This window comes from Daucus carota, chromosome 7, assembly GCF_001625215.2.
Source record: "Daucus carota subsp. sativus chromosome 7, DH1 v3.0, whole genome shotgun sequence".
In the NCBI taxonomy this organism is placed as follows: domain Eukaryota; kingdom Viridiplantae; phylum Streptophyta; class Magnoliopsida; order Apiales; family Apiaceae; genus Daucus; species Daucus carota.
The window spans coordinates 24,990,966-25,051,432 of NC_030387.2; the positions used below are offsets into that span (position 1 = coordinate 24,990,966).

The 60,467-nt window shown below is 34.3% G+C and overlaps 7 protein-coding genes across 17 annotated transcripts; 2 read left to right on the forward strand and 5 right to left on the reverse strand.

Annotated features, from left to right (window-relative positions):
* Window positions 1–4,346: 4,346 nt before the first annotated feature.
* On the reverse strand, window positions 4,347–8,238 carry LOC108193873 (rust resistance kinase Lr10). 3 transcript variants are annotated; one of them, XM_064080822.1, is made up of 6 exons: window positions 7,274–8,238; window positions 7,127–7,162; window positions 7,001–7,021; window positions 5,880–5,912; window positions 5,732–5,755; window positions 4,347–5,617 (listed from the first exon to the last, which is right to left on the reverse strand). In XM_064080822.1, exons 1-6 carry the CDS (start codon window positions 8,001–8,003, stop codon window positions 4,512–4,514), a joined length of 1,950 nt encoding a protein of 649 aa, XP_063936892.1. In that variant the 5' UTR covers window positions 8,004–8,238; the 3' UTR covers window positions 4,347–4,511. The 3 variants fall into 3 exon arrangements, with proteins under 3 accessions (XP_063936892.1, XP_017216199.1, XP_017216201.1); XM_017360710.2 differs by having other exon boundaries at window positions 4,348–5,617; window positions 7,268–8,237; XM_017360712.2 differs by lacking the exon at window positions 7,001–7,021 and having other exon boundaries at window positions 4,348–5,617; window positions 7,268–8,238.
* A 2,872-nt stretch (window positions 8,239–11,110) lies between these two features.
* On the reverse strand, window positions 11,111–16,017 carry LOC108193169 (rust resistance kinase Lr10). 2 transcript variants are annotated; one of them, XM_017359706.2, is made up of 6 exons: window positions 15,087–15,959; window positions 14,658–14,690; window positions 14,536–14,559; window positions 14,083–14,151; window positions 13,961–13,984; window positions 11,111–12,376 (listed from the first exon to the last, which is right to left on the reverse strand). In XM_017359706.2, exons 1-6 carry the CDS (start codon window positions 15,838–15,840, stop codon window positions 11,283–11,285), a joined length of 1,998 nt encoding a protein of 665 aa, XP_017215195.2. In that variant the 5' UTR covers window positions 15,841–15,959; the 3' UTR covers window positions 11,111–11,282. The 2 variants fall into 2 exon arrangements, with proteins under 2 accessions (XP_017215195.2, XP_063938247.1); XM_064082177.1 differs by lacking the exon at window positions 14,658–14,690 and having other exon boundaries at window positions 15,087–16,017.
* A 9,779-nt stretch (window positions 16,018–25,796) lies between these two features.
* On the forward strand, window positions 25,797–28,251 carry LOC108193669 (rust resistance kinase Lr10). The gene is made up of 3 exons (XM_017360423.2): window positions 25,797–26,765; window positions 26,873–26,902; window positions 27,046–28,251. The coding sequence occupies exons 1-3, from the start codon at window positions 25,997–25,999 to the stop codon at window positions 28,167–28,169; spliced, it is 1,923 nt and encodes a 640-aa protein (XP_017215912.1). The 5' UTR covers window positions 25,797–25,996; the 3' UTR covers window positions 28,170–28,251.
* On the reverse strand, window positions 28,177–32,345 carry LOC108193671 (rust resistance kinase Lr10-like). 2 transcript variants are annotated; one of them, XM_064082186.1, is made up of 6 exons: window positions 31,514–32,345; window positions 30,055–30,087; window positions 29,926–29,946; window positions 29,760–29,795; window positions 29,642–29,665; window positions 28,177–29,460 (listed from the first exon to the last, which is right to left on the reverse strand). In XM_064082186.1, the coding sequence occupies exons 1-6, from the start codon at window positions 32,211–32,213 to the stop codon at window positions 28,355–28,357; spliced, it is 1,920 nt and encodes a 639-aa protein (XP_063938256.1). In that variant the 5' UTR covers window positions 32,214–32,345; the 3' UTR covers window positions 28,177–28,354. The 2 variants fall into 2 exon arrangements, with proteins under 2 accessions (XP_063938256.1, XP_063938255.1); XM_064082185.1 differs by having other exon boundaries at window positions 29,612–29,665.
* Window positions 32,346–32,469: 124 nt separating this feature from the next.
* Window positions 32,470–35,000, forward strand: LOC108194779 (rust resistance kinase Lr10). The gene is made up of 3 exons (XM_017361717.2): window positions 32,470–33,320; window positions 33,444–33,473; window positions 33,681–35,000. Exons 1-3 carry the CDS (start codon window positions 32,582–32,584, stop codon window positions 34,802–34,804), a joined length of 1,893 nt encoding a protein of 630 aa, XP_017217206.1. The 5' UTR covers window positions 32,470–32,581; the 3' UTR covers window positions 34,805–35,000.
* Window positions 35,001–36,479: 1,479 nt separating this feature from the next.
* On the reverse strand, window positions 36,480–49,976 carry LOC108196333 (folylpolyglutamate synthase). Of its 7 annotated transcripts, none has more exons than XM_064081189.1 (17): window positions 49,805–49,976; window positions 48,031–48,066; window positions 47,719–47,858; window positions 47,562–47,627; window positions 46,113–46,222; window positions 45,248–45,308; window positions 43,744–43,830; window positions 43,570–43,626; window positions 43,421–43,481; window positions 42,712–42,758; window positions 42,381–42,458; window positions 40,776–40,940; window positions 40,417–40,677; window positions 38,711–38,789; window positions 38,184–38,336; window positions 37,321–37,466; window positions 36,480–36,961 (listed from the first exon to the last, which is right to left on the reverse strand). In XM_064081189.1, the coding sequence occupies exons 2-17, from the start codon at window positions 48,038–48,040 to the stop codon at window positions 36,902–36,904; spliced, it is 1,581 nt and encodes a 526-aa protein (XP_063937259.1). In that variant the 5' UTR covers window positions 48,041–48,066; window positions 49,805–49,976; the 3' UTR covers window positions 36,480–36,901. The 7 variants fall into 7 exon arrangements, with proteins under 7 accessions (XP_063937259.1, XP_063937260.1, XP_017219061.1 ...); XM_064081190.1 differs by having other exon boundaries at window positions 37,321–37,460; window positions 49,805–49,928; XM_017363572.2 differs by having other exon boundaries at window positions 37,321–37,478; window positions 49,805–49,928.
* A 6,026-nt stretch (window positions 49,977–56,002) lies between these two features.
* On the reverse strand, window positions 56,003–57,575 carry LOC135147939 (calcium-transporting ATPase 2, plasma membrane-type-like). Its single transcript, XM_064082004.1, has 3 exons — window positions 57,306–57,575; window positions 56,811–56,868; window positions 56,003–56,733 (listed from the first exon to the last, which is right to left on the reverse strand). Exons 2-3 carry the CDS (start codon window positions 56,857–56,859, stop codon window positions 56,003–56,005), a joined length of 780 nt encoding a protein of 259 aa, XP_063938074.1. The 5' UTR covers window positions 56,860–56,868; window positions 57,306–57,575.
* Between the last annotated feature and the right edge of the window lie 2,892 nt (window positions 57,576–60,467).

Below are 60,467 nucleotides of genomic sequence, written 5' to 3' on the forward strand. Positions count from 1 at the left end.
TCAATATTTGTTAAGATTGTTATACTACTACAAAAAGACTTTTATGGTGTTCAGTAGGGGTGATCGCGGTCCGGTTTGGTTCGGGTTGAAGCTAAAACCGGAACCAAACCATACATTAGCGGTTTTTTAAAATCTCAAACCAACCCGTGACCCGCAAACCAATTAACCCGGACCAAGCGGTGCGGTTTTTGATGGTTCGGTTAAGCGGATTGATCGGTTTATAACTAAGGCTTATAATTAGAGATGAGGATTCATGAATAATACTAGAAAATAAAGTATCATTTTGTCTCCATTTACACAATTTCGTATAGTTAAATTAAAATACAAACTTTAGTCTAATAAAATGCATAAACTTGATTCAAAGTCGTGGAATACTGTATTAATATAACTTGTAATCGGTATTGATACGGTATGTAACTAAACAACAACCCAGCACTTGTAAAAAAAACAACCACCCAGCAAATATAAGCTAAAAAATTAATATTTTGAATATCTATAATATTAAATATTTATATTGTATATATATAAATATGCGGTTCGGTTTTATAACGGGTTGGTTTAATATAAAACCGAAACCAACCCACAAACCACGGTTTTTTAAATTAGTCGAACCGAAACCGTAAACCTCATTTCGGTTTCAGTTTGGATCGGATTAATATCGGATTGGTTTATGCGGATTTTGCGGTTTAAACCAGACCGTGATCACCCCTAGTGTTCAGGATTTTGTAATACAACATTTATATTATCCTTACAGTTAAATCACTAACAATTTAACTTATGAAAAAGTTTTATAAAATTCATATCAAAATTTGGCTATCATCATGTTACATTTTATTTAACAATTATTATTATTATCAAAAAACTTCTATATTTGACATGATATTGTATTATAACAATTATCTCACTAATAAAAATATATTACCAACAAAATTATTTGTTTTAATTTTTTAAAACTCAAATAATTTAATATACGGAACAACTCTATAAATCTTTAATCATGCTTCAGAGTTCAAATTAATAAGGGTTCATATTGATATTAATATAATATCCTATCAATAGAATAATAATGTCAATGAAATTATTCGTTTTAATTTTAATACTCATACAATTTAATTTATGAAATAAATTTATAAATTTTTTATAATATTTCATAATTAAAATAAATAAGATTTAATATTGATACCAAAGAACCAAAAAACTTGGTCATGTATTTTAAATAATAATTATTATTATCATTCAGTGTTTTCCAGAAGATTACGATAAAGATGAATAAGGCGGTGGTAACACTGACTTGACAAATAGAAACTCAAAGAAAATGAAGTCATTGTCCATATTAAAACATATAATAGAAGAACCGAAACTCTAGACATACGTCAAATATTCGTTTTAATTTTTAAAACTCATACAATTTAATTTACGAAACAAATCTATAAAATTTCTATCGTATTTCAGAATTAAAATAAACAAGATTCAATATTGGGGTCGTTTGGCTGAGTTTAAAAGAAGTGACTTCTAACTTAAAGTAAATAAGTTGATTATAAGTGAATAGTTGGTTTGGACTTATAAGTTATTAAAAGTGTTTGGATACCCTAACTTATAAGTTACTAAGTGTTTAGATAACTTAACTTATAAGCTAGCATAGTTTGATAATTTTGTAATATAATATTATTTTATTTAAAAGAATAATCATAATGATACAATACCTTATCAGTGTTGTAAAAAGCGGGAATCAGACTTAGTCGGTAAAGACACCGTCTAGCGATTAATCGGATAATCGGGGATTAATCGGAGTGATTAATCGGATCATTAATCAGAATCAATTTAATGTTATTTTTTAAACTAGATAAATATAAACATAAATAGATTTATATTTACAATAGATTTATAATCATATAATTTTATAAATTAAAAAATCAAAGATTTTATCCACAAATATCCATTTTCTAAATATTTAGGTCATTTTATCCCATGATTTTGCCAAACGGTGCTGAAACAGCTTTTATTATAAATAAGCTGAGAAGCTTAGTTTCCAAACACCCACATTGATACCAAAGTACCAAAAAACTTGGTCATATATATTTTAATAATAAATAATTATTATCATTCAGTGTTTTTGAGAAGATTGCGATAAAGACGAATAAGGTAGTAGTAACACTAACAAACAAATAGAAACTCAAAGGAAAGAAAATGAAGTCATTGTACATATTGCAACATATAATAAAAGAACCGTAACTCTAGACATACGTCAAAATATTTGATATCAAATTACTTTTGGAAAGTTCATTAATTTTGTCAAAATTACAATATTAGTTTATCAAACAATTACAACAACTATTAGATCTACAAAAACTCCAACTAGAATTATATATAATGTTTGCCAATTAAATGAATAAAATAATTGCAACTTAAAATTTTGAATTTTTGTTCAAGATTAAAGATGCTATAAACGAACTTATATGTGTTGATCTTGAATATTATTTTCACAATTTAAAAATCATCGAACAACATAGTAATTTTACTAAAATAAATCATAATGTTAGAGTTAAGTTCCATAAAATCCGCATTTAAGCTGTAATAAGTACCAGTCATAATCTTTTAGTTTAATCATAAATAATATCTTTAATTATTCGAATTTTATATATAATTTACCATCTTTTAGTTTTAAATATATAATTTTCAGTTACTCATTAACATCTTTCAACTTTAACAATCATTAAGATCATTATTGTACTTATGAGTTATATTTTAGAATATATACAGTGTTTAGTGATTTATAAAATAATTGTTTTATCTTTTAATTTCAACGATTATATTGTAGAACATAACCTGCAAATTGTCAAATGTTTACAAATATTGTAGACTAGAAAATTAAAATTGAAACGAGTAAATTATTTTTAAATAATTTTGGACTCCAATCCTCTTATTTTGTGGACTCCATAGAACATGGACCCATATTGTTATGAAATAAATTTAAAGTAGGATCAAATTTTAATATATAGAAAGTCTTATATTAAATAACAATAATTTAAATATTATTTAAAAACAATAATTTAAATAGTTATAAAAAAGATGTGATAATGTAATTGAAAAAAGACATTATTCTTCTTATAAATAACAAATTTTAATTTTTATTTAAACCCGTGCTTGGCACGGGTTATCATCTAGTAATAGTATAATTTTTAAATATCAGTTGGTTTGCTAAGTGGTATGGGATTTGGTATGAGTATAAGATATCATATATGATATCATGTATTTAGTTGAGTTACAATCAATATATTCAATATATTCAATTTTAAAATAATTAAATATTTAATTCAAATTGATTAAAAAAATATTAATATGATTTAGGATTTTAGATACGAGTTTCGAACTTTATTTTCTTTACCCAAACACCGGTTAGATTTAGAATGAACAACCCATACATGTTTGGGAAACATCCCACCTAAACCACTCATCGGAGGTTTCATATTTATTAGAATGGACCAGACAGAATCCTGTCCCTTCAGTTCATATGTTATCTACTCCCTCCGTCCCAGTCAATAGTATATATTGGGGGACGGGGGCGCGGCACGGACTTTAATGCTTCAATATAGTATAGTTCTGTAAATTATTTTTAAGATTTTCTTTTTTTGTATAAAAGTATAACATTTATATTTTTATACAAAAAAAGAAAATCTTAAAAATAAGTTGTGGAACTATGTTTTATAAGAGCCTTAAAAAGCGTGTCGAGCAGTGAAAAAGAAACGTATACAATTGACTGGGACAGTGGGAGTAATTGGTATCAAAACGGTTGCAACTGCATAATTTTTAATTATAAACCGAGGGATATACAAGTCAATGTGTTCTGATCTCGCTGAATTACATCAATTTAGATTTTACGTGAATGTCCCCATCCTGATCAAGCTTAGATATCGATCTAAGATGCATGAGTCACTTTAATTTTAAATACACTATGATGTATTAGCATAATGTCCACAGACAGTACTTGTGCAAATTATGATTTGCTTTTCTGAAAGTATATGAGGTATTCAAATTTCAACTCATATAAATTGTACCAGCAATTTAGGACTGCTTGCTAAGAACAATAGAGGCCCTAAGTTGTTCAAGTAAAGCATAACTGGCCATTAAGAGACTCCAGCCACAAAAGCTCTGAGTTTTTTGCCACAAGATGCTATTTTACGCTCCAGCTTGCCTCAAAGCATCTTACGATTATGTTTGCTAACATATAATTCATTTCAGATGACATGAATATAATTGTAATTTCAAATTATCAAATTCCTACTCAAATTGGAATGACTTGGAGAATTTGATACAAATTCAAACCCAAACTCTCTTGATTATCCAAACATGTAATTTGTCCAAATCCAGAATTTGAAATGAAATAAAGTTCTCAAACAAGTCATATACGAATACAAGTTACACATAGTTCATAGCTTAACAAATCAATTGACCGAATAAGCTAATCACTCTTGAGTCTATATTACAAAGTATATCAGTATATCCACACATCATCAATTTGAAGACGTCAGAGTAAGTTCTGCATCCTCGGTCATCACCTCTTCTGGACAAATCAAAGGTTTAGGAGGCATAACCAAAAGTCCGAGGTCCCTTCCAAGCATATCAATAACTTCATTCATTGAAGGTCGGTCAGTTGGCTTCATTTGGATACACCACATGGCTACAATAATCATCTTCTTCACCAATTCCTTTTCATTAGTAGTAGCATCTTCCGTTTCAATCTCCTTCCCTTTGCTTATCTGGTCATAGACCCATGAAGGGAAGTAAATTTGGCTAATTTCATCCTTTAATGGATTCAAGTTTTTCCTTTTACCTGCCATCTCCAATAACAACATTCCAAAACTATACACATCCGCTTTATAAGAAACACCTCCAATATTTTTGTAAAATAATTCCGGAGCCATGTAACCCATTGTCCCCCTTGCTGCAGTCATAGTCACAGTACTTTCACCAGTAGCACGTGATTTTGCAAGGCCAAAATCAGAAATTCTTGGATTGAAGTTCTCATCGAGGAGAATATTATGAGGCTTGATATCAAAGTGTAAGATTTGCATGTCACAACCTCGATGTAAATACTCAATGCCACATGCCACTTTGCATGAAATCTCATACATCTTTTTACAATTCAAAGTAGTTATTTCCCCAGCCTCACCTCTATCTCCATCGACAAAAATGTATCTATCAAGAGAGCCATTAGGCATGAACTCATAAACTAGAGCACGTTTGTTACCCTCAGCGCAGAAGCCAACAAGTCTCACAATGTTAACATGATGAATCCTACCAATTGTACCGACTTCATTGATGAAATCTTCACCACTAGCTTTGTAGTTGCTCAACACCTTAACAGCTACAATGAGGCCGCTTCGAAGCTTCCCTTTGTATACGGTACCAAAGCCTCCTTCACCAAGTTTATCTTTGAACCCGTTGGTGGATCTTTTAATTTGAGAATAACTGTACCTAATGGGCATGAAATTGTTTTGTCGTTGCAGGAATTTTTCTATGTTGTCATATACAGATACATGTCTTGTCCTTATTTTGTATACTAGACATGCCACTAGAAATGCTATTTTGCACAGAAGTTGTGCATAAAAAAAAAAATCTGCAAAAAACAAAAAACAAAACATAATACCAGAAATCTCGGCTGTTCATAAATGTACCAAATGTTATACCAGAAATCTCGTTAGCAGAGGAATGATAAAATTTAACGTCTTACCTTGGACCAAGGGGCTAAGAAATCCTGCGTGGTTTGAAGAAAGACGAAGGATGAGTCAGAAAAACACTTAAAAGATATCAGGATGGAGAAAAACAGGGAAAATTTGTCTTTAAAAAATGAAAAAGCAAAAAAAATTAAAATTACTCACGGTTCAGAAGCCACAGCAGAGCCCGGAGCGGACCTACAAGACATGAATGCAAACCGCTATTTTAGCGTAGTGCAAAATGTGGGATGTGGGAGCACAAATTTAAAATTATCTTGCATAAAGTTTTTTTTTTTCTGAAATGATCGATCTTGCATAAAGTTATGCAAAATATTTATATCTCAAATACTCCAGTCACAGAAATCTGCCTGACATAAAACAAGAAAAGAAAAGAGAGAGTTTGTGAGGACGATTTAGGACAATTAACTAATGTTATAACAAAATTTAATCTAAAATGTGACAGCTTTGTTTTTCGCTTCTTAATTGTAAGCAGGATCTTGATTTGGTGATGAAAGTTTGTATGGAGTCGCAATCTGGTTGATAGCTCAAACGATAACTCTATATCAGGATAGGACATGATGAAGAGGGTACGAGTAATTCAACGAGAATGCATGAAGCTGCCGGTACTTGTATTTATATATATACATTATCTCTAAAATATCATTTATAATTTATCCACTTCAACTATGTAAAAATTAAGTAATTAACCAAATCCAATGAAGGTGCAGCATGATAGAGGTTTTTGACTTCAATATAGAGAAGAAAAACAATAATCGATGATGAACGAAATGGACAAACAAGTACATAAATGTGCAGAACTATGGCGAAGTACGGAGAGATACATAAAACACAAAATCATAATTCAACTTGTGGTCCTTATTTTATAATGCATATCTAAAATTCAATCACCAGACATAATTTAAAAATAATAATAAAAGGAGAATAATAAGGACCGTTAGATTAAATATAATGAATGGCTAAGATGTTGGTATACGATACTACGATGAAAATCTGGTCTACAAGGAACTTTACTATAATAATCTTACTATACGCTTCCACAAATATAGCGGTGAATGTTCAAGAGTTAATAATCAGGCTTAATGACCCTCAAAGTATCTTCAAGAGTTAATAGTTAATATTTATGGTATTTTCCTTTAACTAAGAGTTTTATGTCTTTAGAGTAATGCATAGAATAATTAATAAAGAGTGTCGTTTTAAGGCGATCCATAAAGAGTGTTAGTCAAGGGAAAGCCTGAGATTGTAAATTGTGAGGTTTAACAGCTTACTTAAGAAGGAGCTTGCAAGTTCTGTGCCGCACGTCGCAATGATAAGAAGGCCACAGAAAAATGTTAAAACTTGACAAATAAACGTTCACAAAATATGAAAGGAGGAATTTGTGTGAAACTTCTCACCCAGGTACTCGAACCAATCGGGCAGCCGAGAATTATCTACAAAAAATTGCAAAGTTGTTTTGTAAGCAGGTCTGGTTTCGAATATGAATTCATTAGATGATTAACGTTGTTACTAAAGCCTGCTAAGAAACATAATCCTACCAGTACCAGAGTCGCAGCTCAATTGAGGATTTTCGGATCTTACATCCCCAAAATAATCGGATAGAGGTCGATGACACTTTAGGCAGGAAAAATATTTGAATGGAAGCTCTATTCCGTACACCATGTCCCGGATGTCCAAGAAAGATGTTCTATTAATATCAGGCCATGCGGATGACACCCAAGTTGCCTTCCGAATCGTACAGTTGTTCTCCACTTCAGACGAGTCCATGTATCCAATCACAACGTATGAAGAGACTGATGATGAGCAAGGAGTTGTGGGTTTATATCTTGTTGTTACGGATTTTGTCACAGGTGCTGGACAGTCTATATACGTTATCGGCTTATTCAATTTCCCAATTGCGGAAAAAGTAGGCAACTGATAATTATATTTAGTTTTGTTGAAGAAAGGATGAAGAGGAACAGAGGAACATGAGTAGTTGTTTCTGGCTAGCCCTGAATCAATTATCCGAACAGTCCAGTTCGCATAATTGATGGCCTCCACGTAGAATTTGGAAAATTGTATAGTAGCAAATTTTAAAATAGTATGATTGTTCTCACAAGAGAGTTCATAGCTGAAACCGTGCCATCTGTGTGGCTGACCTTTGAGGTAAAATGGTTGGCTAATGTTGCCAATATTACCGCAAGAAGAAGATGGTGTTGAATAAGAAGCTTCGCAGCAGCTGCTAGATAGAATTGTGAACACGACAACGGTTACTAGTAGCAAAGCCGACATCATTTCTTGTATATCAAGCAGACACCTAAGCGTGTCTGCACATGAAGCTCGGGAGGAAAATTAGAAAGGCTAAAGGACAATGGTAGTACAAATGTACAAGCTAGGAGTGTGAATGAATCAGTGTATTTCTCATCTAAACTTGTTCCCCTGTTCTCCCTCAAAAGAGGAGAAGGCTTAACCACTCATCCAGTCATCCTTCAAGAATATCACTCTGTATCCATCGACCCATGTTAATTGATCTTCACATATACGTCGTTATATACTTTTATATTGCGATATTAAAGATATATACATCGTTATATACTTTTATATTGTGATATTAAATATATATATATGAGTTATGCAATGGTAAAAAAATGATTGGTTATGATGTATATGTTTTCCATTTCAAACTAATTAAATATATTTAAAATAATAAATTAATACTTAAAACTGACCACGAAAGACGGTCGGTTTTGTCTTCAAAAGCCAAAAACAACGTCGCTATGTCTTACAGATTTCTAGAAATTTAATTAAAAATATTTAAGAATATAATCAACCGCTACAAACGGACGGTTTAAACTTGACATGTTAACATCAAAACCAATCAAGTTATTCCGGTCAGTTAAATTCGGTCAAAGTCATGCCAACTCAATAAGATGACGTTGTTATAGTAGTAACTGATCGTCTGTTGTCAGTCGATTTTATCCACTAACTTTTTGCGCGTCGATCAACTTCACAGGTGAGTTTTATTGTGTCATTGTAATGTAGTTAGAAGATTAAAATGAATGAGTTCAAATAGTAAAAATCAATATTACACACTAATATTCTTCGAGGGCCAAAAAAGATTCATTAAGTCAAAAGAAAAATTCTTTTACAACCGCTGATTTAATTTAAAAAGAATCACTCACACAAGTCTAAGAAAAATCCTCCATTTTAACAAAAAGTAGCTAAGTCCAGCCTCTCTTCTCTTTTAACAAAAAATAGAAGCACCCATACAAGTCCAAGTATTACTCCCGTCAACGTCAACGTCTACAACACATTTGTGTCAATTCAACTGTTTTCGGAATTTGTAACCCTACTTGAAATTGGTCTTAAATAAAAATATACTACGCGTTCTACATACTTTCCAGTATCCATCAGGAGGGCTGGTAACCGTCAACCAAGTTTGTGAGGTTAGGGTCCTGTTTGAGAATTATTGGTTAGCGGTTAGTTGTCAACGGATTGAATTAAATGTTTTGACCAGCTGATTGAAATACATGTTTTGACTAGTGGATTGAATTAACATTTTCTTGTATAACTGTTTGGTAAATAGTTGTTATGATTAGTTTTTATGACACATACCAAATCTTTAATCTAAAAAAACTCCTCAAAATAGTTTTTTTGAAAATTAGCTTTTCGAGTCAAACTTCTATTTCACTCCGCTAACTACCAAACACTAATATTAGCGGATTATAGTGGTCAAACCTCTAATTATTTTGCCCAAAACATCCAACTTCTAAATAGGGCCTATATGCTTTATAAATTATAAAAGAGTATATGTTATAATTATATTCTAAAAATTGGTGATTAAATTAATCTCATATTCTGCAACTCATCGGATTGATTGAATCTCCAATCAATCTAATTAATCTTCGATTTATGTTATTTATTTTTATTGATTAAATTTTAATTTCCGCTTTTTACAATACTGATTATAATACTTCTCGATCCAACTCTACAGTCTTGGACTAAGAGGGATTCGCCACATATCAATCACCCTCACGAGCATCTATCTAATTAATAACAATAAAGACATTTGTTTTCTATTTTGTACAGTCGTTTATCTACCAGTCATTTGCTTGGCAGCTATCTAAATTTGCAGGGATAATATTTGGCACCGGAGTCGTTGAGCATCGTTGCATAACAGTGGTTAAGAGTTTATCCTCTGAACGCTCTTTAGCAGAAGCTATGAGTTGCCTAAAGCGCAAGTTTAGGTCCGAGAACTTTGATATGGCTATTGTTCATGTAATAAAGCTGCTTGTATTTGTATGTTGTTTCATGAGTAAACATGGTGTTGCGATACTTGAACATGATAAATGCAGTGTGACATGGTGCCGCAGGGGAGGAACCAAAATTCGGTTCCCTTTCCACCGTATTAATCACGAAAAAGATCAGCAGATCGAGTCCAAACGCTGCGACGTTCCTGGCTTTCAACTCTCTTGCAATACCTCTGATCATTCTAACAATTTTCCCGTACTCAATTTGAATACCAGGTCAACACGACAACACCTCTCTCCCGGGACTCCATCTCTCGTTTTCTGTTGAGGCCTATGTCGATTCCATCGATTACAAATCACAGCAACTCCACTTTTTTACCAAGTCGAACAATATCACACAACACTATGGCTACTACCTTCCTAATTCTCCTTTTAAACATTTTACGTTGATTTACCAAATCACTACCTCATCTCTTCCAATATTTACCAAATTGGTTAGATACTAGTATCTTCGTTTCAAATTAGTACTCCCTCCGTCCCACAATACATGTCCCTTTGACTTTTTGCACGTAATTTGATGTGCAAATAAAACATACTTCTATACATTATTTTCCAAATTTTTTTTTTCTGAATAAAAGTATAACATCCATATTTTTATTCAGAAAAAGAAAATTTGAAAAATAATGTATAGACATATGTTTTATTTGCACCTCAAATTACGTGAAAAAAGTCAAAAGGACATGTATTGTGGGACGGAGGGAGTAGTATATTTTGATTTTTTGTGATTAAACCGAATATTTTTTGATTGCAAATTATTCTTTTATAATTTAATAAACTAAAAAAACATTATATAAGATTGCACATAATTTTTATATAATTTTCAATTATATAGTACACGTAAAATTCAATCAAATTTAATCAATTTGATCGAGAAACTAAAGTGTACTATTGATCTGAAATTTGACATGGATGGGTCAAATGACACTCACTTAGAAGAGGAAAACCACAATCTACTAATAATTTTTATTTAGCCGCAAATATTGCAGGTTTGGTCTGAGTCACAGACTTCCTAGTTTTCTATGAGAACACCTAAACTAACAACTCTGTTACCGTGTGACCAAGATTTCAGAACTAGAAAACTGAAAGCACCAATCAAATGAAAATAATTTTACATGCTTCACACAAATAGTTCATAACTCGGAAAATCATACATACTTCACAAAGATAGTTCATACATAGGCAAATCAATTAATCTGAATAGGGCTAATCATTGTCTCTTCTTCATATTCAGAATTTCATTATCACGTCATCAGTTTGAAGAACTTTAATCAAGTTCTTGATCTTCAGTTCCAGGGGTTTCTTGTGGACAAATCAGAGGTTTAGGAGGCATCACCAAAAGTTCAAGGTCCCCTTCAAGCATTTCAATAACTTTGTTCATTGAAGGACGCTCAATTGGCTTCATCTGTATACACCACATTGCTACAATAATCATCTTTTTAACCAACTCTTTTTCAATATCAGACGCATCTTCTGTTTCTATTTCCTTTCCTTCCTTAACCTGGTCATAAATCCACGAAGGAAAGTAAATTTCGCTACTTTGATCCACATAAGGATTCAAATTTTTTCTTTTTCCCGCCATTTCCATCAACAACATCCCAAAGCTATAAACATCCGCCTTGTAAGAAACACCTCCAATATTTTTGTAAAATAATTCAGGAGCCATGTAGCCCATTGTTCCCCTTGCGGCAGTCATAGTCACAGTGCAATCACCAGTAGAACGTAATTTTGCAAGACCAAAATCAGATATTTTTGGATTGAAATTCTCATCGAGGAGGATGTTATGAGGCTTGATATCAAAATGCAAGATTTGCATGTCACAACCTCGATGTAGATACTCAATGCCACATGCCACTTTGCAAGAAATCTCATAGATCTTTTCACTACTCAAAGTAGTGACTCCATCATCTTCATCTCCATCTTTGAAAATGTATTTATCAAGAGATCCATTAGACATGTATTCATAGATGAGAGCATGTTTTGGACCCTCAACACAATAGCCAACAAGCCTCACGATGCTAACATGATGGATCCTACCAATTGTACCAACTTCATTGATGAAATCTTGGCCATTGGCCTTGTAGTTGCTTAACATTTTAACAGCTACCACATGACCACTTCGAAGTTTTCCTTTATATACAGTACCAAAGCCCCCTTCACCAAGTTTAACTTTAAATCCTTTGGTGAATTTCTTGATTTGGGAGTAAGTGTACCTAATAGGCATGAGATTGTTTTGACCTTGCAGGAAGTCTTCGATGGTGTCATACGCTGATAAGTGTCTTCTCTTCAATTTGTATACAAGAAATACTAAAAGAAATGCCATTCCACACAAAAATCTTGCAGTTACAGGTAGGAGAAATCCTGCAGAAAGCCAAAATGCAAAAACAAAAATAGTTTATCCTAGAAATCTCAGTTCATTGCAGTCTTACCAATAAACAATGGATACTATAACGTGTTATGGATATATTTTTTTTTTGGACATTTAACTTTAACGTGAGATTATAAATTCAAAACTAGACCATGATTGTCACTCATGAGTGATACTAAAGTTATTAAAAAATTCTCAATGTTTCTGTATTAAGAGATTAAAATATTTGGCAATAAATATGACATTCTCTCACAAAAATTTAAATGCAAGGGTGCGACAAAAATTAATATAGTCATTTCTCATTTTAACTTCATGAAATTCATTAGTAGTAAGCTGCAAGTGCGATAAAAAATAATCAAGTCATTTCTCATTTTAATTTCGTTAAACTTATTAGTGGATAGCAAGTTGCAGGTCCTTTGGATTGGTTTAGATTGTAATGAAAATAGAGCAAATGCTTATTTAAGAATTATTAGAGCAAGTCAACATAAATGTGAAAATAAATGTAACTATTGTTATAATATGAAATTAAAAATATATATTTTGATGTAAAAATAGGATTGATGTGTAGTTCTAAAATTGAACAAAATAAATTTTTTTTTTTTGACAAAGAACAAAATAAATTTAAAACTAATTAAATGTAGAAGGAAGGATGAACAAAAGTACACAAAATTGAATTAAACTTGTTTCTATATTCATTTCCCTCTAATTTCTCATTTGCCCATGTGATAATTGCAAGAAGTATAGTTGCAATTATAATTTATTCTAGATATAGAATTAAGTATAACATTTTTTTTTGAATTAGCACATTTTGAAATATTATAATGCAGTGCTATGTTTTTATAACTAATATTATATTATAAAAGTAATATATTTGAGTTTGCATAGAACTTGCTCTTATAGTATCTCCTCTCACCTCCTCAAAATCCTAAAAAAAAATTTCTCTCAACCTCTTCCTTTTTCCGGCTGCCGCCAGGGGCTTCCATCAGTTTTCACCGGTGGAAAGTCACAAATCAATTATTTTCTTTACTTTATTTTTCAATAATACTCCTGCCCAGATAAGGATTTATATCTCTTGACGGTGTTGACGTTGTCTTTTTATTTGATAAAATCTTTTGGATGAGGTTTGTTTCCAATTTATTTGGGTTTTGTTTATTCTCTCCTTGTGATGGCCTGGTGTGTTTTTTGGTGGGTTTGAATGTCTAGGACGTTAGATCCACCAAATTTTCAAGGGTTTGATACAGTGATAAATATTAATATGAGATTGTAATTACGATCGATAGCTCAAACGGCTTTTGGTGAAGGCGATACATGTAGATATATCAATTTCAACAAAACGATTGATTGTGTTTTTATAAAGACTAGATTAATTAGCGATATGATCTATTTTATGTTTGTTGGACTCGATTGTTCTTGTAGATGCGGTATGACTTTTCATAATTGAATTAATTTCCTTTTTTTTAAAAAAAAAAACTTGCTCTTGTACAATTATAAAGTTTAAAGAACTACAGAAATATTTCCTTTTCCCTTAACCAAACGCAGAATGTATTCATCAAAGAGTACCGAAGAATTAATCTTACCCGCGGCCAGCAACTCCGGAGGTCCTGCATGTGCGGCGGTGATGAAAAGGCAGAAAACAATACTAAGTTAAAAGCGACTTACATAAAGATAATAGACCAGAGAGGTGAATCGGTTTGCTCACCTATGTCTGTCTGCGCCATGAAAATTAAAAGGCAGGCATGAAGAAAGGCCAAAATGTAAGCCAAACCGCCTGTAAGGCAACGCAGACCACACATATTAATAAAATGTAACTATAGTAAAACGACTTGTACCAAACAGAAGCTAAGGTTCTTGGTTCGCAGATTGGTATGAGATTGAAATCAGAAATCTTGAGGTATTATTCTGATAACATGCTTTGACTAGTACTGGAATAATTATGTCTGATTTAAAAGTTTTGAGTCATTAATTCATTTATTGTATATAGTTTGCATAGATCTTGAAAATAATCTCTCTTGTATCAATATATTGAACAGAACAATACAAATAAGTATTCCAAAGCTTTAAAAAAACTATTTTGTGTCTTTTCTGTCTGCATTTTAGAAGTTTTAGCTTGTAAAGATAACTAAAGCAGTTGGTTAAAGGCTTAAGATCTTACCCGCGAGCGCTCCTACTGCAATCTCTGTGTGGTTGCAAAGCAGAATACAGAAGAAATATATTAGAAACCAGTTGACAGATTATTGGTTCAAGAAGAGTAGGCAAAATGATTAGATCGCTCACCCAAACTGAATAAAATGACGGGGAGCCAAGAATCTACAAAAGATAGAAAGATCTTAAGCCAACTCGAAATTTTAGGCAGACTGGGCGCATACTTTTATGACACGAATCACAGTTCCTTTAATAAGGTGGCACAACGGCAGTTAACTTTCTCATTGATAAACTAGTGACAAAATTTATCCTAATTAGCACCTCATTAGAATTTTGATACAATAAAATAAAAAAGTGACGGAGTTTATTCTATTTAGCGCCTCATCAGAATTTTGATAATAGTATCATCAAATAGTAGCTTCAAAATTTTCTTTTCCTTAATCCTCCTGTTTCACCTCATATTTAATTTCATAAATATATTCACGAAGATACAAAAAGCGCCAGCGTATGATGTATCCCTGTAAAGACACAGAACAGAAGAAAGTGAAATAAGTTACTCACCTGCAGGCTCGCAATCAAATTGATAATTTTCATTTCTAACACTCAAACAATATGGCGATTGAGGAGCAGGACACTTTAAGCAGGCCAAGTAGCGGAATGGAAGCTCTATGCCGTAAGTGAAATCGTGAATGTCCATGAAAGATGTTTTATTAATACCAGGCCACGCAGATGACACCCAACTCGTCTTCTGAATTGTGCAATTGTTTTCCACTTCTGAGTAGTCCATATATCCGATGACAACATACGAGGTGACTGACGATGATGAGCACACAGACGTGCGTTTATATCTTCTTGATATTGAAGAATTGATCACAGGAGTTGAACAGGCTATAAATGTTAATGCCGTATTATACTCCCCAAGCGGAGAAGAAAAATCCCTCATTGTGTCATAATCGTGGCTGTAAGGAATGAGAGGAAAGGAGGAGCACGTGGCGAAGTCCGAGCGAGTTATCCGAATAGAAGAATTCGCATAATTGATAGCCTCCACAGAGAATTCGGCATCGGCATCGGCAAGTGTTAGAAAAGTCCGATTGTTCTCGCAAAAGAGTGCGAAGCTTAACTTGGGGCAGTTCTGCGGATGACCTTGGAGATAAGAAGGGCAGCTGATGTTATAATTCATATTGCAAGAATAAGAAGAAACATCCGAAGGTGAAATGGGAGTTTTGTGAACTTTGAGGGAGCAGCTGGCTACTGATAACAGCGCTATGATAACGATTCGTAAACACAGCGACATCATTTGCCGTGGATTCTGCATGATCACTGCAGTAGTAGTAAGCTACTGCTGCTTAATTGCTTTCCGAATGAGCTAATGGGTTGATGCTTCGACTCCGTGAGATAAGGTTCTTGTCATTATTACCGTGTCCAAATATTATTATCTTCATTTTGTTTTAGAAATTTATGTGATTCAACAGTCCTCCAGCATGTGTTGACTCGGCCTCAACCATTATTGTGTTGCGGCAACTTCAAGTAAAAAAGAGGAAATTTCTGAAAAATGGTTCAGCCCATAGATACAAGGAAACGGGTACGCTGCCACGAACCGCGATCTAGATCGTTCGTACCCGATACGGTCGGAAACGCGAACGGAAACGTTCAGGGTCGCGACCCAGATCGCCGGAAGTGACGACCCGCAAGAACACACTTCATTCTTGTTTTGAACAATAGATCCATGTCTATGTCATATGATAAGTAATTTATTTTATCAATAAATGTGTACTTTTATTTGTTATTCAATATCTTTTTCTTTATAAAAAATTATAAATGTATAAATTATCAACTAAAATTGTATATTATAATGGAATTTATATATATGATTATAGAATTCTTTTTAAAAAGACCAATCGTACCCATACGTTCCATCGTACCTATACGTTCCATCGTACCAGATTCACTAAAACTAATGTTTCACGTACCCGATTTCGTTCCCCGTTTCGAATCGAACCCAGTCCTATGTAACTATGGTTCAGCCAAATATATGTGCATCTACTCCAAATTTCTAAAAAGTGGACCACAAACACTTATCATGTCCCTTTTTTTTTTTTTTTTTGAATGGCTTGTTTTAATTTGATATTTGATATCAACCCAACACTCATGTCAAGGTCAATTTCATAATTAATTTTTTGGTTGAATGGATTGTTTTTATTTGCTATGATAACTAATATCAACCAAGCACTCAGGTCTGTCAATGCCATTTGACGAAAGAGTATAATAATATAATTTTGAAATATGTCAGGGATGAGTTGGTTTGCAAAGTGTGTGCGAAGTGGTATGAGATTTGAATGATAAATGAGATCAGGGTGATATGAGTTTAAGATATTAGATTTGATATCATGTATTTGGTTGAGCTACAATCAATATATCCAATTTAGAAAAATCAAGTATTTAATTTAAATTGATTAAAGTATGAATATATTGACGGGAATTTTATAGAGTTATTTTAATTGATAGGCAAATCATAATTTACGTGTTAGGAATTTTAGCGAGTTAATTCAAATTTAATTGATAGGAATTTTATATAGTTATTTTCTAAGTTAAATTGTTGGAATTTTAAAAATTTAAACGTTTGTTGCTCTTTTTTTGACTTGAAAAACGTTTAGTTTTGTTGGGATGTAATTCTATTCCATGAATAATCGTGATGTTAAAAGATCCTGAACAATATATATGTTTTTCAATATAAGTATAATACGTTTTATAGGAACCTTTTATTAATAAGTGAAACCATATTTCAAACATAAGAAGTATCAAATTACCAAACTTTGGTCATCATATATTATATTTAATCATTATTGTTGTTGTTTTTGTTGTTGTTATACTCCTACTAAAAGCATTATATTTCTACTAAAAACATATACTAGTCAGCACTTTATAATATTCATGGATTGGTTAGGATATTATAGTTAAAGACGAATTCTACAGGAAGATTTAGCACATGAGCTCCAATAGTACTCCCTATATTCATTCCCTATTATTATAATAATATTAAATTTAAACAACTTTGGTGTATGTTTAAGCTTGGCTTCTTTTCTTATCTTTTAGGCTTTAGCTTTCTTTTTCCGATCAGTCTCTTTTCATCACGGAAGAGTAAAGAGCAAGGCAGAAAAAATCTCCGTCCAGAATTTTGTCGAGTTTTGTCTTTAGCCTCCGATCTCCTTCCTCGTCAGAATTCCGATCCGATGATGATTTATGGGTTTATTCAAAATCGGTAACATCATTCTTTTATTTTATTTGTAATCAAATTCTCTTCGTCTCTTTAGAAGGTACGTCTTCGTTTTATGTTTGTTGTGTGTTTTTCTTGCGTTTTGTTGCTTTCTTTATTTTATGAGTGATTGACACTTTGCACCCCTTATGTTTGGGCGCTTTTTCGATTTGGTCTCAAACTATTTTTTTTGGCAGTTTGCACTCGTAAGTTTAAAAGGCGCTTCACTTTGCACCCCCTTGACTGGTCTCCGTTAATTTGACTGTTAACTTTAACGGAGCCAGGGGTAAAAGGGTAAATTCACACGCTGATTAAAACAAAATTACATTTTCGTAAATTAAAACTACATTTCAGTAAAAGAAAACAAAACTCCAAACGGCTCTTGAGATCGAACCCATCTTCCCGCCCCCCTTTTCTCGCTGATTTCGCCGATTCCACGAACCCTAGTTCTGCGATGAGAGGTCGTTTACGAGTTGTTAGCGATGATAATCTGAAGACTTGCACTTGGGCTGAAGTCCCCGACTGGTATTGGCTCGCGACTCTTGAAGACCACGCTGAAGTTCCGATAATCGAAGTCCCTGCAGTGCCTGAGGGATCTGAAGTACCTACTTACGGGGGTAAGCATCTCTAATTGAAGCTTGTCTAATGTTGATTTCACTTCGGATGTATATTGTATTCCGTATGCATGCATGATAGATTAGGGTATGAATAGTTTATTGTAGTGGTCCCTTTTAATAGTATATTGTCTTGTAGTGCTAATTTTATATTCGATTGTTTATATCCTGTAGTTGTAGATTTATTGTGATTTTTGGATTTATTTTCTTCAATTTGTGTAATTTAATTTGGGTAATTAAGTTGTAGGTTTACTGTATTTGTTATAGTCCATAAATTTAAGTGATTAATTTGGGTAATATAAATGTGAGGTTACGTTTGGGTAATTTAGTTGTAGGTTTACTGCATTTGTTATTTTCGTTAAATTTAAGGTTGAAATTGGGTAATTTCTCTACTGGGCAGTTGTATTTTGTAGTCTAAATTTGTGTAATTTTATTTTTTTGAACAGCTAACTCTAAAAACTTCACCATCAAACTGCATCACGGTGGGGAGTTTGATGAAAAATTTGAGAAATATAATGATGGGGAGTTGAAGTACTTTGACATGTGCTCGCCTGTAGATTTTAAATTATTTGACCTCCAATCAATGTGTGAGGAAATAGGAATGGGTGAAGGTTGTTATAATTTGTGGTTCAGCATTCCTCATCAACCTTTAAGCGCAGAGATGTTGCTCCCCCTTGATAGTGAAAAAGATGTGGGAGTGATGGTGGACTTGCTGATATATAGCAATTGTATGGAAGTGTACACATCTGCCAAAGATCAAGGTGAAGATGATATGTTTGATTTCTCTTTCACACAACTTGCAGAGGATGAAAGAGAGTGGAGGGTGGGTGACATGTATGATGAACTTGAAGAAAAGCAGATGGACATGGATGTGGGAGAGGCTGCAAATGAAGAGGTTCAGGATGATGTGAGTTTCCATGGAGATAGCTCGAATCTGGATTCGACTGAGAGTGAGGTTGAACCATCCCCAAAGAAGAAAAAGAGAAGAATACCTCCTCCGAATCCACCATTCAGGCTAAGAAAAAAAGGAAGATACTCGATGTTGAGGGTAAGATTACATTTTTAAGCATTTATGCAAGCTTTGAAACTGTTTAGTATACCTTATTTTGTTTAGCATGCCTTGACTGACTTACTCTGTTTGTTGTTATGTATTAGGGACTGTTTAAAAATACTCCCGATAATCCGGTGATTCTAGAGGATGATGAGGGTCCTCCATTGACCCAACCAAGCCAACCAAGTGAAGATGTGGGGCAAAGCAAAAAGAAGAGTGTTGGTGAAAAAAAGAGGCAAGCAAAAAAGAAGACTAAGCAGACTAAGAAGACTAAGAAGAGCAAGAAAAAAGAAATAGGGGAATCAAGTGAAGCACTGGAACAAGCAACTGCAGATGAGGACTTGGAACCCCCTGCAGATGAGGACTTGGAACCCCCTGCCGATACAGAATTGAAGCCCCCTGCAGAGGAGGAATTTGTTGGTGATAAGGCTGATTACAAGGCTGATTACAAGGCTGATGAGAAGGCTGATGACAGGGCTGATGAGAAGGCTGATGAGAGGGCTGATGACATGGCTGATGAGAATTTTTTGGACAAAGATTTGGACAGAGAATTTGTTGGTGATGATAGTTCAGAAGGTGAATTCAACAGTCAAGATGAGAGGATGGCCTTGGACTCAGGTGATGAGTCTGCCAGTGAATACAAAGAATTCAATGAAACTACAGATATGGAAGACCCCCAATTTGAAATGGGTATGAGATTCACCAGTGGGAAAGTCTTCAGGGCAGCTGTAAGGATGTATGCCATAAAGAATCAGAGAGCCCTACGATTGAAGAAAAATCTACCAGATAAGATAAAATGGGTTTGTGCACCTGGCTGTCCATGGAAATGCTATGGTCTGAAGCAGCAAAGGACTGAAACAATTCAGATCAAGTCCATCTGCAGACTACACACTTGCAATCCCACCTGGATTCAAAAATGTGTGAATTCAACCTGGATTGCTGAAGCCTATGAGGATGAGATAAGGCTTAATCCAAGATGGGAAACCAGTGCTTTTCATGCCAAGGTGGTTAATGACCTGAAATGCCAAGTTTCCCTCTCTATGATATACAGAGCATTGAGGAAAGCTAGAGACAACATAACAGGCAAGCATGAAGCTGAGTATGCAAAAGTTTTTGCATATGGTAATGAGATAAAGAGACAGATGCCTGGAACTACGGTGAAGATTATGTCGGAGCCTGATGCAGCTGGTAGGAGGTTTCTACGGATGTACATTTGTCTGCAACCATTGAAAGAAGGCTTTTTAGATGGCTGTAAACCAGTTATAGGTTTAGATGGGTGCCATCTGAAGGGGCCTCTAGGTGGCATTCTCTTGACTGCAGTTGGGACAGATCCGAACGATGGGATGTACCCAATTGCATGGGCCCAAGTAGAGGCAGAGAATAACTCCAGCTGGGACTGGTTTCTAGGCTTGCTGAAGGATGATTTGAACATAGTGAATGATGGTAACTACACATTCATATCCGACAGGCAAAAAGGGCTTGTAAATGCACTTGAAAACCATGTCCCCATGGCAGAGCACCGCTTTTGTGTTATGCACTTATATAAGAATTTATGGAAGGATTTCAAAGGAATTGGTGTAAGGAGGCTTCTATGGTCAGCAGCTAGGTCAACTACAGAGTATTATTTCAAGAGGCACATGGATGAATTGAAAAAGGTAATTACTTATTTCTAAATTTGTGAATAATTTCTTTTCAAATGCACTGCAAATTCCTTATTTGACATAGAGTAAATGCACTGTAAATCTTGTGATTTGTTAGGTTTCACCTAGAGCTTATGAATGGCTGGCAGCAAAGCCTAGGTCCCAATGGAGTAGGTCGGCTTTCAGGGATGTTAGTAAGTCAGACACATTCGTAAATAACAATTGCGAGGTTTTTAATCATGCCATTAACAACTTCAGAGGCATGGGAATTGTCTCTATGTTCACTGCAATTCAAAATGCATGTATGGAAAGAATAAGTCGAAGAAAGTCTAAAATGGAGCAAAGAAGTACGAGATTCTGCACAAAACCTCTGAAAAAACTACACAAGTAAGTGTAAACTCTTCTTGCAAGACCAGTGTAATTTTGTATCTTCATTTTGTATCTTATTTTTGTTTTTTGATCTTATGAAGATCAATGGAAAATGCTGGAAGTGCAAGACCAGTGTGGAATGGGGGCTTTAAATATCTTGTCACAATGACCGAGGGTGGTCATCAAATTGTTTGTGACTTGCAGAACCAGACCTGTGCCTGTAGGAAATGGCAACTAACAGGTATTCCTTGCTTCCATGCTTGTTCTTGCATCTTATTTCAGAAGCAAAGTCCCCTGGACTACATGCATCAATGCCACAACAGAGAGTGGTACTTGAGAGTTTATAGTCATGTGCTTGAACCAATAAATGGGGAGCAATATTGGGAGGAAACACATGAAACACCATTATTACCTCCCAACATTAAGGTGGCTCCAGGAAGGCCCAAAAAAAATAGGGACAAAAAGAATGACATTCCTCAAACTAGACCAAATGATCCAACAATGTTGAAAAGGCAAGGTACATCTGGTAGATGCACATGGTGCAAGGAGTGGGGACACAACACCAGGACTTGCAAAGCTAAGGTATTATGTAATATTTTGCTACCCTGTACATATATTTCTACTGCAATGTTCTAACTAGGTTTGAATTTTTGGTAGAAACTTGATGAAGATAGGAAAATGCAAGAGGAGGGACCTGGATCTGCTGAAAATGTGACAAAGGAAGCTACCACTGCTGCTTGTTCTAAGGTATAAATTTGAACATTCTTGATGTACAAAAATTTGGCAAAGACAGGACTCTAACTATGTAATTACTTGCAGAAAAAAAAGGTGCAGTTTGAAGATACAACCACAACCACAGGAGGTAGTCAAGAAAAACAAGTATCAAACTCACAACCAAGAATAAAGCAGCTGGCCAAAAAAAGTGTAAGGACATCACCAATGAAGAGTGGAGGCAAAATCATACCATCAACCACAGCCACAAATGCTGCTTCTCATGGGGGTATTATCAGACCCTTCAAAGCTCCAGGTAGATCAGCTCCTAAAACTCCATTAGATGTGCAGCCAGTAGAGGGGCAAAAGTTTACTTCATTGAAGAATTTGCAAGCTGCAGTCCAGGAAAGGAAAAATAGCAAGGGCAAGAACAAAGCATGAACTGTGAGGGACCTTCTTTTTGGTCATTGTTGCCACCCATATCTTCAGCCAACTGTTTTTGTGTAGACATTTATGCAAGCATTTATCTTCTCAGATCTGTTTTTGGTTCAGTTGGTGGTTGATTTGAACTTAATGTTGCAACTACTATTTACTCTATTTGGTCCCATGTTCTGTAAGATTCTGTGGTACTTTGGAACAGCTTTTATCTATCAACTTTGCAGATGTTCAGTCTTCTTTTTGAAGATATTCTATATTTGCTTTTATGTTAATGTTATTGTTGATGAAATTAGATGTTATTTAGTACAAGTAATTGCTTTTTATGCTTTGTAATTGTTCTGTGGGCTCAAATTTATTGCCAGGCGCTGCTCTGTTTCAACATCTGCATGGTAGATATGATTTTGGGGTAAAAACGAGTGAATTTACCCTTTTACCCCTGGCTCTGTTAAAGTTAACAGTCAAATAAACGGAGACCAGTCAAGGGGGTGCAAAGTGAAGCGCCTTTTAAACTTACGGGTGCAAACTGCCAAAAAAAATAGTTTGAGACCAAATCGAAAAAGCGCTCAAACATAAGGGGTGCAAAGTGTCAATCACTCTTATTTTATTATGATAGTAGATATACGTTAGTGCATGTTTTATTTATCTTCTCTCCTGTTGTAGAGGTAATATCGGGTTTTTAGGTGATCGGATTCATTTGTAACTTCGTTGAAATTTGTTCGGATTATGTTGTGAATTTTGTTTGAGTTTAGAGGTCATATTTTTCTAACTTGTTTTATCTTGGCCAGATTTGTTGTGGTCGGCCACAAATTCAGTCGAAAATCAGGGTTGTTTTAAGTTTCTATATGTGTTCTTTGTGTTCTTGGTAGTTCTTGATTGGTGGATGTGTTTAATGTGTGTTTGATCTTTTAAATTATAAATTTCAGTTGTTAAAATTGTTTTTAGTTGCATGTAGAAAAGATTATTGATTTGTTATGATTTGAATATCAATTGCTTTAACTATGGCATAATTTTATATATTATACATGTATATATGTTAGTGTGTAATAATTTCGGATAGGAAGGAATTAAATTCTTCGGTTATATATGAGAAGGAATTAAATATTATTAAATGCGATTTTATATTTACATATATACATATTAGGGATTAATTGATTGTATTCATGCTTTTGAATAGATGTGTGTTTGGTAAGTGTTTTATGTGCATTTATTCGACTTAAATGACATATAAATTCGTTGTTTTATAAATTATTAATTAGAATTTATTGGGTGCCATAACTGATGGCTTTTATAAGTCTTGATTATGTTCAAGGAGTTTGTACCATTTTTTTGGGTGGCCATAATTGGTGGCATTTATTTTTGGACCATTATGGGTTGACACGTTTTTTTGTCCTAGATGAATATTGTGCGGATAATTTTGTCCTTGGATTAATAATTAGATTTTATTAATTCTTATACTTTGTTATGCTAATGTTAACTTTTGTTGTCTAATCGGATTATTAAATAATGAACTTATGTTAATTGGGATTTTAATTTTTTTAATAAATAATTTTCATATTAGAATGATTAATTCTTTTTCCTAACAAAAAATTAAATTTTTGTTTATGTTTTTTATTATGAGTTCTTTAGTATTGTGTGTCTAACCAAAGTTCTTACTTTGGTTAGACATAATAACTTTTCATAATTGTTTCATAATTTTATAAGTTCTAATATTTTTATTTTTGAATAAGTTGTTATATATTTTGGTCGGAAATTATGTCATAATTGGGTTTAGTTCACCCACACTTTTTCTTTTTATTTAATTTATCATTCTTATGTTTCTCTTTGCTTGCTTTGATTTTCAGGAGCTTGGAAAGAGATTTTACGGGTTTTCTTTTCAGACTTTAAAGTCTTATTATCTAAACGTCCGGAGATATCTTTGCATATCTTTCGGTTAGATGATAAACTTTATTGAATGAAAGTAATCCCTGATGCGGCTTATTGTATCTATGATACAACTCATCTACGAGTATGTAGATCGTGACAAAAAAAAAAAAAAAAAAAGACGAATTCTACAGTGTTAGGATTTTGTAGTCATATAATTTTTTTATTTAATAATAACAAGCATTTTACTGTTATGAAGAAAAATCATACCGGTAAAGATTTTATAATTTATTATACTATTATTAAATGACTTTCATATCGATAATGATTTTATAATTAAAGAATTCAATATTTGATAGGATTTTATGATGATTATTATTATATTATTATCAAAAGACTTCTATAGTGATTAGAATTTTGTTATCATATAATTTTTTAAAATTTTATAATAATTATTATAATTATACTATTATGAAAAAAGTTTCGCATTGGTCAGGACTTTATGTTATTCCCTCCGTCTCGAAATACATGTTCCTTTTGAAAAAAATTGTCCCAAAATACTTGTCCCTTTTCTTATTTCAACAAAAATTTATCTCTATATTAATTGTGATTTTTTTGAAACCCACATTTATTCTCATTTCTCAATGCACTAAATTTCTATGGTTATTGTGATTTTTTTGAAACTCGACTCTATTTTCACTTATCAATGCACTAATTAATGATAGTTGAGATAAAATTATATCTAACCAACTTTTTTCTTAGTATGCGTGTTTTTTCAAAAGGGACATGTAAATTGAGACGGAGGGAGTATTAGACTTTCATATTAAGGATTTTATAATTAAAGACTACAATATTATATTATTATGAAAAAACTTCTACTGTGCTTAGGATTTTGTAATACAATAGCTATATCACCAACATATATCACTAACCCCTAACAACAATATTCATTTTAAATTTTAAAATTCAAACAATTTATTTATCAAATAATTCTATAAAATCTATATCATGTTTGAAACTAGAGACAATTATGATAGTACTCGAAGTGATTTCGTAACGTTAATAAATAATTAAGTAAAGATATATGAATAGTGATGTGAGCAAAATGATATATATTTGTTTTACGATGGCTTAAATGAATCCCGATCATAAGTGAGTCAAGTGAGATATTTTGACGTAACATGTGGTCTCGATCAACTCTCCTGTCCCGGCCAACAGGGATAAGCCGATAAGCCATCAATCAGGCTCACGAGCATCTATCTAATTAAAATAACAATAAAGACATTTGTTTTCTATTTTGTACAGTAGTTTATCTACCAGTCATCTGCTTGGCAGCTATCTAAATTTGCAGGGATAATATTTGGCACTGAGTCGTTACTTCTAAAATGAATTACTAATGTCAGTATTAAGAATACTAGTAATATTGAGCATAGTTGGATAGCAGTGGTTAAGAGTTTATCCTCTGAATGCTCTTAAGTAAAAGCTTTGAGTTGCCTAATGCCCAAGTATAGGTCCGGGAACTTTGATATATATATATGGCTATTGTTCATGTAATAAAGCTGCTTGTATTCGTATGTTGTTTCATGAGTAAACATGGTGTTGCAACACTTGAACATGACAAATGCAGTGTGACATGGTGCCGGAGGGGAGGAACCGAAATTCGGTTCCCTTTCCACCGTATCAATCACGAAAAAGATAAGCAACTCCGGTCCAAATACTGCGGCGTTCCTGGCTTTCAACTCTCTTGCAGTACCTCTGATCGTTCTAACAATTTCCCCGTACTCAAATTTGAATACCAGGTCAACACCTCTCTCCCGGGAATCCATCTCTCGTTTTCTGTTGAGGCCTATGTCGATTCCATCGACTACAAATCACAGCAACTCCACTTTTTTACCAAGTCGAACAATATCACACAACACTATGGCTACTACCTTCCTAATTCTCCTTTTAAACATTTGAAGTTGAGGGAATTTCCAGTTGATGATCCCCGGTACTTAACAGACTATACCTTCTACAGATGTTCAGCGACGATAAGTGACATAGGCACAATTGATCATATTATTGAAGAAGTCCCTTCTCTAAGTGGTCATGATTATCAAGTCTATGTGGTCTATTCTCACTTTAGAACCGTAGAAGCGCTTCTAACATGGTGCACCAAGTTGTACAATGTTTCACGGACCCCGTTCTTCGGGGGAGGATTGTCTTGGTCTTGGCCTAATTGTAGACATTGTGAAGGCAAAGATCAGTACTGCAAATTCAAAGCAAACAGCTCTACTAATACAGAGTGCTTCCCCGTACCCAAAGGTTATTCATTCTTCCTTGTTTTATATTAAAACTTCCAGAAATTTGTGTAACTAGGTACTATTGGTTATGATTTTCAAGTGAATTAAGGTTTGCGTTTTGATTTGCAGGTCCTTCATCGCATAGACTTCTGGAAACAGGTGAATTTTCAAATTCCTCTATAATTTTTATATGGTTACAGTGGGTCGGGGAGTAAGTCGAGTCTCTAGACCTCTTCTGGCTAGGGCCTTTCGACAATTATTTTGTAGTGTTTTAAACTCTCATCATTTTTTGAGGTATGCAGGTAAAGTTGGAGGGATCTTAGTCCTCTCATTTATGCTTGTGGCTTTTTGTTATGCGATATACTTGTATAAACAAAAGAAAAATTACCAGCAGAAGATTGAAGTGTTTTTGGAGGATTACAAAGCTCTTAAGCCCACAAGGTACTCTTATGCTGACATAAAAAAGATAAGCAATCATTTTAAAGTCAAATTAGGGGAAGGAGGTTATGGTTCAGTGTTCAAGGGACAGCTCTCAAACGACGTTCCAGTTGCAGTTAAGATCTTAAATGACAAGGCTGATGCGAAAGGAAGTGGAGCAGATTTTATAAACGAAGTTAGCACTATAGGCTTAATCCACCATGTGAATGTGGTTCGCTTGGTTGGATATTGTGCTGATGGTTGTAGGCGAGCTCTTGTTTATGAGTTTCTCCCAAACAATTCCCTGGAAAATTATGTCTATTCTAAAGAGAATCGTAGAAACGGCTTCCTTGGTTGGCAAAAGATGGAAGAAATTGCTTTAGGGATCGCCAAAGGAATTGAGTATCTTCACCAAGGGTGCGCCCAACGAATCCTCCACTTTGATATCAAGCCCCATAACATCTTGTTGGACCAAAATTTTAATCCTAAAATCGCTGATTTTGGTTTAGCAAAATTGTGTAGCAAAGGCCAAAGCATAGTCTCCATGACAATGGCTAGAGGGACAGTAGGCTATATTGCACCAGAAGTTTTCTCTAGGAATTTCGGAAAGGTATCATCCAAGTCAGATGTTTATAGCTTCGGGATGTTGTTGCTTGAAATGGTTGGAGCAAGGAATCATACTTTAACAGAAACAGAAAACACAAGCGAAGTATATTTTCCTGAGTGGATTTTTCGTCAGCTTGAGCAGGAAACGGAGACCAGGAGTCAGATTGAGGAAGACGGTAAGAGCAAGATAGAAAGGAAGCTAAAAATTGTGGGACTTTGTTGCGTGAATTGGCATCCAGCAGACAGACCTTCAATGAAACATGTGATCCAAATGCTCGAAGCTGAAGACTGCCCCGCCATGCCTCCAAATCCATTTAGCTCAACAAGTTCGAGAAATGCATTCTCAGCAGCTTCTGCTAGGCCATTCGCCAACGAGCTTGAAGTTATTTCAGAATCAGAGTGATTACAAGTTGAATAAAGGGGCCGAGTACTTGGCCACTAGGTACATATAAGGTGTAATATATATTTGGAAACTGTTAATGCAATTGTAATTAACACTGCATATTAATACAGTTCTTGATTTAACAAATTAAGTGATAAAGTAGGCTAATATCATCTTATTAATAACAGAGCTATGGAATATAATCATCAGATAGGTGATGTAAGATCCAGTTCTTGATCCTCAAATGGAGGCTCTTGGGGACAAATCAGAGGTTTAGGAGGTATCACTAATACTTCAAGATCCCCTTCCAGCATTTCAATAACTTTCTGCATCGAAGGACGCTCAGTTGGCTTCATCTGTATACACCACATTGCTACAATAATCATCTTCTTAATCAACTCCTTTTCATTGTTCGTAGCATGGTCCATTTCAATCTCCTTCCCTTTGCTAATTTGGTCATATATCCATGAAGGGAAGTATATTTGACTACTTTCATCCACAAAAGGATTCACATTATGTCTTTTCCCCGCCATTTCCAGCAACAACATTCCAAAACTATAAACATCCGCCTTATAAGAAACACCTCCGATATTTTGGTAAAATAGCTCTGGGGCCATGTAACCCAGGGTTCCCCGTGCTGCAGTCATAGTCACAATACTATGATCGGTAGCACATAATTTTGCAAGGCCAAAATCAGAGATTTTTGGATTAAATTTTGCATCGAGGAGGATATTATTAGGCTTGATATCAAAATGCAGGATTTGCATGTCACAACCTCGATGTAAATACTCAATGCCACATGCCACTTTGCATGAGATCTCATAAATCTTTTCGCAACTCAAAGTGGTTGTTCCTACTTCACCTCCAATTTTTTCTTGAAAAATATATTTGTCAAGAGATCCATTAGGCATGAACTCATAAACGAGAGCACGTTTTGAACCTTCAACGCAAAAGCCAACAAGCCTCACAATGCCAACATGGTGGATTCTACCAATTGTACCAACTTCATTGATGAAATCTTGGTCATCACTAGCCTTGGAGTTGCTCAATATTTTAACAGCTACAAGAAGTCCACTCCGAAGTTTTCCTTTATATACAGCACCAAAACCTCCTTCACCCAACTTATCATTGAACCCTTTGGTGCATTTCTTGATCTGGGAATAAGTGTACCTAATAGGCATCAGATTGTTGTGACCTTGCAGGAAGTCTTCAATAGTGTCATGTGCTGATAAATGTCTTCTCCTCCATTTATAGATCAAAATAACAGATAAAAAAGCTATTCCACAAAAGTATCTTGCACCCAGGGCCATTCCTGCAAAAACACGAGACATAATGCTACAAAAGACATTTCATCCAAAATCCTATTGCATCTTTAATTACATGTGACATGCTAAATTAATTAATTTGTTTCTTCTCAGTATCATCGAAGTTAATAATAGTCATTGTGAAGTGTAACATCTTACTCAGTATCATCGAGAAGTACAACCTCTTACCGAGTATGGTGAAATCTTGAAAGCCTATATGGTTATAATTCAAAAACAGATCGAGATGTTAACAATCACATTGCATATTAATCAGGATAATACAAAATATTTTAAAAAAATTGCTCACCTATTGAAAATATCAACAAGACGAAAAGCCAACCACCTACAAGATATGCAAAGTCATTCGATGAGAGCAAACAAAATTTTACAATTTGTACTTTGGTTGATATTAGAAACAACTAAGTGTTTTTTATCAACATGATAAGATGTCATTGTGAAGTCTAAAATCTTACCCCAAATCAGGCCTGCAAGTTCTGTGCCCTCGCGGTGATAAGAAGGAATAAAGCAACAGAAATATGTTCAAAATCACATAAAAGAGATTACTGGTCAGAGTGAACAAAGGAAATCATTGAATTGCTCACCAAGAAAAAACCGCCAAGAGTCGTACCATATGCCTGCAAGACATGCAAAACAGTTGAGCAACCCCTAAATATGCAAACAGGAACTGTGAAAGTAAATTGAAAGAATGAAGAGGAAAGCGGTGCAACCACTGTCCTAAACATGCAGTAACATCCTCTTTTAAAGGGCAAACAAGCTCTTTGTTATATCAGTCTAGAGACGGTAGACGGGTAGAGTCACCTAATACGACTACTATACATAATCCATCCCAATAAGATAAATATAATCAGTAATCCGCAGAATTTGTGTAGATTAAAGAAGCACTGAGCTGGAGAAAAAAGGAGAATCTGAGTATAACGGGTATCAGATTGTCTACCCGGAGTGCTAGCTGTTAAGTGACTAGTTCTTCTAAAACCTCAGGATGACCTCATTTTTAGGTTGAGAGTAGATCACGGGCTCTCATCTTTGGGGCAGGGGTGTTTGGGCAAGCTTAAAAAAAGTGACTTCTTTCTTAAAGTAAAGAAGTGGATTAGAAGTGAGAAGTAAATAAGTTAATAAAGTGTTTGGAAAAGAAGTAGAAGTTGTGAGACAAAATTTAGCAATCTCAACTTCTTAAAAGTGTTTCTACTTATTTACACAAACGGGTCAAGGAAAGCATAAACCAGAAGCAGCTTCTGCTTCCTCTAAACAAACCGGCGCTTAATTTTGGCTTTGTGTCCATAATCAAATATAAGAATCTTGGGGATTGCACGAGTCAAACTCTAGTCTTTCACCGGTCTGAACTCTGATACCATGTTAAAGTATTAGAAGAAGCGCTAAGAAGGATAATATTATATCCTAACAGAGGCAATCAATGGCTCTTTTAAAATTTTGTACTCCCTCCGTCCCTTTTTACATGTCCCTTTTGAAAAAAAAATTTGTCCCAAATTACTTGTCCACTTCTCTTTTCAAAGCAACTTTTTGTATGTTTTTTCAAAATGTAACAACTTCCAATGTTTGACTAGCATATATATATACACAACTCTATCTAATTCATTACATTTATTAGGGATATGTATGAAAACAAGATATCCACCTAACATTTTCTTAAGATGCGTTATTTTTTCAAAAGGGACAAGTAAAAAGGGACGGAGGGAGTATATCTTGCGACTTATTATATGACACGGCTCGTTTTGTGTCAGTCTTAGAGACCGCATCGCTCAGAAACTAACAAGCCTCGGACAAAGTTTAGGGAGAACTGGAGAAGTTTGTGCCTCAATGCAAGTGATATCTGACCTCTAACACTGATAAGAACTACTTAATTGACTTGTAGAAGTAATAAGAAATCAGATTATATATTTTATTTATGATGGAAGAACGGTATCTTGCTACAAATATATATATAGGATTTCGTTAGCCTAAAATAGTGACCCAAGTCAAAATTTGAAGAAATGTATGGTGTTAATGTGAAGATCAACCAATTAAACGACGTAAAATACTCACTGTCAGTGCAGAAAAGATAAGGACTTTCATTCCTTCTAACTCTCCGACAGTAGTGCGATCGAGGATCATGACACTTTAAGCAGGATAAATATTTGAACGAAAGCTCTACCCCGTAAGCCATATCATCCGAAATCTCCAAGAAAGAAGTTTTATCAATGTTAGGCCACTGCGACGACACCCAAGTTGTCTTCCTGATCGTGCAATTGTTTTCCACTTCGGAGATATTCATATATCCAACGACGACGTAGGAAGAGACTCGTGATGATGAGCAAGGACGTGTTGGAATGTATCGAGTTGATGAATTCCCAACAGGAGCAGGGCAGTCGATATATGTCACTGGCCTATTCATCTCCGCGATCGGAGAAAAGCTTCCACGGACATATCTGTCCTCGTTGAAGAAAGGATGAAGAGGAATGGAATCACATGAGTAGTTATTTCTGGCTAGGCCTGAATCGATGATCCGAAGAGAAGAATTCACATAATTAATTTCCTCCACATAAAATTTGTCACTGACAAGAGCTATCATAGTACGGTTGTTCTCATCACAAGAAAGTTGATAGCTGGAACCGCGACATTTGTGCTGTTGACCTTGGAGATAAAAAGGGCAGCTTATGTTAACAAAATCACCGCAAGCAGCAGAAGAGGTTTTGCAGAAGCTGCTCGTTAACGCTACAACGATGACTAGTATCAACGAAGACATCACTACACCATGTATGGCCTATTGCAAACCCGAGATGCATTTGTGTTGCATATAGTCTGGGAAAGCTTACACTTCATTTCCAGGTGCTTTCCGAAAGAATTTCAATATCAATGTACCAAAATACACTCATCACATGAACAAAGTAGAAAAATCCAAGAGGCCGGCCATCAAATAGTTATCATGTTCTTAATCTATTCAATTTCTTTAAAATGGCCGGCTTTTGTCTTTGACAATGACAAGTCAACCAAGTACTCAACATCACTCCGTCAATTTCTATCCAGATGACAGGGACTCTCCTCTTTCCTCGTCTTCTCCGACAATAAGACCATGCTGTTGCAGAATTTCTACGCGGAGGGCTTATTTTTGACATGGCTATTGTTCATGTATTAGAGTTTTTAGTATTCGTAAGCTGTTTTATGAGTAGATCTGGTGTTGCAGCACTCGAAAATAACGAATGCAGTGTGACAAAGTGCCACAGAGGAAGCGAAATTCGGTTCCCTTTTCATATGAATTACTGGGAGAAAGATAAGCAACTGCAGTCAGATCACTGTGGCTCTCCTGCTGCCTTTGAACTTTCTTGCAATGTCTCAGCTTATAAAACTTATGATTTATATTCTTATTATCCAGTGATGAAGTTCGAATACCAGGTCAACACGTCCCTTCCGGGACTCTATCTTACACTCTCTGTCACGGCCTACGTGGATTCCATCGACTACAAATCACAGAAGCTCCGCTTTACATCAAAGTCCATCGAACTCAAACAACACTATGACTACTCCTTGTCCGATTCTCCCTATAAACCTTTCACGTCGAGGGAACAGGGTGATTATACCTTGTACAAATGTCCGGTAACAAGGGAATCCGAAGGCCTTGCTAATTTGGTAAGCCTTGATGGTTTACAAGTTTTTGCCATCAGCTCTTACTTCAGAACCACGGAAGCGCTCTTAACATCTTGCACCAAGTTGTACAATATTTCACGTGTCCCGTTTTATGAGGGAGAGCTGTCTTGGTCTGAACCTGGTTGTGGGGATTGCGAAGCCAAAGGACAGTACTGCAAATTCAGACCAAACAGCACTACCCTTACACAGTGCTTCCCAGCTCCCAAAGGTTATTCATCTCTTCCTTGTATAATTTATCCTGAAATCTCGAAAAATTGTAGAGAAACTAATTAAGAATATATGTTACTAGTTATAATTTGCAAGTGAACTAAAGTCTGTGTTCTAATTACAGGTCCCTGGTCAAATGCCCTTCTGGTAACAGGTAACCTGTCCTTAATATTGTACACAGAAATCGCACGTTTCTGGTTTAAAAAACCAGAAGTTAGTACTCTGTACATAATTAGTGAGATCAAAAGTGTGTGAACTTGGTGTCCTAAGTAGTAATGCTGACAATTTTGGGGACAAACTGACCTGAGGTAGTATCATACTTCTGCTTCAAACAACAGCGAATAATATTTCGTTTTTGTAGGAAAAGCTGGAGGGATCTTTGGTTTGTTACTTCTCCTTGTAGCCTTTTGTTATGCTTTACACTTATACAAGCAGAAGAAAAATTACCAGCAGAGGATCGAACTGTTTCTGGAGGACTACAAAGCTCTCAAGCCCACGAGATACTCTTATGCTGATATAAAAAGAATAAGCAATCATTTCAGAGTCAAATTAGGGGAAGGAGGTTATGGATCAGTCTTCAAGGGACAACTTTCGAATGATGTTGTTGTTGCGGTCAAGGTCCTGAATGGTAGGGTTGATGCTAAAGGAAATGGAGGAGATTTTATAAATGAAGTTAGTACTATGGGGTTAATCCACCATGTCAATGTAGTTCGCTTGGTTGGGTATTGCGCAGATGGCTGTAGGCGAGCTCTTGTCTATGAGTTTCTTCCGAACAATTCCCTTGACAAGTTTGTCTATTCAAGACAAAATCAGAATGATAGATTTCTTGGTTGGGAAAAAACGGAAGAAATTGCTCTAGGCATCGCCAGAGGTATTGAGTATCTTCACCAAGGGTGCACCCAAAGGATCCTCCACTTTGATATTAAACCTCATAATATCTTGTTAGACCAAAATTTCAATCCGAAAATCTCTGATTTTGGTTTGGCAAAGCTGTGTACCAAAGACCAGAGCTTAGTTTCTATGACTATGGCTAGGGGAACTATAGGCTATATTGCACCAGAAGTATTTTCTAGGAATTTCGGCAAAGTATCATCCAAGTCAGATGTTTATAGCTTTGGTATGTTGTTGCTTGAAATGGTTGGAGCAAAGAATCATATTTCAGAAGGAACAAAAAAAACCAGCGAAGTATATTTTCCAGAGTGGATATTCCGTCAGCTTGAGCAAAAGAAGGAGGTGAGAAGCCAGATTCGCGAAGGCGTTGGTAGCAAGATAGAAAGAAAGCTAACAATTGTGGGACTCTGGTGCGTAAATTGGCATCCGGCTGACAGGCCTTCGATGAAACATGTGATTCAAATGCTCCAAGGAGATGACTGCCCAACCATGCCTCCAAATCCCTTTAGCTCAACAAGTTCAAAAGATGTAAATGCAGCAGCACCTTCTAGGGTATTCACCAAGGAGCTTGAAGATATTTCAGAATCAGAGTGAGTATTAACTGAAGCAAGGGGCCTTGTCAGTAATCTGTAAAGAATCTCTAATACATGTTTGTGTAATCTGTATGGTATTTGTTACCTCAGAGAGAGTTTTTTCTGCTCAGCATTTGCAAGTATAAGTTGTATAAAAATAAATAAAGATGGAGTGTATCTGCAGAAGCAGAAGATAGACTCAACAAATTATTTGATCATTTCATTTCTATGATCGATGATCATAACCCAACTCATGATCGGGATCGACAAAAAATTATTTGATCAAACCAACTCACGTGGATCGAAAAGGAGAACATGATTAGTAATTCGTTTCCTTTCATCAAAATACAGGATACTTTGCCCGGAAACAGCCTCCGTGCATTTAATAGCGAGAGCATTTCCAACAGTGTTAGAAATAAATAGTTGAATAAATTGGACCCGCAAGACATCGTGTAATATTGATTGGCTATATTTTTAAAAATAATACGTTATAATTATTCTAAATTGTTATAAATTAAATATATTGTTTTAAATCAGGAGAATCGAAACTGAGACATCTGCATCTACTTCATCTTCTGAAACACTACCTGCACCACAGATTCTTCCTATACATAGTGAGGTAGCTCACACTTTAGATGAATTGATGGTTGCTATACAACTCTAGTATCTATCACAACTCTGTCGTCCATATTAGGGAGAAACACTAGAGTTGTTGATCCTTTAATAGACCAAGTGCCTTCACAGGCAGCTGAGGGAAACAAGCATGTTTTGCCAACTTTCAAGTCCTTGTTTGCCTTTTCGGAAGGAATTTTTTTAGATCCCACTCGAGACCATTTGCCCCTGGAAGATGAACGGCTAAAGTAAACTTTATATTACAAAGTAGCTAGTAGAAGATTTCTCACAGGATCATCCGCCTACACAGGCATCTGAGGAAACCAGGACAATGTGTCAATTCAAGGATCCTAACAAGAACTCACCCTCTAGTGATGTTCAACACTCGTAAACTATGATCCGGATTCTACTCTGCCGAGGACGGAGTTTCACTTGGTGAATAAAATCTCACTAAGTAGCGCGTACAATAAGTGTATAGTGTATATATGGGGCACCAGGTGAGTTTCAAGTGCCAAAATAATCAAACTCATACTACATGACGCCCATACTAATGCATAGAGTGGAGGCGCCCGGTGTTGGAAAATTCACCAAGTCCTAGCACATAGCGCCAATATAGGGCTTTCAAGGGATGCATTGGCTCCGGGTGACTTTGTAGGTGTAAAAGATTTCCAAGTCATCGAAGGTGACGCTTATACATGGTACATGCATCTTCCTCCAAGTGCCAGGTGCTAGGTACTCTCCAAGGTCACACACTGTGCATACAGAGGTGTGCAGGTGCCACATGAAGCTTTAAGTAAAAATTCTAAGGGCATTTGGCACCATATATATCAGGAATAAGGTGACAAGTAATTATGGTTAGATTTGGAAGCTTATAAATATTTTGAAGGAAGAAGAGCTTCCAGTTTTGTCGGTGCTTGAAGAAATTTTGTCTTCTCCATATATATCTCTAGAACCAAGTAGTTTTTATTTGAAAACTAACAAAACACAACTCATTTATGCACATTACTATTCACACACACTTAGTAAAGCTAGAAAGATAGATTTATAGAAAAGCCAAGAGCTTGTGATCGGTATCATTGTTGTCATTATAGCTAACCATTGTGTTATATTTGTAGCACTCTTGAAATTTATATAATACAAAATATATTGTGTGATTTCATGCACAGATAAATAACTGCATTTCTATAAACTGATTTTATAATCTGCTGTAAGTTACTTGAATGTCCCCAATTCCTGGAAGACTAAAACAAATCTTCTGTTTTCCTTGAGATCCTCGCAGATATTAGCACATGTAACTTTAGCACATTTAACATAGGGCAAAAAACAACAAATCTTTGAAAGCACATTAATGCCACACATCAAGATTTTCTTCTATGAGACCCCGGCAACAGTTATTTTCAACCACTTTCAGAAGCAACTCAATAGTAAAACCATACATGTCAGCAGGTATCATGATGTCATGACTGGTGTAAGCAGAGTCATTATAGGGATGTGATTAATCCATGGCTCACTTCTTGATTAATTTCAACACATCACCAATAAGATGTAAAGAACCAGTTACAAGGACCTGAAATATAATGAAAAGGAAATAAACAGGTAGAAAAGCTCATAAGACAGTACATGCAGCAACTGTAGCCTTACAGTTTATGAGAAAATTTGTTACCTTAACTTATATTAGTTCTTTCCAACCAATACCGATTTTCTTAGGTTTTGGGCTGGAAGTAGAATGGTTGGAATGCTTATTGATCATATATCTTGCAGCTTCTAAAATTAACTTGTTTTTCTTTGTCATTTACAATTGCAGATCAAGAAACTCTGATTCTGTTTTTCAGTTTATGTTTCTTTTTGGGATAAAGAATTTCATATGCTACATCTTTCTGAAGATAACAGATAATAGTTTAAAATAGCAAGTCTTGGCCACATTACCTGATAGCGAACAGACTGATTACGTTGTGAATTGTCTCTCAACCATTTGATAGCAAGAGGGAGGGAAGGAAACACAGTGCTGTTCTCACACCTCTTTATATGACTTTCAGATTCCTCTTTAACTTCATCACCAGTGATTTCTGCAACTTTTGAGTGACCTGTCATTAGTGTCTAGTCATGCTATTTATAGTGCAGTGATAATATTATATAATATCTATGATGCTAAAAACATCTAAGAAACTTAAATCACATCAGATGCTAAAAACATCTAAGAAACTTAAATCACGTCACCCCAAATTCTATTGAACACCATTATAAACCCACAAGGGGCCAATAAACTGTATGAATTGCCCTAGTCCAGCAAACCTTAAAACTAATTTCTTTTCTAAAATAGCCATAAGAATGCACTAAATTTAAATTCATAAATGATTCATTTCCTGTATTAACTAAACAAAGTTATCTGACAAGTTCTATTGTATCAGGACGAGCAGTCGTGTGGTTACATTTTGGGCTGTGAACAAACCCAAACAAATATATATGGGTTTGAACATGACTTTCTTTGAGCTTATCAAGCTGCTAAAGTGTCTAGATTCGAACACAGACGGGCTTTTTATCGAATTAAACACCAAGCTGCACAGGAATGGCTCAGTTAATTACAGCAATATTTATAAAGCATCCATATTAAATGGAATAAAGAACCCAGTAATCTTCTAGTACTGGACTACTACCTTCAACTTATAACATTCAGCTTTTCAGACAATCTTAAAGTGTCTAGTATACTTATGACTGGGTCCTCTGGATATTGGTACTTTTTATAGACCACCGGGCCCACATGAAACTGGTTTTCAGGATTAACAATATACCTTTTTCTCCGCGGATGATATATTCATATAATCTTTGAAGAGTCAACTGCCATGACAAATCAACCTGGGAATCAATTGGTGCTACATTACTAGTCCCAACCTTGTTATACACTGATACATTTGGTACAAACAGCGCCTGCTTGAAGTGAACTCCTAGATAAGCAAGTCAATGTTGGAAACACATTAACACAATAAATCAATTGGTGAATATAAACAGATTTAGAAACACAACAGCACATATGATTAATGAATGATCTTTTGTACACTAATCTCGAGGTCGTGTTAAGAACATGAATTCCTTTCAAAAGATTAATTAATACCAAATGATTGGAATTGAGTTATCACCTCAAATTCTCAAACTTAAGATTAAACTCAAATGTCACAGGATAGAACCAAAACCAACTCCAAATTATTTTTGAAAATCCAAAAAATTTCATTTTGACCAAATCCATCATTGAAATCAAGTTGTAGTATCCACGGATAGCAGAAGTTAAATTCCAACTGAATCATCAGCAGCAAATATTTACCATGGCTAGCGCAGGTGTTTATCAATCGTGGAAGGAGCAGTTGTGGGTCCCTCACCGACATACAATTAAATAACAATATCTGGACACAAAGCCACAATACTTAGAAGGATGAAAAGGATATCACACATCAGAATAGAATATAGAGTCGTCAAAGGTACAACTGATTTTGCAACATCAGTAAAGTTACATACCATATTACTAAGAATTTACAGACACTTGCAAAGGTTAATAGCAGTATAGCACTATCCTGCCATAGACTCATCGGTACATTTGGAGTGGGACAGAGAAAGTGGACTCGAGATGCTATGCTATCTGATGCTTAAGCTACCAGTGATATGTAACCAATTTGCAGACAAAGTTGGTCTTATTATGTACTTGGGAAATATTTAAGAATTCAAAGAAGTTTGATTAAAGATTTAAAACTAATAAAAAAGAGACAAATTGACATAATATGCATCAGTGATATTTAAGAGCTCCTAAGCACTTAGCAAAAAGAAAGAGCGCATAAGCGCTTTCTTATGCAGATGTGAAGCAAAGGCAGCTGAAGTGCGCTTGCTTATGCAGATGCAGAGCACAGCTGAAGTGCATCGCTCTGCTGAAGCGATGCGCCTTTGGGGCTTATGCGCGAAGCATAGCTGAAGTGCTCTCCTATTTTTGATGTTGACTTTATATTCGACTGGGTCATATAAAACCTTTATTCTCAGCTGACAATTGCACATATAACGTCTTCCCCTCCATCTACACGCACTGTTATACTACACACAGTGATATACACATAAAACACTGACACTAATATATATACATACGCACTGCACACACATGTACTGATATACTATATATACTGATTATGCACACTGTTTATGCTTATTTTCTAATTGTTTCTTTATCACTAGTTAGTATACGATATATACTAAGCTGTATATAGTTATATATCACCGACTCTATTATAGCATGCTAACTATATATACTGATTATCAGTGTGAATGTGTGATTATATATCTCTATTTGAATGTGTTGTATGAAGATGAAAAGTAGTAAATTAGCAATGCATTTCTTTGTAACTTTGGCTTCCAATTATGATAGACTTTCAAGTAATGTGCTGAATTTAGTTGTATTATCATTACTGAAAATTAGTCGTGCTTTTCAAAGTCTTGTTGTCCATAAATCTGTACTTTTTTACATTATACATAATGTATATATGTATATTTACTTGTCTCAATGAATCCACGCTTTGTGCTTATGCTCCAGGAGGCTTTTGCGCTTCTGCGTACGTTTAATAACACCAATACGCATGTTAAAACTGTATGTCATCCTTTTTATAAGTACAAAGCAAACCAGTGGGCAGAGGCAATACGTGGTATGGTAACAATTAATTACACATACTGACTGTTTCACCAAGAAGCTATATGACAGTCAGTGTCAAAAGTTGAAAAGAGCCGACCAGTGCATAGTTCTGTTTTAACGGAGCCAAAAAATTACAAGATTAATTTAAAATAATAGTGTATCTAGTTATTTAAAATTTTAGATACCATAGATAGGTCCATGCACTCATTTCATTCTCAAGAAGCTTCAGCTGATTAGTTTTATTTCATAAATATATGATCTCCTTTAAATGTAACATCAAATATCAACATAACTTTGAAATACAATAAACCAATATTTTTCAGCTTAAGTTAAATTTAACTACTTGTGTTTTCAGCACTCACCTGTGAGGAGTTTTTCCTTGATATGCTAGAGTTATCAGGTAACTGAGTACTCAAGTTTTTACGATGTTCATTATCTTGTTCGATGGCAAGAGAAAACCATTTTGCACATACTTCCATACTTTCAGGACTATGGGCTCCATCCAGATAGAACACCAAATCTTCTTGCCTCTCAGTATCAATGAACTGATCAGGGACTATCTGGGCTCTACCTTGCAATGCAGCTGTTGTAAGCCCTTTAATAAATTGCTCAGGCAGAGAACTCTAATTTCACAAGAATATTTATTAGAAAAAAACAAAGAAAAAACCTATGTTAAACAAATTAACAAAATGGAAAAAAATAAATCATTCAGAGAACTCACAGTTCCATCCAGATAATTGAAATTAAGATGACCAGTCTTTTGAAGCCAAGTAGAGCTCAAGGCTATAGCTAAACCAGCATTTACGTACTGGTGATCACCATGAAGTCCAAGATATTGGCCGTTCAGTAGATTTGGATCCAATGGAGTTGCTACTCTAAGAGGTACCTGCAATCAGTACTATTACAAATTCATCCACGGGATCATAGTATAGCAGGAGCGACCTATATACTTATTGCATCAAATTTTTTTAAAGTTTAGGTATCAAATTGGGTTTTTTTAGTTCAGGGACCTAAACCATAAACGACCTATAATTCAGGGACGAATGAATTAATTTTTCCTATACAATTCTTATTTTATAGTAATAAGATATAAAGATATATATGCTTTTGCATATCCTTAATTGATATTGTACCTTGATTGTCCTCATCCTGAAGTTCAAATCGATATTTGAGTTTATATATACCTTGATTGCAAATCTCTTTTTCATTCTTAATTCATCATTACTTTTTTCAGATTCATCCTTTCTTCTTTGTTCATTATTCTCTCACCCTATATTCAATAAAATTTTAAATGTAAATTTTCGTAATTACGCGGTTTTTATTATTTATGATATATTTGATGCGTTGTCATATACTCCCTCCCTCCCATTTTTCTTGTCCCTGTCAAAACCCATATTTTATTCAATTATAACATATAAGCTATATGCTACCAAAAAATTGTACTATTTTTCATAAAAATTAACAAATTTAAAAGTAAATTATCATTTTAATTTAATATGGATAACCTTGTGGAGACAAGGAAACAAGAAAATGAGGACTAGAAAACCGGGATGGAAGGAGTATGTGGAATGATATTTGAATACTATCAGGAGAGGAGGATAAATATGATATATCTATCTTTTTCACCAACTATTCATTTTAAATACTAATGAATTGTTCACATGTGTTCAACCATATACATTAATGAACTCATTATCATGATATTTATTCTTTTCAGAATGTATCATTATATTTTATATTTGAACACATTATTCTTAATATTTTTATTATTTATTAGATGATTATATATATTAAATTAAAATTATTAAGAAAATGTGCGCAAAGCACGGGCTACAAGCTATCACACATATGAAACAGAGGTAAGATATTATTATTTAATCTTGACCATCTTAACTTAATATTTCTTTGAAGTAATTCGATTGGTGATCTAATTTTTGATATAGTCCTACCAACAATCTACTATACTCTTGAATAAATCCAACAATTTCAATATTTACTTTAAGATCCAGTGACTACTTAGCAGTACTATACCGAGCTTAACATAGGATTTATTTAATACTATTTATTAATAAATTTTCGTAAATATAGAGTATATACATATATATTTTTAATACAATTTTACTCTTAGATTGATTATAATTGTATAAAACCATGGTTGTCATGTCCATGAAATTGGAAGGCTTGAGAACGACCTATAAGGCCAGATATGTACAAGGAGAAAAAGCTACAGTTATTGTGTAATTGTATTCATATTGTTACATTAAATAAAGTTATTTTGTTCATAGGGGTTGTATGACCTCCGTAACGAATAACATTTGAAACTTACATCTAACGATAAAGCTGTTTCTTCAAGCACATGCATAGCTTCATCAGGCTGGAAAACTGTGAAGGCAGGAACTCCTCTCTTCATATTAGAAGGGATGCAAGAGAAAAAATATAATTTAGTGCAATAAGTAAAGACTAAGAACTTAAAATAGTATTCTTGTGTCTATATATTTAAAAAGACAATGAAGAAAATAAAAGTAACCAATTAGCAGATTCCGAAAAACAAAAATATCATGATCTACTTTATATGTGTGTGTTTGTGTGTGTGAGTGTGAGTTATCGAATGTGCTATGCAGTTGAAGATGTTCAAAGAACAGGTTTGTGACGAGCACCTTTAAGATACCAGACTTCTCTCCAGCAATTGCTTCTAATGTGTTCCCTGCCACAAGGTGCAATAGATATTAATGTGCCTCTACAGTTTGAAATTAAAAGCTTAAAATTAAAACGACAATAAGAAAATTTAAGTCAAGATCACGGACCCTTAAATTATATGAAAAAGCTTTTACATAAAAAAATTGAGCAAGTATAAAGGTGATGCTTTAGACTAAGTGGTCTATGATTTCGATGTGTTTTGTTTGCTCTACAGACAAATTATCATGTCTAGAATGTATGTAGGTCCATAGATTTTCATATCATATTCAATGATTCTACAGCATGTTTGTTGCTTCATACAAAAATGTACAAGCAAGTCCTCCAGCTAACTCAAGTAATCATGTAATTTCTATCTTATATATTAACATTAGTAAAAGGAAATGCATGACTTATATGACAAAGGTCATCACATTAAGTTGGACAGCTACGTATATTACATGATATTAGACGTAATAATAGGCAACTTTTACTAAATACAATAAAGTAGTTTATTGGGGCAATTCAATTTCGCCATCTATCTTAGAGCAGAGAACAAACTCATTCAAGTAGGCAATTTAGAAATTCCCATAACAAAGGAAATAAAGAATCTTAAAGGCACTTGCAAATTATGCAAAGCAGGTTAGAACTAATGCAACTAAAACAGTTAAAATCAAAGACAGAAAAACTAACCAAGGATTTCCATGTGGTCATACCCCAGGGACGATATTCCACATACGATTGGTGACTGAACCTGAAAGATGGTAACGCTGGATCTTATTACTGAAAATTGTATTCCAATTATAATTTCACTTGAATTTCCTCATAGAAAGTAAGCGTACCACATTTGTTGCATCAAACTTTCCTCCTAAACCAACTTCCAAGATGACAACATCCACCTGTCAGAGTTAATTTTACGGCATCGATAATATTATACTCAAGGACATTATATAAAAACTGGTAACTATTTCAATTGTTAGATGAAACAGCTGGTTGGTAACGGGATTGCTTGATACCTGCTCTCCTGCAAATATCTTGAATGCAAGTAGGGCGAGAAATCGAAAATAAGTAGGCATTGGTGTTATGTCATCATCAGTTCTTTCCTGTACTAAGCATGAGGAGGAAATAAGAAAAAGTGACATACCATGAGCAAGTCATACAGTTTATTGCTGTCAGCGTGAGATTGAAACAAACAAGGATAAGATTGATATGCTTCCAAACTATATTAGTTTGTGATTTTTGTCCATCATTAAATTAAAACACAGTCATTCCAGAATCTTCAACATTTATTTAAACCATTTCACATATATTCCAGGTCTGACAATAAAAAAATTAATCCATTTCTGATAATCTACTTGCTAGGGGATATAGACAGCCAAAAGTACTAATAACAACCATATGATGCCTACAACTAATATCTTTAAAGAGATTAATCGTGAGAAATCTTTAATTTGGAAATCCATATTAAGCTACACCCCGCTTACCTCGTCATACCTTTTAGTCTACCTTATTCCAAGTGATATTATTTATTCCTATACATCAAGCGAGACCCAATTAGATAAGAGCAGACACGCAACCCTGCATATTCAGTGGTCACGTGATATTGCATCACGCATGTTGCATCAATAAACACCAAGAGCCTTATTATGTGCTACTCTTTTGACAGTGCCTCTAAGTAAATGTTTGATTTGCTAATACAGGTAAATTAGTTATTAGCTATGTTACTCCAACTCCTTATTTCACCTCAAGTACCCATGTGTCTGTCGGGACTCAACACTTCTTATTGCATCATATACAAGCAAAAATATTAACCTATTGTGCAGTCCGACCCTTGGCCATCTATCCATGTCAAACATTTTCAGCCTCGTCGAGGCGACATACAGGAATTGGATATCTCTAACTCTAATCTGAAAAAGATGCTAATATAATATTATAATAATTTCTTGATGAAAAAAGATACATCTCTAAAAACACTCTGTTACCATCAATGATTCAGCTCCACGACCCTCTATTTCACGAGATAATCTGAATCATTTCAGTTTCCAACTGTTTAGATGAACAACTGAAACATTAGTCCTATCTGGTAACTGTTTTATCTAAGCAGTTCCTACTTTCTTACTGTTTTCCCTAATTTGTTCCACTTAATGGAAACACAGATTATAATAGTTCAACATGCAAATGAAATTACAGTTAACCAAAGAAATTAGAAATGCGTTCACTGCTTCATTGGGATAATTATTGTTCCTTGGCGACTCAGAAAAAAATAAATTTCTAGCTCAAAGCACTATCTGCATTAATCATCACTGCCATAAATATGCATAGCAACAGAATTTATAACTGCAGAGATTCTCAGGAACCCCCGAAGCAAACTACTCTTCAGAAACTGAAAAATCTTATAGAAGGACTCACAGAAAATGGAACTTCCATGAAAATTGAGGAAAACTGAAACAGTGGACTCCATAGAACTTAACTATTTATATATTAATCAATCAATCATATAAAAGTTCCGAATATACATGCCTTCAGTCTATCAAAACACCACCAGAAATATGCCAAAAACTTCTCCTCGCATATGTCCACACTGAAATAACCACCAAGAACGAAGAAATCATCAAATGCATATGTAGCAATAGGTTCCATTGTAACTATAGAAAAAAAAGCATATTAAGCTATCACATTAATCCAAGCTACTACAACTTTTTAAGTTACAAAAAAGTTTGAGTGTTTCCAAACTTGCCGGGCATCCATGGTGCCTCCTTCTGAAGCTTCCAGACAAAGTCTTCTGTGCCTTAACGTGATGTTAGGCTACAGGTAATACGACTCAGTATCTTCATCTGTTGTCTTTGTGGTCAAAACTACTAATTCATTATTTGTATCTGGAATTGGTTAGGTTAGGAACTTAGATTGATCTAGCTTGAGAAGTTGATCTTGATTTTAATAAACTAGCTAGTACTTGCCATCATATTCATATACGCCCTTGACTTGCGGGTATTTTTGTTGCAAAATTTTCTAACACTGAACGAGAGGGTTGCTGTTATTTCTAAACAACTTGCTTGCATTAGAAATTTTACATATTATAACCATTTTCATTTAGTGGAGGCCACTGATTTTCTGCAGAAAAGAGAGTTTACTCATCATTTAGGAAGATTTATAACTAAGCCCCACCAGGCAGCCTGATGTGATATATAAGATATATATATATATATATATATATATATATATATATATTATATATATATATATATATTACTGGATATGCTATGTCAACATCTCTTTATGTGCATGCTTTGGTTGTCGACTTGTTGTGGTAAATTGGAAGCAGGGGAAGGTCCATGCACATAAATATATACAGAGAGAGACATTCCTTAGGTTATTAGAAGCTCACCCATCTAATCGAAATCTTTCTCGAACATCAATGAGATGAGGGGATGTAAAAAGCCCGGTGTGGAACCCGCAATTACGTAATATAGCTTCCGTAAAAGTGCAAGTTGATCCCTTCACAATTTCCAATTGATATGTAATTAGTGATAAGTTACTTTATATGCTAATGGACTAGACAAGTAATCAACATCACTGAAACACACAATTCTGAAATTTAGCTAGATAATTTGAGAAATTAACAAAAAACAGGCTTTACTAATATGATTATTACTTTTGCCAAAAAGGCTAATGTTGATTGGCAATATTCGTTACTAGGCCTGGCAAAAAAATTCACAGCAATCAATATCCATTCAAAATATCAGTATTAGAAAGCTAATATATATAAGCAGATACTATATCTGTATTCAAAATAATTGGATGATATCTCTATCTGAAATCGACCATTTCGGATAGGAATATGAATATAGGCCTATCCGTATCCCATGAAATTAGGATTCAAAAATAAAGAATTGCTATGTATTAATACATAATATTTATAACTTATTAAATATTTACGATCAATTAATAATATATGTCTTTGTTCACTACTATATATGTTTTTCTGATATATATTTAAGTGTAAACATTTTTTACGAAAATTTATATAGTATGAATATGACATATTAATATATTATCTCAAGTATATATCTCTTTTAAAAATCAAATTGTTTTTCTATTTGCTTAAAAAAAATCTGCCTACCTAAAACGAATTAGGATTTTATTCGGATCCTGATATTATCTGTTAATTCAGATTCATATACTCGGATTTTCAAATTCGGATACGGCATATATGTGTCCGAAATATCAGTTTGACAACCTATTTGTTACTGTCTGGATAAAAAAGCCAATAATTATAAGCAATCAATTCATAGAACTCATTTAAACTATAATAATAAAGAAAGGTCAGCAAAGTATAAAGATGCTTCTGGAGCGGAGGTAATATAGAAATTTTGGGGCAGGCCAAATTTGATGGAAGCTCCATGCTAAATGACAAGATTAAGCCACATGTGATTCATGTACAATCCTCTAATTTTGTAAATATGCTGCTTAGTCTAAGCTACAACAGAGAGAACATGAGAAATCCTATCAGTTGTGATACTTCTGAGTTGCTGACAAGCTTGATTGTGTGAGGAAAACTAAATGATCAATTTATCAACTTGTAATGATTTAAATATCGAAGAAGGTACAAATACTAATAGCTTAAGCTGGAGGAACCAATTAAAAAGTTACATGCTTCTACGCCCAAGATCTAATAGAATAAGTACTAACAAGCAACAAACTAGAGAAAGTTAATAAGGTCGATAGCCACAAAATCTCTTTCATAGACAAAGAGTTTGTCACGGCTTCGTGAGTTTAAGATGTAAATGTAATTCAAAAGAAGTCCTTCATATACACTAAATATTAAAATATATACCTTTCCTTTAGTGCCTGCTACGTGGATGACCTTCATCTGTGAAATTGGCTCATCCAGTTCCAGAATCTATATGTCAGAATCATTACAATTAGCTTGTCAAATATATGTGTTTACAGAAAATCAATATCGCAATACCAAATTCACATCAGATAATTACTTTCAGATAATCAAACATTAAATCATAGCGGTCCCCGCTATTGCTCTTATCAGCACGAGTACGCTTTGTAATCAGAGAGGACAGAGCATCCATTGCCTCGTCATAGGGAGACACCGGTAGTGTTGTTGATCCATTTTCACCTTCAGAGCATCCACAAGCAAAAATATATCATGATTTCAGAAGTTAGGTTCCCAGGAAACTTGAAGACGCAACTTCACCAACATTCAATAGATATAAAATCCACGGACCAAGTAATGGGGGAAATAGTGAGCATAATAATAAGTATTTTAGACAAAAAGAGAACTGATATACCTTCTGCCATATTGATCAAGCTCCAAAATTCGAGACCTGAAATTTTAACAACATTGAGATTAAAAAAAAAAAAGGAGTTACACCGGAGCAGAATTAAGTACATACACAATTCACTAGTGTAGTGATCGGTGAATTGATATACATTTTATAAACTTAAGCATAGAGTGTCTTGCTTGGATTTGATATGTAATGTTTGTTCTCCATCCTTGCAAAATTATCTGACGAGTAGAGTTTATTCTTATCCAAATTATAGACATGACAAATTCTGTCAAACTCAAGTACTTTATATGGAAATAGATTATTTGAATGCAGAATCAATTTAAAATAAAATAAAAACGAATCTCATGATTAAACTATGCAGATATATAGTTTCTATGTATTTGGTAAGTTGCCTGAGAATTGTAAGATTAAGTAAATACATCCCACATGTTATTCTTAAATAATAAAAAAAACTAGTAAATCCATCTATATATTAAGTAAGACCTGGCGTAATATGGATTTGGTTTGGTTTTGGTTGATTAATATGGATTTGGTTTGGTTTTCGACCCAAAACCAAATATTAACCATATTATATAAAATATGGATCTAACTTGGTTTGGTTTTATATGGATGTGGATGGAAATATGGATTATCCATATTTGTGTTAAAATTTTAAAAGTATATGTGATTACCTTTTTAATTAGAGTTTTATTTGTATCAAAAGCTTACTGTTAAAAAAATTTTAACTCATAAATAATTTATAATATTATAAAATATTAAAATCTTACAGCTGTAGAAGGTTAAGGATCTGTAGCTCATATTAAATTTTATTAAGAAACTAAGTTCATATGAAGCTTGAATATTGAAAAGCAAAAAGTGACAATTAAAGGCAAACAAAAACTCGTGTATAATATAGTAAAATAAAGTGGGCCATCATTTGAATAGGATTACAATTCACAAACAACGACGGCGAAGTCATGAGCGTGGTAGTATGTGTGGTATAATGAGATGCAGAGGGAGAAATCTGGTTCCAAAAATGGTTATCACATGTTTCAGTCCATATTTAGAGGAAAAAAGGTGATTCAAATCCTAACCAAAACCATTTCGAAAGTGTGATTTTTTGATGAACTAAATTTGAAAATGTGGCTTGGTTTGGTCTGGTTTTGCAGTTTTAAATCCATTTTGCCAGGTCTATAAGTAACACTAGTCAAATGGTAGTCATCAAGTTTGATGCCCTCAATCACACATATCACACTTGAACAAAAAAGGCTAGGCATATATGCACATTAGAAGAAATAACAAACTCGCATTACATTTCCAAACAACGTTCTTACATAGAAATATCAACCTAACGAGCACGCTTAGCTAACCACTAATTTGATTTAACAACTTATCAAAAGAAGCCAGTACTGCTCAGCATTATATCCGCCACGACTTACTAATGGCATTTTGTTAAGCAAAAAAAAGGCCATCCTAAACGTATCTTGCGTTCTACACTAAACACGAGTATATCTTGGTTGGTTGAGCTTAATAGTGTAGTAACCTCTAATTCTTAGAGGAATTTCATCGAACAGTTTAGAGACTAATGAAAGTGCTTGACAATAAGAATATTAAAATCTGGTAATTTAAATGCATCTAAAACAGAATCGAATAAAACAGATAATCATATTGGACGAGACACTGAACAAACTACAGCTTCAACAAATATACTGTGCATTCAGCAGTTTGTGTATAATATTTGTACATGTATATAGATATAACAGATAGAGATATGAAGATAGAGAGAGGGAAGTACCAAGCTCGAAGGAGGGAGAGAGAGAGAGGGGCAACTGAGGTGGAGTACACGATTGGGTTAGTTATTTTTCTCGATCTGTGTAACGGGTGGCTTGGGTTTGGTAGACCCGGAAAATTATAAAAACAAAATACTACTGTATAATAGTAGTATCGGGTGTTTTTTCCTCAATATCCAACTTTAGAAATTTTTGGGTGTTGCTAATCTTAACCCTTGACTTATTAAATTAAACGAGAGAAACCCTGATAAATACGTTTTGTGATTCCAACGTATTTACACCAGAGCTGTGGGGTAGGCTGATATTTGCACGCAGAACGGCACTAATTGCAAACTTCAAATAATTCTTACTTTTTAAATTTAAAAATATTTAGTTTTTATTCAAAAATATGCATTCTTTTCAAAAAATTATTATAAAATATGATATCACAATTTCAACAATCTAATAGCTTTGTATATATAATGTTGTGAATTAATATAATTATGGACTATTAAAGAATCATTCACTTTTATAAACTAAGGAATTATGCTCGCGATTCGCGTGCAGGTAAATTATTAAAATTTTCATTAAAATGAGGTTGAAAAATAAATTAAACCAATATTACAGATACTGCATCATCAAAAAAATAATTATTTGGGATACATGATATTCACCGTCAAAAATTGAGATTTATGCTAACAAAATATAATGAAAGTAATATTTATATTTGTATTATATTTATTAATTTATTAATTTTTCTATATTACAATATTTTCTTAAAATTCTAGATTCCCGGTTATCAAATGTTAAGCTATATCAGCACAAAATTTTAAATATAATTGTAACGTAAGTGAGAATTTCATTTTAAAAATTTTAAATTTAAATTTTTACTAAATATGATAATTAAAATTTTATGTTGATTCTAACAGTTATTTTTGAAAATTTAACAATATTATCTTATAATTCTTAATTTTCATATAATTGTTGATTTCTATAATTAAATTAAATTGTAAAGTAAGTAAAAAATTAAAATTTAACCACTCGTATAATACGATTATATGAATATTGAAATGTAATGCTAACAAAATATTGGTCGGAGCAATCTTAATTATATTTTACCTTTTAATAAAATTTAATATTAGATTTTGGTACTGGATAATATTTTTTATACAGTATTTTTATTTTTGATATAAAATTAGAAATAAAATAAAATAAAATATTTAAGGGAATAATATAAGTAATCGGATTGTAATTGTAAAATTGTAATTACTAAATATATATTATTAAAATTTAAATAAATATAGATAACTAAAAAAGTGAAAATAGATTTACTGAGTTATATAAAAATATGAAAATAATTGTGAAAGAATATTTAGTTAATAATATATTATTTTCTTAAAATTTAACCCTGAACAAAAATATAGCAATGAAAGTTTCATAAAACATTTAAAACTTTTATTTACAGCCCTCTGCTCCAGTATTATTATAGAGGAGCTGCCCTCTGCTATTCGAGCCAATGGGCTTTGATGCAGGGAATCAAAACAAATCACCAATTACCAGGTGCTAGGATAACATAACTAAACATAAACATAAGTAAAATCAACAGACACACCAGATAGATTGTGATTGTCTTCTTGAGTGAACACAGATGGAGTGAACACAGATGTTGGAGATGTATGTTGTTTTGATGTGATAGTGGATGCTGGCAGTGAGAACCCAGGTCGATTATTATTTAGAGCTGCTCTCTGCTCCAGTACTCGACCCAAGGGACTTTGATAGGTATTTCCTGTGAGCTGCGAATGCCTTAAATCTGGTGCAAGATAAGGTGGTGAAAATGCCTTTAAGCTCAATTCAGTAAGATACTTGCCATTACTAAAATCATACTATAAATGAGGATTACCACCACCCACCAATATTTAGCCATCTGGAAACAATGTATAGCAGCTGAATGGTACATTCTTGGATTTGTAGTAAGACCTAGCAGCTTAATTCACTACCCTAGCAACAAATGCTTCCCGGTGTTCTTACTGGAACCGCTTGACCCGAAGTAAAGCACTCTGATAGAACCGGCCGCTTCGAACAAAGCAATCAGGTATGTTGGCTGCGTACCTTGAAAGGCTGATACGTGAACAACTGATCCCGCGACAACTGATTCTATCAAAGCTGCTACGATCACTCTAACAGCGGCTATGAACTCAATAAGAACACCGGGAAGTCAAGCAGTGCTCAGTTATTCAATTTGTAGTGCTTAGTTAAAATTCTTTATTGGAAGTATTGAACACATGAGGGAAATGCAAATAAAAGAAGGGAAATGCAAACACATAGATTAGAAAAACAATTTAAAACATGGATTATATTATCAACGCTTCAACTTTTATTCCTTAAAATAATCTTTAGCAAACATGATCAAAACTCTCAATATTCTTTAATAGTAGAAATTCTTAAATAAACATGAATACTAAAACAAAGTCAAGATAGAACTCAAGCATGGCTCTGTATCTTTATTGGACATTGACGACACACTTTCGCAGCAGCGCTTCATTAATAACTTTCAAATCTCTTTATGCAGAACACCAATAGAATTTAACACAACTTTTAGTTCCTTGAATCAAATATAACATATTAAAAATATATATTGAAAGTAGAGTGACTGACCACTTTTATCTTTTTCAAGACAGAAGGTTTTCCTAAATCAGGTGTTTGGAAGAGCTCAATTACATGAATAACCTGTAACGTGGATGATAATGAAATCATGTTATGAATGTGACAACCTGTAATTTTTTGTACATTACAAATTACAAAATAATGATAATGATACTTGTTTGGGGAAATTTAGCCATACTTCTGACTCGGATATCCGCGTGCATTTGGGGATTGGTGAAAGTTCACATATTCCATCAGCTTTAGCAGATGAATCACACAGGTCTATGGCATCAAATATGGTACTTTCACCTTCTATATTAGCTTCAGTCAGTGCGATCTTAACCATCATTTCTTTACCAACCATATGTTTTAGCAGTGGAGGAAAAACACTTTCATCACCATTCTAGTAAAGGAAAAGGTTCATCCTCAATACAAATTTTAAAAGCAAAACTGACGAAAATGAAAACTTTTTGGATAGAGAATCTTCCTTCTTCATCTCTGTAAAGAGATTGGTGACGGTTGTGCCAATCAATCGTTTAACAACACGATCCATTAGAATAACGTTGGTAGCAATAGTCTTGTCATCTGCTAGGATCAAGATCCAGAACCTATTCAATAGTTTCGAGATGTTATTAACATCATTAAAATGTCTATATTTGTAACTGACGCTTTACTAACTTGTCTTGCAAATTAATGTACATTTGTACCTCTTCTCGGAATAAGGGAAGTTACGTCTGCACTTTTAACACCTGAATTTTTTGTCAACATTCTCAACCTCATCATGGCACACATTACAACTAAAATACCACCAGTTAACTTCTTCATCAATCTTGTTTATTGTGAATCTTGTCAAGACAAATTTCTACCTAAAAAATATCAAATACTGTTAAATGGTGTGTTAATTACTATATGCTGAACATTGAAAACTTCATCAAAAACAACATTAGGAATAAAGAAAAAACTATTACCAACATTACCTAATACTCGAGAGAAACTCCACCCTAACAGACCCAAATTAACCTTCGAAACACAACCAATGAAATACCAACAAAACCTGCAGCACCACCAGACCAGACATGCTCAGCAATACCCAGCCAAAAAACTGAAGAAAAACACCACAATTCTCCGGCCAACATGACTCCAGTCATCAACAACTTTCTTGACAGCATGCATAAATCATTCCAGATGGACTGAGACCTCTTCAACTTCACCATACCATTAAAATAGCAATAACCCCAGTCCAAATTTCGCATTTCCTGATCGAAATCACAATGATCGCAACAGCAGAACAACATGCAATAATTCTGGTGTATTGTAGAGATTATATGCAACCTGATATCTGCAGAAGCTGTGGAAAGGACTCAAGCAGATAACTAACCCATATCTAAAACCATAGCGCATAATAGTGTTTTATCTTTGTGTGTGCATAACTTTTGTTTAAAAATACATAATCGCACATACAACATAACATAATATAAAGGTTACCATCTCGCAGAACCAAGTTTTTGTCATGCCGCTGCCAGAAGGAAGTGGCTATACACCAATATGTTTAAAATTCACAAAATTATCACCCATTTCAAATTTCTTACCATTTAAATTTTGTGTCCAGTAGTGACATAGTTTCATCCCTGGCATTGTGATCAACGACAATAAGAGAAGTTCGCTCTGAACAATGAAGGGCAGAGGATCAGAAGTAGAAATTTAAAATGATGACCATGTGCACCACCCACATCCTCTTCCCATTTTGTCCCTTGCATCCCTTTGAATTTACATAACAAAACATGCATTAGGGTTCTCATCACTAAACATTTGGGGCGCAGGTGGATATAAGGTGGATGAGTACGATTCCGCGGTGGATGTTTGAGGATACATATGATAGCTCTGAGGGTGGTAATAGTAGAACTCATGCTTATTCATATCCAATACTTGTGCATCCTCTGATTGTTCAACAGTAGTGGCGGCAGCATCAGGTTTTGCTGCCTCCTCGCCACCACCTTCCTTCTTTTCTTTTCCACCACCCACTGCCTCCTCGCCTTTCTTTGCTTCCTTATCCTTATCCCCCACCTTCGTCGCCTTTCTTCTCCTCTTAATCTTCTTTTTTCTCATTGGGGGGTCTTGCTTCACAACCACTTCGTGTTTACCGATTCTCTTATACTAATTTTGGTGCCTCAAATACTCCTTTCACTGTTACTTGTGAATTTATTAGATCCGGTTCTGCATTCTCAACACCTAAACTGCAAAAAGAATATTACTAAACAAATTTCAAAATTTAATGTAAAGGTTGTTATTACATGTTAATATATGTGTTGAATAGAATCTCAGAAGTGGATGGGAATTGTATAAGCAATTTGACATCATCACTTGTGAACACAAATCTTGGCAATAATAAAAATTTCAGAGGAATCTAAAGAAAGGACTTCTTTATTCCAATTAGAGAATGTACAGATTGTGAAAGATTGGGTATTACGAATCATTAAAACTCATTCTAGGAATCATTTTTGATTCAAAGAGACAAAAGACAAATTAAAAAATACTCACATCTCTACAGACACAACTAAAAACAGCTAAAGAGAAATACATAACAAATTTCAACTGGTCAAGGATTCAAGTAAGATATGAGTGTAGTATGAGTTGCATGATTCAGTGTCAGTAATTAAATTGTTGTGATCCACGATTTAATTTCATAATATGAATTGAAACATGGATGTAGGGATAATAAACTACCTTTTATCCTCATGATGCGCTTCTTAATTTCTTGAGCACAGGCCTCGCAATGCATGTGTACTTTCAACACCACTGTGACTCCAACACATGGCCAGCAGATGCGTTCTGGACAATGTTACCAGGAGGGGTACGTTCAAGACCTGGGTGGAATTATGATGCAAATGGTCATACGAATGTAAATTTCACAGCAACAACTCATCTGATTCTATTGTTCACAGCAACAACTCATCTGATTCTATTGGTAACTATATATGTTTGTATGATATTTTAACATAAAATGAAGGTCAATATCAATGAGTTACCTCGGTTTGTTAACTGGGACGCAAGACTATGTCCAAAAGTCCTATTTACGTGAACGCCTGGCAGGGTAGTATCTTTGCAATGTACATAAAGATTGAATGGTCAAATACAATACGTGAATCTTGAATATAAAACTACATAGAACCAAAGACGTACTATGGTTACGCAAACTTTGATTTGGACTGAAAAAAGCATGAAGCAGAGAATGTTACCTTTGGTGGTGCTTTCCTGAACAAACGCAAATGGTGAATCCTGATTAAGCATAGACAGCGGAGACCGACTGCTTCCTTTACAGAAAGATCGCAAGGCCAATGTTAAGAAACTTGTAATATAAATGCAACTATGATTTAAATATTCTAATATTTCTATCAACTGCTCAGGGTTCCATGCAACGCACGGATGTGGAATATATGTGTTATCTCTAACCTGTTATGCTTGCTTTAATTTTTTGATTAAAGAACGCTTCAAAACCTAAACCATGACCTCTGAGCCCTTCACCTGATAACAGGAATCTCTACTAATTTGAGCGTGGTATAACTCGGTCCAATCCTTCTCTACTAAGAAGGATCCATCTTGAACCTTACTACCTGATAAAGAAAAGGATTTTCATCACTTACCATAACTGGCTCACTTTCTCCTGTCAAGCTAGATTCATCAATGAGCACAGAAAATCCAGAAACAAAGAGGCCATCTGCAGGAACTTGGTCTCCAATGACAAGATGGACAATATCACCATGAAGGAGCTCATATATTGACATTTTGTGCCGGTATCCATTCCTTATGACTTGGATCGAAATTTTCTTCTTCTCTTTGTCCAAATCCCTGAACTGTAGAGATTGCCTGTAATCACTTGTTGCAGTGACAAATACCACCAAAAAGATACTTGCAAAAATTCCAAGGCCCCCATGGGCACCTCTAGGCCATCCTTCAGTTGCTATGCCAACCATTAATGACACAAAAGCACAGACTGCAAGGATCATAAGTTTCATGTCCTGAAAGGCTTCCCAAACAAAAACCCAGAATCTGCGGGGTTCACTTGCAGTAAATTTATTAATTCCAAAAAGTTCTTGTCTGCGCTTAAGTGGGTCACTATCAGTAGGAAGGCCATCAGTGGTGGATGTGCAAAGTTTTTGTGCAATACCAGGTACTCCGCCATGAAATATGAGCTTCTTCTGATCACGACCTTCAACTACAAATCCTAGCTTATCAGCACCAATCTGATAACCAGATCCTTTAACATCTTCAGGTACCACATAGTCACTTAGTTGTAGTTGTTGAACACCTATTACTGCAGTTATATCCCAGAGAATGTTAGTTCAATGTACAATTTCAGGATGCAAAGTTAACTGAAAGATAATAGCTAACCTCTTGTGAACTTATATGCTGCTTTAGAAACCAGTACTGCGACTCTCATTTTATTCTCCTGAATTATTTAAGACAAATAAATCAGCAAAACATTACATAACCAAAAAAACAACAGAGTATACACTTTGCAACTTAGGGGTAACAAACTTGTTTACACAGTCTATTTGTAATGATCAACCAAACTCAAGGTTTTAAGGCCAATATTAGCAAACATGAAAATGTTGAAGTAATGCAGAAGCGCATATGCTCTCGAACACAATACTTGAGTGCAAACTACCTTGCTAAGGTCGACTAAAATCACCAAAATCATCCCTATATCTGATATCAAGTTAGCAAAGTATAATTGCAGAACCAGGGGTCCTCTATGCTCAGATGTTTCTCACAAATGCTAAATTGCTAGAAATTGAACCATAGCAAATATGTATATAATTTTGCTTAGCATCCATTTCAAGAAGCGTCCAAATATTATATCTTTTGATGTGAAAATGGCATTACCTGATGCAGTTGTATTAGGATTTACATTTTCATGTGAAACAGACTTCTCATGATCAGCAGCATAACCATCAACAATAGAAGATAAATTATGTAATAACATCTCTGTTGTCCTAGCAACACATAAGGAGTAAATAACAGCAGGTTGCTACCAAACTCATAAACTGTAAGAAACAGTCAAACTCACCACTCCTCACGGAAGAAGAAGACAGAGAACCCAAAGGTATACGCTGACGACCTATTTGTAAACAAAAAAAAGCTACCAGTTAAAATACTGCAAGCATAAATTCATGGGACGACGCATACTATGATCATGAGAAAGATTCACTGATTGGTACGAAAACTCACCATTCTCCATAATTAGATAGCAACGGAAACATACGAACACCTGTAATATCAATGTGTCCGACCAGAGTTTAAAAACTACAATTCAGGCATTAACGATAAGACAATACAGAAGAATAACGTGTCAATGAAGACCAAAACAGCCAGAATATATATAAAAGGTCAGAGAAGGGACAATTATACAGTTAATGAATATTCACATTAGAGAATTGTAAATGAATATGATTCTGCAGTTTTGTTGGGGAACATAAATTATCTCTGATGGAAAAATCAATACTCTGTCTTGGTGGAATTTTATATTAAAACAACCAAGATGTAACTAATTTACGGGCAGTAATGCCGGCTAGCAATCAAGGGACAAAGCTTCTGGCCGATAAGCAATTTTCCAAGTGCAATAGATTATAACAGATAGTTATGTAGAATTTGTTTTGGATTATTAAACTTAGCTTAATGAGTAAAATTTGTAACCACGTGCTTATTATTAGGGGGATGTATTAGATTGGGATTTTAGTGGATCACTATGATTACATACAAATTATATAGCATCATGGATAATATGCAGCATGCATGTGATTAGCTTTTAGATTAGTTATATATAATTTTTTATTTTTTGCACAGAAATGAACATGATAAATGTATGATAGTCCTGATCCTAAACCAATAATATATATAACCAAGATCATTCAGTGATTCTTGTGGCGAATGAACCACCAAAAAAGAGCAAGTAGCTTCTAATAGTCGAACCAATAAGAAGAGTTCATCTCTAAATTCATACTAAATAATTACACACTAAATAGAGATAAAAATTAGCTTTTTCACAACCTTGCTGTAGTTGAGGTGCCTTTAAAAAGTCCAATTTAATCGTGATTATAATTAATGACTGAGATCATATGCTTCTTATAATCAAACAAAGAAAAAGAGGAGAAACAACTGACCTCCAATGAGGCGGTCTTGACAACTTCAGCTAGAGAAACACCTGCTACTTTGTTAGCTTTTACAGGAGCAGCGGTTGCTCTTGCTTGAGCAGCATGAATTTTCATTTTTCACAGATCAGATATATCCTTGGACCCAATTTGTGCATTCCTGGAAGCAAACATTAGTCTCTTATCTATTACCAATGGTTCCATATTAAATATATATATGTGCAATTAAATTAACTCTAACTATAGTAAGAAAAGTTATGCAAATATGCAAGCTATAGCAAATTCTCTTAGTCACATAATCCTATAAAACTGTAGAAAATAGTTTAAAATTCAGTCTCATGTTAGAATTAAATTAATCACAACATCTGCAGGGACATACCAAAGGAACATGCCGAACTATTTGTATTTTGTATGTTGCTTGTCTAAAAAATAATATTTGTAGTATATTTATGTATTTGGGCTCACACCATGTACCCTGTAAAATAATAACAATTATATACATAAACATAAATAATCATTATGTCTTAATGTGGTATCAGTAGTTCTAACAAATTACGCAGAAGAGGCAATCAAACTACAACTTGTGCAAGCTCTCAGAACTAATACTCCTATTTATTAAAAATTAAAAATTAGCTTAATATCTAATATTTATACCATGTAACAACACTCGATATAAAAGGATATTATTGTAGAAGTTTGGGTGACAATAGAACAAAATTGTCTGTCTTTAGAGCAACCTATGAGTTGAAGAAAGGTCTTATACTTGTGAATCTGACTTTACCGCAACCTATAAAATAACAAATTTAGTTATATTAGCCAACACTATAGTGTTAGCAAATGATCTGAGTATAGAAGAAGTCCCGAAAAGAACAAATGCATCTACAATTTACAAATAAAATATATCAAAATGATCTTTGTTCCGTGCTTACTACAATAATTATTAGTTAGGAAACTATATAATAATCAAAATTGTGTGTCCATCATATGGAAAACTATGCTCTAGATGGAACCTGTGAATCTGGCCGCTAGAGAACTTTTCAGTAGTGGGATTCTTGTTTTCACTTGAAGCAGAAATCTGATGAACAGCAACATCACTATGAACAACAAAAGATGAGTTCTGTGTGCTAAAATATAAAACCGGGTGAATTAAACATGTGATTGCAGGATGACGGTTTAAAATATGGAAGCGCAATTACCAGATGGCTGTAGCATAACGGGCCTCCTTATTGTCGACGCCGCAGTTGGAATGTCCTGTTTTGATTGGATGTTGTTAAGAATGGATTTGTCAGCCTGGACGTGGGAATTCGCTGGCTTGGACCTGTTTTTCAAAAAGGAAGAAATATAAAACCAACGTAATGACATTGTACCGAACGAAGATTTATTATCAGTGGGAGTGGCTTTGTTAAATGCAATTCCTCCTCAAAGTCATAAGTCACAGCCTCGAAGTTCAACAGTGGATGCAAATTGAAACAGGAATTGAGCCAATGATTTGGCCAGAAACTCATCAACATCACACCTCAGCAAATTAAATAGAGTTCCAAACTTTACTCACAATAATCAAGAAAAAGATAAATAAAACTTAAAATCAAACAAATAGTAAAAGACAGTAGTAAATTTTTTTAAAATGTGTAGGACATTTCCAGTACGTAATGACTTGCATCGAAGTTACGATCTTCAAGCTTTTGATGAAACATAATGTAACAGGAAGAAGGCAGGTAACACATAATTACAACATGAATGTGTGCGGTGGCAGTACTGTTTGTTTTTACCTGAATCTTGGGAGTTGCGGCAGGCTGCAGGGTAAGCCTTGCCAGCAGTAGTTGGAGTTGCTACACGCGAACCTGGATTACAAAGCAGCATTGGCATGAATGATTTATACTATTGGACAATATGTGTT

What these genes read in the sequence shown, in the direction of transcription:
- LOC108193873 (XM_017360710.2), bottom strand. Translation starts at nt 8,003, where the DNA reads ATGATGTCGGCTTTGCTACTAGTAACCGTTGTCGTGTTCACAATTCTA. An exon ending in ACTTGCAAGCTCCTTCTTAA is followed by an intron (nt 5,913 to 7,000) that starts GTAAGCTGTTAA and finishes CATGTCTTGTAG; the next exon opens with GTCCGCTCCGGGCTCTGCTG. An exon ending in TCTTAGCCCCTTGGTCCAAG is followed by an intron (nt 5,618 to 5,731) that starts GTAAGACGTTAA and finishes TGTTTTTTGCAG; the next exon opens with ATTTTTTTTTTTATGCACAA.
- LOC108193169 (XM_017359706.2), bottom strand. Translation starts at nt 15,840, where the DNA reads ATGCAGAATCCACGGCAAATGATGTCGCTGTGTTTACGAATCGTTATC. An exon ending in CGTCATTTTATTCAGTTTGG is followed by an intron (nt 14,560 to 14,657) that starts GTGAGCGATCTA and finishes GCAACCACACAG; the next exon opens with AGATTGCAGTAGGAGCGCTC. An exon ending in TGCAGTAGGAGCGCTCGCGG is followed by an intron (nt 14,152 to 14,535) that starts GTAAGATCTTAA and finishes GTTGCCTTACAG; the next exon opens with GCGGTTTGGCTTACATTTTG.
- LOC108193669 (XM_017360423.2), top strand. Translation starts at nt 25,997, where the DNA reads ATGGCTATTGTTCATGTAATAAAGCTGCTTGTATTCGTATGTTGTTTC. An exon ending in GTGCTTCCCCGTACCCAAAG is followed by an intron (nt 26,766 to 26,872) that starts GTTATTCATTCT and finishes TTTGATTTGCAG; the next exon opens with GTCCTTCATCGCATAGACTT. An exon ending in GCATAGACTTCTGGAAACAG is followed by an intron (nt 26,903 to 27,045) that starts GTGAATTTTCAA and finishes TGAGGTATGCAG; the next exon opens with GTAAAGTTGGAGGGATCTTA.
- LOC108193671 (XM_064082185.1), bottom strand. Translation starts at nt 32,213, where the DNA reads ATGTCTTCGTTGATACTAGTCATCGTTGTAGCGTTAACGAGCAGCTTC. An exon ending in TTATCTTTTCTGCACTGACA is followed by an intron (nt 30,088 to 31,513) that starts GTGAGTATTTTA and finishes CATGTCTTGCAG; the next exon opens with GCATATGGTACGACTCTTGG. An exon ending in GTACTTCTCGATGATACTGA is followed by an intron (nt 29,461 to 29,611) that starts GTAAGATGTTAC and finishes GTGTTTTTGCAG; the next exon opens with GAATGGCCCTGGGTGCAAGA.
- LOC108194779 (XM_017361717.2), top strand. Translation starts at nt 32,582, where the DNA reads ATGGCTATTGTTCATGTATTAGAGTTTTTAGTATTCGTAAGCTGTTTT. An exon ending in GTGCTTCCCAGCTCCCAAAG is followed by an intron (nt 33,321 to 33,443) that starts GTTATTCATCTC and finishes TTCTAATTACAG; the next exon opens with GTCCCTGGTCAAATGCCCTT. An exon ending in AAATGCCCTTCTGGTAACAG is followed by an intron (nt 33,474 to 33,680) that starts GTAACCTGTCCT and finishes TCGTTTTTGTAG; the next exon opens with GAAAAGCTGGAGGGATCTTT.
- LOC108196333 (XM_017363569.2), bottom strand. Translation starts at nt 48,287, where the DNA reads ATGTCTATAATTTGGATAAGAATAAACTCTACTCGTCAGATAATTTTG. An exon ending in TATGCTTAAGTTTATAAAAT is followed by an intron (nt 48,067 to 48,172) that starts GTATATCAATTC and finishes TTAAAATTTCAG; the next exon opens with GTCTCGAATTTTGGAGCTTG. An exon ending in TCAATTATCTGGATGGAACT is followed by an intron (nt 40,678 to 40,775) that starts GTGAGTTCTCTG and finishes TTGTGAAATTAG; the next exon opens with AGTTCTCTGCCTGAGCAATT.
- LOC135147939 (XM_064082004.1), bottom strand. Translation starts at nt 56,859, where the DNA reads ATGAGAGTCGCAGTACTGGTTTCTAAAGCAGCATATAAGTTCACAAGA. An exon ending in AGCATATAAGTTCACAAGAG is followed by an intron (nt 56,734 to 56,810) that starts GTTAGCTATTAT and finishes ATATAACTGCAG; the next exon opens with TAATAGGTGTTCAACAACTA.